This window comes from Alnus glutinosa, chromosome 1 (genome assembly GCF_958979055.1).
Source record: "Alnus glutinosa chromosome 1, dhAlnGlut1.1, whole genome shotgun sequence".
Lineage (NCBI taxonomy): Eukaryota > Viridiplantae > Streptophyta > Magnoliopsida > Fagales > Betulaceae > Alnus > Alnus glutinosa.
In genome coordinates, this window is record NC_084886.1 from 13,894,035 (window position 1) to 13,966,123 (window position 72,089).

Here is a 72,089-nt window from a genome sequence, read left to right on the forward strand (position 1 = left end):
ATTTAATTAAATCGGCCAGGCTTCTTAACTATAATTTGATAATTTTGTGTTAGATTTATATATGATTTGCGGGTCATATGAAAAATTGTCAACCCTAATATCTCATGTCAATATATTGACATAAGATTATATATGTCAATTTTAACTTTACTTATTTAATTAAGCGGGTCAAACTCCTCAACTTTAATTCGCTTGTTTCGTGTTGAGTTCATATCAGTATGACACTTTTGAAAGGAAAAAAATCACAATATGCGTGATATTCCACAAAGAAATTACTCTTATGGTATGACATGCTCACCGTATCATCTATGTGAAAATTAGCAACACAGTTATGTAAATATATTGTCATTTTTAAGCACCAATTTTCAGTATATTTCGTCATTAATTAATTGTTTCGTACTTATCACACTCACTTTACAACAATTCTACTGAAAAAAATAAAATAAAATGAGTATAATTAAATAGCCAGGTCCTCCATGTTGATTCTTGCCCCATTAAGCTAAAGAACAAGATCGTTATGATGTGCAGTTTTACCTACCATAACCTCAAAGGAGACTATATATCCTATATATGGAGACATTGATGAAGTGATTGAACAATTTCAGCAGTCTAGGTAATAACATAATCGTTACCAAATCTGGTATCAAACAGCTCTAAAAGAAGAATTGATGCGTGACTATACTAAGTAATGACATGAAAGTGTTTTATGGTGTGATAGCCAGTTGTTGTCGGTAAAAACAAAGCTAGACAGTACGTACCATATGTTTACCATCTAGTACGTACGTACTGAAGTTTTCTACTGTTTAAACTGTATTTTACTGTCTAAACTTTTCTTACTTATTGGTACTGAGCAGATAAGTGCTATTATAATCTAAATTAATTACTTTGCTAACTTTGTTTGAGCTGTTTTGCTTTTTTAAAAAGGTTCGGACTGTGGGTAATGGGTATTAATAGATGAAGAAATCAGCTGTGCTGGAAGATACGGCGACGTTCAAGACGTTGACACACAAAATATAAATATATAAATCTCTAATTTCAATCAAACACGTACATGTATGCCTTTGGAATACACATGACATCCCCAGTACCCTGACCCTTTAAATTTGTTAGAAAAATATATTTAATATTTTTTTTCTTCATTAATGATGATCCCTTTAAAAAAAAATAAAAAATTCAACTGGCCCTCTACAGATAAATTCTTAATTAGTTCCATCCTTTTGTATTAATTTATATATATGTATATGTGTGTGTGTTTTTTTTTCTTCTTCTTCTGTAGAGAGTTACCTGACTGGGTAATTACTAATTAATTTTCAAAATCTTCCGCTAGAGTAACGGATAAGCATGGTAAAGTAAAATAATTGAAACACAACTGGTTTTGACTTGGAAAATGCTTCCAGCTAGTATTCCATTTTCTTCCACTTTTTTAGTATATGAAAATTAAAGTTGAGAGCGATTTATGTAACACAATGCGCCATAATAATGAGTTTGTTCGTGAGTATCTCACTAAAAATAAGAAATTGAACAGGAAAAAAAAAGAAAAGGTTTCTTTAATTCCTCCAGCTTTACTAGCACCCATTCAGAAACGTAACTAAGGGCCAATCAGATGTCCATATCACATAGACGATTGTAATGAAGCATCTCTCTATATCTCTCTCTCTCTCTCTTAAATTTTCCATAAAAAAAAGAATCAACACTAACACGCGCGTTTTTTTTTAATAAAAAAGGTTGGCGGAAGAGACTGGCTGTGTCCATTTTAGTTGGATGTGATTATAGTAGCACATGCTTCTTGGGAGTTGCATAAAAGAAGATGCTTAAACGATGGGAACTCAATGCGACTAATACTAATAAAAATGAGAACTTCTATTTCGAGAGTAGAACTCTCACCCTAATACGTGCCCAACGACTTCAATTTTTTTTCCGAGGCTACTGAACTACCACTATTGATGATATAACACCCATGTACGTTCTGCTGGTTTATATATTTGTCTTTTTAATTACCGTCTAATGTTCATTAATATGCTAAAAAAAAAATATGTTATCACACAAAATTAGATGTTAAACAAGAATCATATTTTAGGCATGTACCCACATATGTATAGTGTTCTGCTGCTCTATATATCTGTCTTTTTACCCTCAAATGTTGATTAATATGCTAAAAAAAAAAATGTTATCACACAAAATCAGATGTTAACAAGAATCATATTTTAGGAATGTACACACACACATATATAGATATACACAATCTATATAAGATTGTATCTAAATCAAATGTTCTAATTAATGTATATTATTAATATTCGAAGAGAAGATCACTTCATTCATAAGATTATGATGAAAAATAGGATGCTTCGGTTATAATTCTAGCTATTGACAAAATAAAATAAAATAAAAAATAAAAAAACATAGAATAAACTTTCTACTTGCATTATTTACACAGTAGTTCTTCCGTAATATATGTAGATTCCTTTGACAATTTGGAAGGCAAGACCTAAATCTGTCATTTTCGAGAGAAAGAACTTCCACTCAATATTAATTCTTTTCTTTTCTTTTTCTTGGTGGGTAATATTAATTGTATTCAATCAAAGATGTGTGGATTTTGCAAGAAAAATTTATCAATATGTAAAGACTGTGATGGTAAATTAAATGGTAAAATTATCAGTCGTTATAGTTGGCCATAAAGTAGATAGAACAAGACTTATCCATAATCTCTCATGAGATGCATAGGGATATCTACCTTATATATAAACGCTTGATGAGTTGTTAAAATTTCTAAACAGAGAAAAAAAAAACATTTTATTTTATCACCAATTAAGTTAAGAAAAGTAATTGGTGGTAATTTCATGTGTTTACACAAAATGAGATTTTTTTTGAGAAATTCTTTGGCTTTGTGGATTGCATTAAGGGCGACAGTCCTCTTCTATCTCCTAAACTTCTTAAATCCCTAATAAAAACAGAGTTTCTTATTTTTTTTATTTTTTATTTTTTGAGTCATAATAAAAACAGAGTTATCAAATAAACAAATTAAGAATATAAAAATACTGTTTACATTGAGTGAAATATAAACGAAGAATAAAATGAAAATAAAAAAGACAATACCAGATTCATGGCATGGTGATTAATCTTACCACTTTCTTTTGGTGCTAGATATTAAAACCTAACAAAACTAAATGCCTACGAATTTAATAAGGGCCCAAAATACAGAGTACAACTATTAATTTAATTTAATTAGCGTGTATACTAAAACTATATTAATTTACATGATGCAAGATACCTAAGTGTAGTTGAATATTGTAACAAACTTTAGGTACTTAAAAGTCACATCTGAGAACGGCTTGCAATTAGAGAATGGCCAAAAAATTATATCTATATGGTTAAAATTGTAATTTAACCAATGTGTGACATTAGAGATCGTAATATTTTACCACGCTTCTGAATTCGACGTTCACAATGACCCACTTTATCGATACTGACCCAGAGGTAGCACTTTCTCCTTTCAATGGTTTCACTCATCTATCGGAATTCAATGACTTAATATGACTTGAATTAGGAACCCGTAACGTAGTGTTTGCTCTAGTACTAATTATAACAAACCTTAAGTAGAATTCACCCTTAAAAACTGATTGGCAAAAGGAGGGTAACCAAAAATTTACATACGCACGGTTAAGATTATACTTAACCGATGTTAAATATTTGAGATCATAACAAATATGGTTCATATATTAACAATGGCATCTAGGTCTCAAATCAAGCAAAGTGAAATACCCAATATTATTGACATAGATGCAAGAGCCAAGGATCTAATTGATGTGGATGATGGGTTGTGGAACGTGACTATGGTAAATGAGATTTTTAATGAAGAGGAGGCTGAAAGGATATGCAGTATGGCAATCAGTCCCAATAGACAAATTGATCAATTAATTTGGATTGCTATGTCAACAGAAGAATTTTCAGTGAAAAGTGCATAACATATGGGAAAAAAAGAAAAAAGAAAAACAGATTCATCCAGGCCTCAGGGGAAACTTCAGGTGCCTCCTTGTATACCAATATTGTGTGGAAGAGGGTTTGGAGCCCAAGGTTCCCAGGGGTGGTGAAATTACTTCTATGGATGGCATGTAATAACTTATTGCCAACCCAATAAAATTTGTTCAAAAAAAGGATTACTAAAGATCCTTTGTGCCTAATTTGTGTGGTGAAGGTGTAGAATAAATGTCATATTCTAATGTGATGTCCATCATCAAGTGACGCGTGGGGATTGTATTAGAAAAATTCAAAAATGTTCCAGCCGAGGGGATGATTTTGTACAAATAGCATGTGAGTTTTTAGAAAAGCTTGAAAATGAGGAGTTTGAATTAATGGCCATAGTACCAGAAGAATTTGGCTATGCAAAACTACAGTGGTATTTGGAGGAGAACTCACCCACTCTACCCAACTTGTAAGCAGTGTGAAGTAAGCAACGGAGGAATTTTATGAAGCAGAACAAAAGGCGAAAAATACCGTGGAGTGTACAATAGTCATTCCAATTCCAAAATGGATGTTTTCCCTTTATCGTGTGATCAAAATTAATTGGGATGCGGTGATTGATAAAACAAAAAAGAAGATGGGCATGTGCTTAATTGTTATAGATCATAAGTGAAAGGTATTGGAACCTTGTGCTCATCCAAGCCATATATACTTGACCAAGACTATGGAATTTGGCAAAGATCTGGAAATACAAAATATTATCTTGGAGGGTAATACACTGAAAATGGTATATGCGTTAGGAAAAGAAGGCCAGTCATAAAGTCGGTACGAAAATTTGATTGATGATATAAAGACGATGCTGCATAGTCTCCAATTAATCCTGTATGTGAAGCACATCAAAAGGAAAGTAAATATGACAACCCATCATGATATTGTAAATTTGAATGAATGAATACCCTGTTTTTATTCATGGTATTACAAGTTTAGAGATTATTATAGTTTGATGATTTTAATGAAACCTTAGCTTGAAATTTTGGCTAAAAAAAAAAAAAAAAAAACCCCTGGAATTTCTTTAATTACACGCTAACTAATTGCCTAATCATTCATAATATTCGATTTTGGTACGAAGATGGTCATATTAGTCCTTTAACCAAAGGGTTTAACATCAATTTTACAGCAAGATCATATCAAAAACAAGATCCGGGTAGCGGACAAAGAGGCAAAGTCTACCCGCATATTTGTCTCCCTTTTCTTTTACTCTTTGATTAAGAAAAGCAAAGTAGCATAGAGAGAACATGTCGCATATCTTTTCAAATTTGCAGATAATATGTGCAAAAAAGCTTTGCTCTATATATATATATATATATAACACCAATTATATAAAGACCTTTTTAATTAGTTCTCTCCTAAAATTGTAACCAAGAATTGCTTGTTTTAATTTGGTCGATCGTGGGCATAAATTTAAAGCTAGCTGACGAACTAAAAGTGCCATTAAAGAACTCACAATATATATATATATATATATATATATATATATATATATATATATATGAAGTAAATATATGTACTGTTTGTTTATTTATTTACCACTAAATTAAATGGGAATATTTATATATAATCGATCGATCTCTTGAGAAAAGTCACCAGTTACCAGTTACCATAGACCGTATCCGTACAATAATTTCAAGTCTCGACTTTATGTTGCCCCTCATTTTGAGGACAGCATTTAATGGGAAACCACAACATTCACAAAACTTAGCCTGCACTCAAGTTTAGGTAATGAAACAATTTGCCTCTCGTCCGCATATGTATATATATGCTTTTATTACATTTTGTTCTTTCTGCAATATTTCTTTTACCTTAAAGGTTATATATATCTATATATGCCCATATGTAAAAGATCATATATATATATATATATGACTGGCTTCAGAACCAGATCGACCAGAAGCAATTAATTGAGATAACTACTTAATTATCATGCTAACATGAGGTGAAAATTATTTGTTATAGAGCTTGTTTGAAGAGATAATGAAGAAACCTCAAACAGGAAGCAAAGAGATATTATTAAATTTTATCAAAGTTAATTATGGCAGTAATGAGCAATATGGTGCCACTACAAACAACCGAATTGAAATACCATGGTAAATACATAATTAAAGAATTACTCGATTTATAAAGGATGGTATTCAAGCTCTTATTATGATAATTAGGGAGTAGTGCTGTTTTTGGCTCGGCAGCAAGTATATATAGTACAAAACAAGATCGACAACAAAGTGATCGAAGAGAAAACAAAAAACAAAGCAGGAGACAAAGAATTAACCATTAATTAATGAGCCAGCAAGGAGGTGTAATTGAGGAACGTACCCCTTGTCTCTGATCCCTGCATAACCCAGTACTCTGAAAAAGATCAGATGGAAGGGAAATAAGAGTTATGGTTAAGCTTCTGAGTTAATTAACAGCCTATTTAGAAATTAATTTACCGAAAGCAAAGCTAGACACTGTCACGTAACTGGAAGCATTAATTACTGAACAATTTGAGTAACACATTTTTTTTTTTTTTTTTTTTTTAAATCAACTTTTAATTTAGGAAACTTATTAAATAAATATATAAAATAATGAAATTAGGAAAGAAAGAAAATATTACAAAATGTAATATCTTAAATAAGAAAATTTGCTAAATAACTCCTAAAAATAAAGAACATACATAAGTAGAGAAAATTCAATAATTGTTTATGGACAAGTAAGAATTTATTGAAGACACTTAACAAGAACAAAAAGGATTCGCAAACAATCCCTTAAAAAAAAAAAAGAAGGACGGCTTAAAAGTTAGATGAGGCTAAGCCTACACAAACAAGAGCCTATAATGAGGTAAAAAAGGACGAGTAAAACTAAAAGATTACATCAGTAAAGCCCCAAGACCCATGTAGAAATTAGTGATTCATGAAATAATCATAGACACACTTAAATGAGTTGTCTTTGGATCTAACCTAATACATAATATCTGAAACAATGCACCCAGAGCCCTATTTTTCCATTGGAACAATCTAGCATTTCGCTCGCAGCGCCGGCCATAGAGCATACACTGTAGTAGCTATCTTAATTCTAATCACAATGGAGATAAAATATTTGCCTATGAAGTGAGAGGCCATCTACCGAATAAACTACTCCCATTTCTTATTGCCCTAATGAATATTACATGTATATATATTCCAAAGATTAGACCAAATACTTTCTTAGAATGGACAGCAAATAAAAATATGGTCAATATTCTTTTCACCCAATCCACTGAAAACATATTTCATCTCCTAAAGTAAGCCAATAATTAACAACCAATTTATCTTGGGTTGAATCTTCTTCTAATTGCAAACCATGAAATAAGAGTGGCGGGGAATAATGCATGTTACTATGCTATACTCGCTTGTTCCAGAACATCTTAAGGTCATGGTCCTGAAAACTCTCCCAAACCCGCTTAACCATGAAAATGAAACTTAGGACCATCAACCAAGACACCTTATCCTGAATAACGCCTCTAAGGTCCAAAATCTTCATCTAATTAAGACCGAAAGCAATCCCTAGGAGTCTTGATATCCCAGAAACTTCTACATCTGAGAAGATAGAATTAACTTAATTGGGCAAAATGGAGTTATTATTAGAACATAGTCACATATGTTTTAACATAGCCGTTTTATTCCACAACTCCAAGCTTTTAACACCTAGACCACATTCTTTCTTGGGAAGGAAAACATAATTCCAAGCCACTTTAGCCACTAAATTATTAAGCTAACCTTACTTCCATGAAAAAGACTTGAGAATCTGCTTCACTTGGTTGATGACTCTTTTAGGAAGAATAAAAAGGGAGGACTAATGCACTTGCATACCAAGGAGAATCAAATTAATCAGCTGATCGAAGCCTTTCTACATATGAGAGGGCTTTGTTTGTCTAGCTCTTAGCCTGGGAAGCAATTCTCAAGGTCAGCTCGATAAATTTTAAGGTTGAAGGCAATAAATTTAAGTGAAATATTTTTTTTATTTAAATATTAATTGAATAGTATTTACTTTAATTTTATAATATACATTTTTTATTTATTTAAATTACACTATGAATTGTTGTTTATTTTTCTTTATTTGTATGTCTTGAAAAAGAAAAATAGCAAAAGACATTTAAGTTATATTAATGTTTGACTTTATGAGGTAATTATTATTGATTTTGTCAAGGGGTCTTGTAATATTATCTTTTGGGCCTTAGGCGGCCGCCTTAACTATTTAACCTTTCAGTTGCACTTGCATTAATCTCAACAGACACTGTACAATTAGATTTTTTTTAATTTAGAAGAAATAAAGGGAACTCCCAAGTCCCAAATACCTCACAGGTAGTTTTCCTTCGTTATACCTCAAACTACCCAACATTTAATTCATGACAGTCCTTGCAACTCCACAAGTAAACAAATAGCTCTTATCAAGGTCAGAAGCTGTGACGTCCCACATCGCTTAAAAATGGAAATGAAGATGTGTTTATATGAATATTAGCACCCTTCTTGACACAACGTATTTTAAAGTCGTGATGGCCATGAACCTAGCTATTAGAATTTTGCAGATAAGCGTGTTTCTCCGATAGTAGTACTAGGATGGGTGACCTCTTGGGAAGTCTTGTTCAGGAGAGCCAAAAGTGGACAATATTGTGTCATTAAGAGTGAGTCGTTACAAATAGTATTAGAGCAATTGTTCAGCCTGAGATGGGGGGAGCGTACATATGCCAATGAGGGTCTCTAGCGGGCACTCGTTTGGACGCCAAGAATTAGTGATCCCATGATGGTCGCTAGCGGGGATGTTGGGTCTCAAGAGGGGGTGATTGTGATGTCTCACATTGCCTGGATATGGGCATGAGGATGTGTATGTATATTTGCACACTTTTTGATAAAATGCGTTTTAAAGCCGTGATGGCCATGAACCTATCTGAACTATACAGTTAAGCGTGCTCCTCCGAGTATAGTACCAGGATGGGTGACCTCTTGGAAAGGCTGGTTCAGAAGAACCAAAAGCGAATAATATTGTATTGTTGGGGTGAGTCGTTACAGAAGCCAACCTTGACATGTATATAAACTGATTCAAACACTTTGATTGTAACAACAGAGTTCAACTTGCCTCTATATAAGATAAGAAGGTCATCATTAAAACAAAGATCAGATATTTTCGATCTCCATATGACATCTTCAATGGAATCTAAATCGGGCCTAAATTCTTAGTCATACTATCCATGAACCTTTGAGAAAGCTCCCATTACCAAAACAAATAGATAAGATGAAGGGTCATATTGCCTAAGACATATCTCACTATTAATGCAAATAGAGAATCTAGGCATAGTGATACACTCAACTACCACACCATAACCTCCAACAATCCTTGAAACCGCCAAGACAAAATCTCATATCATAGAATCATAGCTCTTCATTAAATCAACCTTCAAACACTTGGGAATCTTTTATCTTTATGCATGCAGTTTCTCAAAAGCTCTTGGGCTAGAAGAATATTTTCCTTTGTCCATGTTCCACCAAGAAAAGACGCTTGGGGCTTCCCAACAATGTCGCTAAGAAAAATACAATAATAACTCGAGCAAAATCCTAACCATTTTCAAAATTTGTGAGTAGGTTTGAAATGCATTCAAATGGTACTTTGAACATGAAGTTTTGCTTAGCCTGTGTCCAAACATGCTTCAAACACCCTTCCCCAGTAGGGGGTGTATAATCGGCTGCGGTTGCAGTTATTCCCTCATAACCGCAACAGGTTTAAGCAGTTATTCATTTTCATAGCTGCTAGGCCAGTTAGCGGTTAACCGCAACCGACGGTCATGTGGTTATTGAAGTCCGTTATTAACCGATAACCGCTTTTCATAAATTGTTAAAAAGCCCAGTTTCTTTCAAGTTTTATTTTTACGCAATATACCGGTTTGGTTTGGGCCTGCGACCAAGCCCACTAGCGGCTAGCATATATAATTATATACCAACCATTGTGCACTCACTAAACTTCAATGGCCTCTGTTTATTCATGCACTAGCGCAGAATATAATGATCATAGGTTGCAGTGTGCCTTCCATAAAATTTGAAAGCTAGCTTGCTGTTTTTTCCAAAGCATATGAAAGTTAGATTTCCTTCTTCTGAATTGGTGTCTTACCTTTGCTAGATATAGCAAGTTAGCAACACTGCAACCTATTAAAGACCATTCTGTATTTTCCAAAGGCAGAATGTGCTATCTAATCTAATTGTTTCCAGCATTTTGCTAGTACATAAAAATGATCACAATTATAAAAAAACATCTTATAATCATAAACAAACAAACAACAACATTACAACTCCAAATTTAGTCTAAAACCAATTTCCTCTATAAAATAAAAAAAAAAAAAAAAGACAAAAGGAAATGCCATACAACTTTAGGTTTTAAGTATTATTATTTTAATATATATAAAACCAAATCCGAATAATTGGTAACCACAACTGGTCTAGGCTGTTATACGGTTATCTGGTTGTAGTTGTTTGCAATTATGCCATTGTTATCAGTTAATAATTGTCCCACTTCTATACCCCTACTTCCCAAGATACTTTTTGCCCAACTCTCGTTCTAATAGTAGAAATTTGTAATGAAATGGAAAATAAATAAAATATGGAAGAAGGGGAGAAAATGGGACAAGAGATTTTGGGGTGGTTTGGTGTCAGATACCTACGTCCACTAGAAATTGCTTTAAAAGCTATACAATATGCTCTTATTTCTAGCATTGATGATTTTTACAATACAAATGACCTCTATTTATAGGAAAAATGTGGTAAGTAATTAAAGACAATACAAATAAGGTGAGAAAATACAAATAAGATAATCACAATCAATTAAACCTAAATGGTGAAAAGTTAAATAAGAAAAACAAATAAAATAGAATATGGAAAATTCTCATATTCTAGCACTAATAGCATCCAAACGTTGCCTTCTTTTCTTTTTCTTTTTTTTTTTTCCCATCTTGTTTCCTTAAAAAATTATAGTGCAAAGTACTTGAGAAGAACTCGTCATCGAGGTACTCAACCATTTCTACCTTAGCTTGACCACTTCAATTGTGTTGCCCATAACTTCTCCTTACATGATGGTAAATTATATCTAAATTTGTTATTTAAATCATTATTCACCATTTCTGAGTCTTCAATAGATCTCAAAACCTTGAAGTGAGTAATAATACTTTAATCTCTAAATGCTTTAATTGTTATTGACGACTAATCAGCACCTCAAACATTACATTCTCTTTCAAATGATGTTTGAACGCCTATCAAACGCTCCCTTTTTTTCTTATATTGTTTCCTTCGACAAATACCCGTTATGTGGTGCAAAGTTACCCATGTCAAAAATATGATAAAGATAAGAATATGGGTGATGGCAAAAGCTTACAAGTATACTAATTAGGGAATACAAGAACAATGCTAGTCACGCTTTTGCAGCTTGCTAATGAGTAGGAGTGTCAATTTGTGTTCGCGTGTCGAATTCGAATTGTGTTGATGCATGGGTATAAAATTATATAGGTAAACTTTGAACCGACACGTATATTTAATTAAACGGGTCATATCCTTTAATCATAACCCGCTAATTTCACGTTGATTCGCAGGTCTTGTAAAAAATTATCAGCCCTAATTGTCGCATGTCGGGTTCAGGTCGTATTTAGGCATCAGTATAAAACTATATAAATTAACCTTAACCCGATCTATTTAATTAAATCAATCAGACTCTCCAACCATTTATCCACAAATTTTGAATTGAATTCGTATTGAATGAGCATTATTTATATGCTTAATTATGTATTCAGTTCAATGGTTTGAGCAACCCTATCCACTTGTATAGACTCCGAGATAAGTGGGGTATGCAGGGGATTTGGGGGTAGTTTACCTCCTGTTCATGGTTTGGTGGTGAAGTGAAGTCAAGGATTAACTTGACTTCACGCAACCAGACCCCAGTAGAAAGACTCATAATTAGAGTGTTAAAAAGGATTAGACATAAATTATTGTGCATCTTGTAGGTGTGGTCGTAATTTGGATCTCATGGTCTGCGTGCACAACAACAGGCTCTCATTGAAACAAATGGAAGGTAATAAAGTAATAACTAAAATTAATCTAAGAAAGCCATACCTATCAATGCTTTAGTAAAAATTAGTAGTATCGGTTAATAAAAAAGAAATTAAAAAGAAAAGGACATAACACGCTTTGAGCTTCGTTCACACAAGGGGTGACAGTTTTTGACACAATCTGTGAACTTAATATGAAATTAGCAGATTAGAGTTAAGGGGTCTGACCTGTCTAATTAATATATATAGTTTTTATACCCATGTCTCGACACTATCCAAACTCGACAACGAATCATTGTTACTCCTGGTGGAAAGCATCTCTAGGTTTCTATGGTTTAAAATCTCACATCAGTTTGATTTTTAGTCAGCTATAGCATTTGAAATAATGATTAATAACTATCCTCCATTCCTCCTTGCTTTTGTGGTTGACGTTGAAAAAGAGTGCACGTAGTGGCTTCTCTCCTCCCTATGGGGGCTATGGGGCTAATATGTTTCTGTGCGGGAAAAAAGTTTTCGCCAGTATGTGGTGCCTGGGCCCTTGGCCATGGCTGATGGCTAATCCCCTACTACGTTCTTCACATGCTTTAATCATATCAGTGGCCAGTATCTAGTTCATCCTCTTTCGCCATATTTATTTATTATAGTGTAAGTACGTACCTTTTCTTTCGGTAATCAAACAGACTTGTGTTAAGTACCGTAACTATCCACCACAGAGATCTCGCAGATAGTACGAGGATGACATTCAAAGAGAAAGAAACCTCTTTGTTGAAAGATTGCATAGAAAGTGCAAGGTGTAGATATTAGGAAACCCTACAACCCACAGACATGACATTGGATTTTGTTTTCCAATGCTTTTTATAGCAACGGCTGAGGTTTGCTTTTAAGTCAAATCAAAGTCGTTTTCAGTTTTCTTTCTTTGTATACTTCTCTTTTTTTTCTTTTTTCTTTTTTTTAAGAAAAAAAGCACAGGAATGAATCGAAATATCCAATTCCCAGCGGCAAGACGCTTAGGTTTTCGATCCTCCCCATGTTCCCCCCCCCCCAAAATAAAATAGCTCCATGTAAAAGTCTATCATGCATGGTTTTCTTTTCTTGTGGTCCTCATCTACCATCTTGATAAGCTATAAACTAAGGGAATTTTGTACACATTTATGCAGTGTATTCATCGAAATTACCGTTGAAGGCAATAAAGGTCAATCAGGTGTTTGAACAGACCTTTTAGTGTTTTATACCAATCACGCTATATGATGTGAAATAGTTCAGCCTCTGATTAGTCAGTACTTGGGGATCGAGTCCATTTGGCCATTGCACAAATGTATGATAGATGCTTTATCTTGTATGAACATGTCAAAAATAAATAAATAAATAAATAGATACTTTCTTTAAGACTTAAAAGAGTTATAAATTCTGTGAATAATGCTATTTAGTAGACAAATATACGACTTTGACAAAAAAATTCATGTGGTTGGCCGTCCTCAGTTAGAAATTAAGCCTTAATGGATTAGGCTTAACTGGGAACAGGATTTGGTGAAATGCAGAAACAACATTGATAAGCCTTGTTGCACCTATTATGGAGTAATTGCTGATTAAAAAAGATTCTCTGTTACTACTACTGTTGGTTTTATTTTATAGGGTCAGCAAACGTGCTTAAAAATCTGCGCTTAATTAAAAGTGCCACCCGTAAAGTGGGCATGGCCCTGGAGAAAGCGAGTCCGGGACCCCCCTATGTTATAGACCTCGCCATTGTCGTGCTTCTGCTGGTAGCTGTCAATGTCGTTGTTGTTGTTGTTAATGCAGCAACCGGTACTTAAAAAAAAATTGACACTGGACAGTAACAGGTATAATTAATGTAACAGTTTTGAACACAAATCTCAATCTTAATGGTTTCGGATGAGGCCTATACACACAAGAATCTTGTACAGAAACTATTACTTTTACAACTTCACCTGCTTGTGTCCATGTAATTCAATCATGCTCTGAATTGGCCTGCTTCAGTTCCAACCGTAAGACTGTTAAGTAGAGCATTCAAAGACAACCTACTAAAAGTAAAGCAATTCATTAGGAGCCTTGCTGCTGTGCTTCTCCTTCATTAGGATATCTAGTACTGCAGGCTAGACTGTCTCTGACAGCAACCACTTCTGTCATCTGCATAATCGAACACTTGAGACATCATTTTCTTTTATGGAGTTTAGAATCCGACCCCTCAAGGTTTCTCATCATATTACTACCTTGTCCCTGAGGTAATGTGATATCCCTGCCCTCTCCTTAGACCTAGAGGCCATAGGGACCTTTATTACAAACCCTACTACTTTAAATGGTTTAAAACTTCAAAGCTTTGCTCTTCCCAGTTCAGAGATTATAGAAGATTTAGATCAGAGCTCATGTAGCTTACCAAAATGTTTAAAAAGTGGCCCATAGAAGGGAAACAGGTTTTACAGCCTCAAAACTGTCACTTCAGACACCACAGTGCGAGGCAATAATATATACAGAAACCCTCAGGTGAGGGTCCCAAATATTTAGGACTGTCATTTATAGAAACACACACAAACGAAATTCTTTAAGATGTCCAAAACCCACTGACCATTTAGAGATTCTCCACATTCTGCTTTCAATGGTCAAACTGCAAACAGCTTTATAACCTGGTCAATCTTGGCACGACAAACAGGGCAACCCCACTTCTTAGCTTTGATCTCGTTCAAACAAGACATGCATCCAGCCATGTGGCCACAGGGAATGCATGCCCCCTCAACTTCAGCATCCAAACATATCACGCATGATGATGCACCTTCATTCTCTTTCCTTTCACCTGCTCTAGTACGTATATCCTTGATAGTTTGAGATGAGATGTCAACAGGAGTAGAATCAATTGATGGGTAGTGAATAACACCATCTTCTATAATCTCATCACCAATTGGTGGAGCTGATGGGATCAAACTTGGGGTGTGATTTGTTTGGGTTGCAGTAACGCTGTTGTGGTTCCAAGTTTGCTGACTTGAATTGCCTTCAGGGCCAGTTCCATGCACTGCCGACTCAGAAGTAGCTATTTTTGGAGCAGGCGCTATTGGTACATCCAAACCACCATGACTGCTAGTATCCACAGAGTTATTCCAACTAATGGATGAACTTGCTACAGAGCTTGGGTGGGCATCAAGAAGAGGTGGCCTTTCCGGAAGAGCAGAATGAATTGAGGCACTGATAGCCATAGCCATTTCTAAATCTTCAGCAGCAAGTGGTGCAGTGGCTGGAACAACTGGATTCTGATTATTACGCAAAAATGCAGGATGCACTGCCTGAAATGTTCCAATAATTTATTCATTAGAAAGGAAAAACTAATGTCCTAAGCATTCAAGAATGCTTATAAATATCTACCGAGTATCCTAACAATGATCAAGGAAAATACCACATATCTTAGCAGAAATATTCCAAGTGATATTTATCCAAGTCAAAATTATAAAAGTAGTTAACCCTTCATATTAAATCAGAAATTAACAGTCAGTGATTAGAGGGACAAAACATCGTAGTACTTCCAGAGGTTCATTAGTGAACATGGAATTAATATCTCAGCAACCATGACCATATTTATATTCTTAACTCAGGTAGGAAATAATCGAAATATATTCGTTGCACACATGCGCGCGCGCGCACACATGCATATGCAATTATGTGGTAAGAGCATCTCCAGCAGACTTGCTACTTTAACCAAAATAGTCAAATTTGACTATTTTTGCACTTTTTTTTCTCTCCAGCAGAATAGGCTATTTAACTTTTTAGGATAATTACCTTTTCCCCCCATGAACTACCAACTTTTGCCCAAAGCCCCCACAAACTACCAACTCGACCAAAATAGAGCATTCAACTACCAAAGACAACCATTTTCCCTCATTCCGTTAGTCAAAGAGGTTAAAACAAACGGTCAACGGGTCACGTGACCGTCATACGCCGTTTTACCCTCATTTTCTTCATTTTTTCCCCCCATGAACTACCACCATCTTCCAACATGCCCCCATGTAAAATGGCACATGACCCGTTGACTGTTTCTTTTAACCCCTCTAACTGACGGAATAGGGGAAAATAGTTGTCTTTGGTAGTTGAATACTCTATTTTGGTCGAGATGGTAGTTCATGGGGGCATCGCGCATTTTTCGGTAGTTCATGGGGGGAAAAGGTAATTACCCCTAACTTTTTTTTTTCTAACAGTGAACAGTGAACAGGTAATGTTGCCTATTCACTGTTCACACTAGCCAATTTTTTTTATTAATATTTTCTCTCTCCCCCCTTTCCCTCTCTAGCACTCTCTCTCTCTCTCTCTCTCTCTCTCTCTCTCTCTCTCTCTCTCTCTCTCTCCAACCAAACAAAAACAAACTTCCAAAATCAACAACAATGGCAGCAACGAGGGTGTGGATCGGATTTTCAGGAGGACGTAGCTCTGGAGCTCTCGCGGGAGGTAGTTGCGGGTCAGGGACCGGATGAGAACGGTGGTGGCGGCTGCCAAGGCCGCTACAGAGATCACCGTTTGGGTGGAGGGGAATTGGAGTTTTTGGAGGAACATGGATTTTTATTCTTTCTGTTTGGTCGTGATTTTCTTGCAACGATTTTGGAAAATGGGGTGGTGGCCGGTGGGTTTTGTAGTCGATCAATCTGAGCAAGAAGAACTATGGCTTGGTCATTGTGGCTGGTAGCCTGTGCAGTCGTCGTTTTTTGTTCTGTTGTGGGTTGTTCTTCTTTCTTTCATTTGGGGTCTTCTTCATCATGTGGGCTCTGTTGCAATGGGGGTTAGAGATGGAGACGGACGAGAGAATGGAAGAAAATAAAACAATAAAAAAAGATTGAAAAATAATATTTAAAATGAAGAGTAGAATAGAGAGTATTGTTGGAGTGTTTTTAAGAAAGTGAGTAGCTAAAGTAGATATTGGTACTTTTTCAGTAGCTATTTTAACTACAACTGTTGGAGATGTTCTAAGACTTCATAGACGCGAGGAATCATGAAAGGCCAAGAAAATAAGTAAGCTACTTCTGAGCTGAAATTGAATTCAAGCCAGGTGAAAAAGATTTGCTGAGGCAGACGATAGGGCATTAATGTCTTTTTATCAAAGGAGTCACTTTTAAATGAATTTCAGCTTAGTGTCATTTGATATCGCAAGGGAAATTAAATAATAGTGAGGACAAATTTGGTTGTCTTCTCCATGGACTCAATCTGCAACTCCAAACCTCTCTTTCTGTTTGTGTGTGTGTACGTGTGTATCTTATATTTGCAGCAATTTTTTCCCAATTAAAGGCACAATTGCCGCTGCACTTTTAGAGACACGGCCCAGTGTGCAGTTTTCTTTAAGGTGTCACCATCAACTATGCCACTACCACTGTGTGTGATATTTACTGGCCAACAACTGAGTCATTATTTAAGCATAATATGGTCAAACAGTTGTTGAACCCAATAGTGATGCCAACTTATGTACAGTTATGCCAAGTCTTTCATATTGGGTTATTCAGTCCTGTCTTATGTCAGTTGATCCACAATTATTAACTGCATATTATGATTGGATGAAGAAACATCACACACAATAATACATGGAGTCTGATCTCACCCATGGAATATTTCAATCACTTATCATAACCTCGCTGCCATTACACCTCCTTACGGTCATAATGTCTTAAGTTAGATATAAAACAATTATCCAATGTAACTTCTACTGGAGGAAAAGGATCCATCTGAGGGACAATGGCAAAGGTGCTTCCACATTTACACTTAACAAAACAAAATACTTGGAAGAAATTATGATTTGATGATGACAAAGTCATAAATTCATTTCTCAAACAAAATTCTCTGATATGAGGTATAAGTATCATGTTTGAGTTCTGCTTTTACTCTTCACATCAGACGGAAGAATAACATCTATAAGAGAAGTATGCGTGGTACCTGTGTTATTCCCTTGCATGCATCACAAAACCACCGAAGTTGTTGCTTGTCACTTTCACTCGCAGGTGCAAGCTTAATGCGTGTTTCTGAAATGGAATCATGTTAATTCAACATAGGAATTGAAACTGCTAATTCTCAAGCATAACAGCAAAAAACCAAAAAAATAAAATAAAAATAAATAAATAAATAAATTTTTATCCTGGCTATCAGGCAAGACTACTATTGATCAGAGGCTGGAGAACGGCGTGGGAATAATATTAATCCTGACTTCTGCTAAACTTTTTTTACAGGACACATAATCTCTTATGTTTGTGTGCTTCTTAATTCTCATACTTGGTAATATTTTTCCAGTGCAATTATTTCTTTAATTTCATGATTCCAGTATAGGTTCAAACAGTATAATAATCATTATACTTACGCCCATGTGTTCGAGATCTACACCTAGCCTCTCGGGAGGTGTAAACACTTCGCCTCCGCCTCTTGCCTCTTGAGACTATCCATGGACATAGAATTCAATTAAGATATAGATGCTAAGATATGTATGTGACATCAAATGAGATCCCTAAAGGAAATTTTCAGCAATGAGAAATTACTGGTGGAGGTATCATGTATTATCACCGAAGGATCAGACTGGTGTAGCTTTGGTTCTTCCAAATTGGCTTTCCATAATGCAATAACTGTGTGCGGTTGGGCATCCTGCTCATTCATCAATTGCACGATATAAGAAAACTAACAAAACAAGAGATTCATTAATTAGTTAACAACAGACGCAAAACAAAATATTGTGTGAGAGAGAATATTACATCTATCTGTGCAAGCAGGTACTAAACTATATTAGTTTAAATTAGTGAAGGTTAAATTCAAAAAATTTACAGGGCTAATCTATTAGCAACATCTAAAGTTGGTATATTTTCAGATACCGAGATTGTTTCATTGTACATGCAATAAAAAGTGAATAAAAATGAAAAGGGGAATTGGTATTTCCCAAACTTCTGATAACATAAGCCTTCAAGTGGCAATTGATACAAACCCATACTAAAACATAGCTAGATATTGAAGTGGCAAAACCAAGGCGGAAGTGTGGGCCAGATATGGATGCATATGACACCCTGGAGGGGGTAACTACAGCGTGAGGGTGACATAGGTGTGGAGATGCCTTCCATTTAGGAGAAAAATACCCATAAAATGAGGAATATTTGCAATTTAGCAATGTGATTGCCTTGATAGAAGACTATAAATGAATCAAGCTGGCCATGAACAATTCGAGCTCCGCTCATATTAGCTCGATTTCAGCTCAATTCATTTAATAGACGAGTTGAACTTGAACAATGGTTATGGGGCTAGAATATAAACAAGCCAAACATGAATAAACTCGGCTCGTTTCGATTAAAATCGTGGACAATGCTTGTATAAAGTTGACTCAGCTCATTAAGCTTGTTTATATGTGTATACGTGTAACACACACAAACACAAATCCACATATGTATATATATCAATACACACACACACACACACACACACACACACACACATATATAACATGTATATATGTTATACATATTATAATATCCACAAATTTATACATATTATAATATCCACAAATCCATATATTGTATATCTTTATATATAGAGAAATGTTACCGGTACTCCTAGTTTTACTTCCAAATGCTTACTCCCCGACATGGCAAGGAGCCATATCAGGTTTCAACTAGTCCCTTTTTTTAATCCCATCTGCTTACTCTCTTTACTCCTATGTTCGAAGCAAGCTGTTGTCTAATTAGACCTCGAATTACAAATGGCTGGAAAAGTTCTATTGCTATTTCGCGAGGCAATCCACATCGATGTAATGAAAGCGACGTCTTCTAGGAGATGTCTTGTCTGCGTCGAAAAAATAAACGTTGGCTTCTTTCTTTACATGCTTCTTCTTCTTTTCTATGTTGGGAGGGTTTCTGGTATTTCTTCTTCTTTTCTGTGTTGGGGGAGTTTTTGGGATTTGAGTGCTTGGAAGTGCGAAAACAGATACTTCTTTTCTGCGTTGGAAGTGCAAGATTTCTTCGCCGCATCTCTCAACATGGTGAGTTCCTAGCTGCATCTCTTCTCCATTTCGGTCTAGGGTATTTAAGCACTTCCAAGTGACTGTTTCACATCTGTTTCTCCTCTGCATCTCTTTGAAAAATAAAATAAAAATCAAACATTTTCGCTGCATTTCTCAATCTCTGACACGGTGAGTTCCTAGCTGCATCTCTTCTCAATTTCACACTCCAAACCCCCCCTCCCCCCCCCTGCGGGAGAAGACTGTAGCCACTCCAGCAAAACGAGATTAGAGCCGCCGCTGTCGCTCTTGCAGAACAATTGAGCCGTTGTCTTGCAGAACAACCGAGCTGTTGCAGAGGTAACCAGATCTAGCTCTCTGTCTCTCTCGAAAATTTTGAAGATGGATTCATCGATTACAGTATATCTATTGATGATTGTCATTTATAGCCAACCAAGCCATTGTTGTTTGTTCACAATTCATGATTCTATGGTATTGAAAATGATGTTGCGTATTCCTTTCTACAAAATCATATTGTGCCTCCATTGTTTGTTCATACTTCCATACAGAGTCACGTGACTTGATGTTTATTAGCTATTACATTTACTATGTGAATGTGGGCTATGCGATTCGGACTCTTGCAAGAGGAGTTTCCTGAGCTCCTTTTCAAAGAGATGAAGAGGAGAAACAGATGCGAAAAGAGTCACTTGGAAGTGCTTAAATAACCCCTAGACCGAAATGGAGAAGAGATGCAGCTAAGAACTCACCGTGATGAGAGATGCAGTGAAGAAATCTTGTACTTCCAATGCAGAGAAGAAGTGACTGTTTTCACACTTCCAAGCACTCAAATCCCAAAAACTCTCCCATCGAAGAAAAAATAGAATAAGAAGCTTGTAAAGAAAGAAGAAAGAAGCCATCGCTTATTTTTTCAATGCAGAACTGCCAGTAGACGTCACTTCACGAAAGAGAGTAAGCATTTGAGAGTAAAATTAAAACTCTCCCATCGAAGAAAAAATAGAATAAGAAGCTTGTGAAGAAAGAAGAAAGAAGCCATTGCTTATTTTTTCAATGCAGAACTGCCAGTAGACGTCACTTCACGAAAGAGAGTAAGCATTTGAGAGTAAAATTAGGAGTACCCTTAGCATTTCTCTTATATATAGCATATATTTATTGACATAACATGTAACGACTTAGGAAAAAGTGTTAGTCACATCTGCGCTATCACCCAAAAGGACTAGTCAATTTGAAATTTCCATAAAATCACTTATAAAGCCCAGTTTCACCTAGTTACTAGGCAATGTAGGACTTAACACTTATGACTATCTTACCACCCACTCTATGTGAGTTATTTCTCATGTTCCCAATATAGGATAGAGGTGTTACAAACTCTCCCTCTTAAACTCCTGACGTCCTTGTCAGGGCCATGTCATGCAGTACTTCAGTACTGCATGACCTAAAGTTAATAAGTGGTTTTGATACCATTTGTAACGACTCAAAAAAAAACGTTAGCTACATCTGTGCTATCACCCCAAAAGAACTAGTTAATTTGGAGCTTCCATAAAATCACTTATAAAACCCAGTTTCACCTAACTACTAGGCAATGTGGGACTTAGAATTCATGATTATCTTACCACTCACTCTATGTGAGTTACTCATCTTCCCAATATGGGACCGGGATGTTACATACACACAAACACACCCACCCACACATACACACATGAACATATAGAGTAATGTTGTTCTTACTCTACTTTTTTTTTTTTTTTTTTTTTTTTTTTTTTTTTTTTTCTTTTTTTAAATATAAAAGTATTCTATTTTATTCCTAAAGTAATGTCATGTCAGTGAAACTTTTTCTTTTAAGAAAGGCTTATTACAAAGAGAGATTAAAAAAAAAAAAAAAAAGACAAAGGTGAGATACCTATTATGATGTTTTTGTAAGTGTTTCATTAAAAAAATTCTATTGTATTTTTTAAAGCTTTTAAAAAAAATCAATACTTGTTTATTTTCTATCTATTAATTTGAGTACACAATAATCCTCAAGAAGTTCCATGTGAGAGAATAGGGCTTGTTCAAAGAGATGAATAAAATATAAAATCACTAGTTGCTTATTTCGCTAAAAGAAAATATTCACCGTAACTACTGGGATTTGAACTTGGAAATCCACAGCTACATAGTACAATTCTAACCAATAGACTACAACCACTTTATAGTTTATCCTTTTCCAATACCTTATCAAAATCTATGGTCAAACATACTAGAGCTAGTTGTGACCAGCTGGCTCCACTACTCCACACCGTGCATTAATCACCCGTTTATATATATAAAAATAAAGCAATTTATTACAAAGCGCAAGGAGCCCAACCCAAGTACGTATGACGTACACAAGAGAAAACAGCAGCAAGATCAAAAATAAGGAGAGAGAGCACAAAAATCTACAAAGCTAAAGACATCAATAAATGTATTAACACAAATCAACTCACAGAGGAATTTTTTTTTTGATAAGTGTACTCAGAGAGGAATTTAAGAAAACAAAGTTGTAGATTTGAGCTCTTTTCGCAATCATCGAAATTTCGAGCATTCCTTTCTTGCCAAATGCACCACATTAGAAAAGAGGGAATTAAATTCCAAATAACATTCAATTCCTTTCGACTAAACCTTCTTTTCCAACATGCCAGGAGCTCCATCACCCGATTAGGTATAACCCACTCTACAACAAACATCTTAAAAACCAAAATCCACAAGCCTCTAGCAATGTCACAGTGAAGGAGGCAATCAGGAGTTTCCCCACTTATTTTACACTTACAGTACCAATCTATCACTACGATGTGACGCTTGCAAAAATTATCCATAGTAAGAATTTTTCCTAATGAAGTTGTCCATGTGAAGAAGGCCACCCTCAAATGAACCTTAGATCTCCAAATGCTCTTCCAAGGAAAGCATTTGAAAGAAGAGCTTATAAAATGTTTTGACCTTAAAAGACCTACTTCCCGATTCCTCCAAATAGAATATAGAGCATTGAAGAAAGAAGAAACAGACTCCACCTTCCAATCATGAACCAATCCGATAAAATTCACATCCCAAAGCATCTTGTCATTGTGAGCAAACATATGGTCGGCCACCAAAGCATCCCTGTCCCTTGCAATGCAAAATAACTCCGAAAATGAATCATTTAGAGGATGATTCCCACACCAAATGTCATGCCAAAACCTGATCTGAGAGCCATTACTTACCTTAATAGAAATGAAAGTAGAGAAGGCATCCCAACCTCTCCTTAAATATTTCATACTCACCCCATAAGGTCCTGTGACAGCTTTAGAGCACCATCCGTCGGCCAAGCTACCGTATTTTTTATCCACAACTTGCTAATCTTCTCTCCATTTAGCCAATAATTATATCACAAATATGTTTGGCCTTGTAGGGAGCACCCCAAAGATAGGCCCAAACATTCAAAGGAAAAGACGAAAGCCTACAACCCAGAATAAGAGCCAAAGCATTCACAGTCGGCACATCACCCACAAGAACCAATTTAGATTTAGCCAAATTAATCTTCAACCCTGAGGCAACCTCAAAACACAAAACGCATCCCAGATATCGAAGATTATCCGAAGCAATCCCACAAAAGATACGGGTATCATCTGTGAAAAGAAGATGAGAGACAAAAAGTGTATCATCATTCATCTTCTCTCAAAAGCTTAAGGCTTTAAAGAATGATCTCAAAAGATGGAACGAACAGGAGTTTGGTAATGTGGAGTACCGCAAAAAAATGCATATGGAAGAATTGTGTGCTCTTTATAGCTTGGAGGAACAACGTGGGTTAACTCCCGAAGAAAAGGTGAGGAAATGTGGGGTTATCAGAGATCTGGAGAATTCTATTTTACAGGAGAAGATTAGTTGGAGACAGAAGTCTAGGGTTCTTTGGCTTAAAGAGGGTGATAAATACACTAAATTCTTTCATCGGGTAGCCAATTCGAATAGGAGGTCCAATTCCATAGTCACTCTCAGTCAATGGCTCTACTTCTTCAGATCAGCAGGTTATTAGGGATCATGTTACTCAATTTTACAAGTCTCTTTTTGCAGAACCTTTCTCTTGGAGGCCTAGGATGGATAACCTTGCTCTTGACACTTTGGATGCGGGTGAAGCCTCTTCCTTAGAATTTCATTTTGAGGAAAGGGAGGTCTTAGAGGTGGTAAAAGGGTTGAATCGTAATAAGGCTCCAGGCCCTGATGGGTTCACTCTTGCGTTCTTCCAAGATTGTTGGGATGTGATTAAGTCTGATCTAATGGGGGTATTCCAGGACTTCCACACTCATAGAAAGTTTGTCAAAAGCATTAATGCCACTTTTTTAGCCTTAATTCCAAAGAAGTCTGGGGCTGTGGATCTTAAAGATTTTCGGCTTATCAGTCTTGTAAGTCGCGTTTACAAGATCATTACTAAAGTTCTTGCTAATAGACTGAGAAGGGTTGTGGAGAAGATTATCTCGAATCCCCAAAATGCTTTTGTGAAAGGAAGGCAAATTCTTGATTCTGTTCTTATAGCTAATGAGTGTTTGGATAGTCGCATCAAGTCAGGTGATCCAGGGTTACTTTGTAAACTGGACATTGAGAAGGCTTATGATCACGTAAACTGAGATTTCTTATTGTATATGTTGAGAAGATGTGGCTTTGGGGAGAGATGGTGTTCTTGGATAGCGCATTGTGTCTCTTCGGTGCGGTTCTCGGTTTTGGTGAATGGCACCCCTTCTGGTTTCTTCAGCAGCTCTTGTGGTCTTAGACAGGGTGATCCTCTGTCGCCTCTCTTGTTTGTCATTGTGATGGAGGCCCTTAGTAAGTTGTTCTCTATTACTGTTCAAAGGGGCTTCCTCTCCGGCTTCTCTGTGGGCTCTGGCAGCAATGGAGTGATTATCATTTCTCATCTGTTATTCACAGACGATACTTTAGTGTTTTGTAGGGCTAATCCTAATCATATTCTCTATCTTCGTATGTTATTACTGTCCTTTGAAGCTGTTTCAGGTTTGAAGATTAATTTGGATAAGTCAGTATTGGTTCCTGTGGGTCATGTGGACAATGTGGATGATTTGGCTGGCATCTTGGGCTGTGGAGTTTCTTCTCTTCCTTTAAAGTACCTCAGACTTCCGTTGGGGGCCCTTTTTAAGGCTAAGTCCAGCTGGGATGAGGTAGTTGGTAAGATTGAGAGGTGGCTGGCTAGCTGGAAGCGATTGTATCTGTCGAAGGGTGGTAGAGTTACCCTTATAAAAAGCACTCTCTCTAATCTTCCTACGTACTTTCTTTCTCTATTTCCTATTCCCTCTAGTGTATCTAGTCGCATAGAGAAGTTGCAACGAGATTTCTTGTGGGGTGGCATAGGTGAAAAATTTAAATTTCATCTGGTTAATTGGTCAAAGGTTTGTTCTTCTATTTCAAATGGCGGTTTGGGCATCCGGAATCTAAGGATTTTCAACAAGGCTCATTTAGGGAAGTGGCTGTGGCGTTATGCCCATGAGAGAGGAGCTTGGTGGAAATCTGTTGTGGATGCAAAGTACGGTTCTACTTGGGCTGGTTGGTGTTCTTTAAAACCCCCTGGGTCTCATAGAGTGGGGCTTTAGAAGAATATTAGGAAGGTGTGGAGTTTGCTTTGCAGCCATACTAGACTTATTCTGGGAAATGGATCTAGGATTCGCTTTTGGGACGATGTGTGGTGTGGTGAGGTGCCCCTTAAGGAAGCTTTCACAGTTTTGTATGACATAACGCGTGACAAGGATGCACATGTTGCAGACCACTTGGTTGTGGTGAGTGGGTCCTATCAGTGGGATGTTAACTTCTTTCGAGCGGCCCACGACTGGGAGGTGGATGTTTTGGCCTCCTTTTTCTCTTTGTTGTACTCTACCAAAATAGATTGTGATGGGAAAGACCAGCTTTGGTGGTCTCCTTCCCACAAAGGGAAATTCGATGTTAGATCTTTCTATAAGAGCATTTTTAGTAGCCTCATCAAAATAGTTTTTTAGCTATTTTGGTGAGCCAATTTGATGAAAATCTTGAAAAACCACTCCCAGCAGCCTCACCATTTTAACCAAAAAAATTTGATGACTGAAATTACTAACCAAATTAGATGAGGCATTTTCACTCAACAACCCACTCACCAAATTTTGTTTCACATTTCTCTCTCACATGATTAGCACACTTGTTTCCTTTTTTCTCTCATTTTCTTCTCCCATCTCCAATCTCCCACACGATAATGTCCTTATTTTATGGATATGAATGATTTTTTGTAAAAAGATTATATAGAGAAAAAATAAATAAATATGAAAAATTTATTATTTAAATGGAATAGTAAATATTGACTAGTTAAAATGGTGAGGCTGTTGGGGGAATTTTAATAAAGTAGCTCACCAGAATAGAAAAAAGTGATTTTTAATTATTTTGGTGAGTAAAATTTGGTGAGGCTACTAAGAATGCTCTAAGGCTTTTGCTTGCAAAGAGGCTATTCATTTTCCCTGGAAAAGCATTTGGCGGACCAAGGTTCCTTTGAAAGTGGCTTTCTTTGCTTGGACGGCAGCCCAAGGGAAGATCCTCACCTTGGATAATCTCAAAAAGAAGCGTGTCATTGTGATTGATAGATGTTGCATGTGCAAATTGAATAGGGAGTCGGTGGATCACCTTCTTCTCCATTGCGAGGTTGCATGCGCTCTATGGAATGCCATCTTTAGTCACTTCAGTTTGTCTTGGGTTATGCCTCTTCGGATGGTAGATTTATTCGCTTGCTGGTGGACGGGTGGCCGCTCTTGGAGTGCGGTCGTGTGGAAGATGGTCCCTGGTTGCCTTGTGGTGCTTGTGGAGGGAACGCAATGATAGACATTTCGAGGACAAAGAAAGAACTACTGAGGAACTCATTTCCTTTTTCTTTCATTCTTTGTACTCTTGGTCGGCTGCGTTCCTCGCGCCTTTAGTGTTTAGTTTTAATGATTTCCTAGTTTTGTTTTCTTCTTCCTCTTGATGCCTTTCTTGTATACTTCCTATGTACTTTATTGTGCTTTGCGCTCTTTAATGATATTTCTCTTATAAAAAAAAAAAAATACAAAAAGGAGGGGGAAACAGAGGATCGCCCTGTCTCAGACCACGAGAGTTATTGAAGAAACCACTAAGAGTACCATTAAACAGATTAGAGAACTGAACAGTGGATATGCAATGTGCAATCCAACTTTGTCATTTCTCACAAAAGCCACATCTCCTTAACATGTATAACAAGAACTCCCAGCTGACGTGGTCATAAGCCTTTTCTAAGTCCAACTTATATAGCACTCCCGACTCGTCTTATTTGAGGCGACTATCTTAGCATTCATTGGAGATAAGAACAGACTCTAAAATATGAAGACCTTTGATAAACGTGTTTTGAGTCTTCGAAATGATGTTCTCCAAGATAGTTTTCAATCTATTAGCCAAAACCTTCGCAATAACCTTATAAAAACCACTTATCAGGCTGATAGGATAGAAGTCTTTGGCATCAACGACCAGCACTTTCTTAGGAATAAGGGAAATGAAGGTTGCATTCAAATTTTTAACGAACTTGTACACATATGGAACTCAAGAAAGACCTTCATAACATCTTCTTTGATAACTTCCCAACAAGACTGGAAGAAAACCATAAAGACACCATCTAGACCCACAGCCATATCCTTGTTCAACTCTTTCACCACTTCGAAAACCTCCCTTTCCTCTAAAGATTGCTCCACCCAAGCTGCCTCTTCCTCACAAATAGAGTGGAAAGGAAGATCATCCAAGTCTAGTCGCCAATTTTCGTTCTCGATGAATAGATGAGTGAAAAATTGGATTATATGATCCTAGATTCCATCCGGGTTAGAAGAGGTTTCTCCATTGACAACCAAATTCTCTATAGTGTTGCATTTTCTATATGACACCATGCATTAATCATCCTAAAAAAAGGTTATCCTATATATATATATATATATATATATATATATATATATATATATATATATCGAGATTTCCATAGCATATCTGGTTGCCATCGTGTGCCTAGAAGAGAACTGATGTACAAAAAAGAGACTGGTTTATAGAGGACATGCCGATTTGGATGTGCACTCAAAAGATGAATGACATGCCACCAGCGAGGTGTTGTCAAAGGGATGAGGGAGGGTAACATTTTTGTTTCTGTTCTCTTTTTTTTTTCCTTTTTCTTTTTCTTTTTCTTTTTTTCTCTCAAGCTCGACTCGTTTCGACTACTTGATTCGAGCTTGAGCTGAGTTTGAACCTAGGTAATTTTGTTCCAATTGAGTTCGAGCACCCTCCTACAAGCTCAACTCGAGATGAGTTTGAATAGCCAATACTCGGCTCAACTCTGCTTAATTATAGCCCTAGGTAATAGCACCATGAGAGCAAGCTTACACTAAGGGTCATCTTACGAAGTGCATCTTCTCGGTCCAAATTTCTATGTAGGATAGGCTTATATGAACAGAACTCTCATAAGACCCTACACACAAACAAAACTGAAACCAAGAACAAGAACAATTGATTTTTTATTTTATTTTTATAAGAAATAAATTTTATAAAAAAGCGTAAAGGCACCCTTAAGTACATAGGTAATATACAAGGGAGCAATCAAACCAGCCCAAAAAGAAAGAGACCCAACAAACCCGCGAGATCCTAAAAAACCCAAAAGACCCAAGACCCACGCGAGGCTCTCAACACTACATCTTGTGAGCCTTGCTTTTCCGATGCCGGGAGGTTGCATAATCATCGCCATAATTAATGGAGTTTTTCAAATTCAACACCTCCCTCCTACCTTTAGTCTTTTGGCGCGCAACCATAGACTTCCGAAGAAACTCTTCTTCGCTAACACTGGCATCCAAGATATCCAAAAGCAGAACCTCATCCTCTTCACAATCCCCTGCCCAATCCAAATGCATATCGGGTAGATAAACACCCAAAGGGAAAGAAGATACACCATCCTCCCCATCCCAGACTGGATCCCGCACAACAACCTCCCCAGACAGACCAAAACCTACTGGCCACTTCTGAGACTCGATCAGGCCGTTCACCCTTAGGTCCTCACCCTTATCAACTGTTGGAGAGACGCAACATCCCAAATGAGGGGAGTCCTTACCACCTCATCTTCATTAGCAACTAGGGTTGACAGCAATATGACCGACACTTTAAGCAAAACTTGCCCTGCCAAACTTGAGTTGAGAAAACCCCTCCGTAAGAAATCCCTCGCCGAAGGAGTTTGCTTAATAGCAACCTTCACAGAAGCTGCCTCCTCAACAAGGGGTGGCACCCGAGAGCTATGCACTAGCTTAGACTCCACAAGGAGCAAAGGTACCCTCGAAACTAACTCAGGAGTGGCACCCAAGAGAGGAGAAGGTATACCACCAGCAACATCTAACCTCATTGCCTCCACAGAATTGCAAAATAATCTCTCATCCATTTGCACAGCTCGACCTTCCCTAGCCTTCCTATAATAATGCTAGAACGGCTTTGAGATCAACGCCATTGGACGAGAAAGACGAAGTCTCTCTCCCAACTTAGCAGCCCCTGAGGGAGAACCACTAGAGAATAGAAGAACCGGAGTTGGAGAGGACCCCTTAGGCTTGAGAGAAGCTCCAAAGACGCCATAGCTGATTCTTGCGCAACCAGAGATGTCAAAAGAGTAGGACAAGAGCTCACAACCATCTCATACCCAACCTTCGGCAACCCTAGCACCGAGCTTGCCACCGAGACAGATCCAAAACCTTCCTCCGTCAAGGTCTCCGACAAAGAGATCTCATTGGAAGCTACCAAAGCCGAATGTCCACACCCAACGTCTTTGTCCTGAAGAGTAGACATGCAAAGAGCTTAAAACTCTGATCCGCTGACTTGATAACCGGTTTGAGGTGGATTATGGGCTTCTTGTTGACATTCTTAGGCCTGAAACCATTGGGCTTAAAACCCAACCCAACTAACCGACCCATGTAACCTCTTACCCGAACCTTCACTGAGCGAGAAAACCCTAGAAGCTTCTTCAACCAGTAAAAGACGCAGCTGCCGTTCATCTCTTTCATCTTCTTCGCTGCGACGCTGGATAGAACTGCCGACGACCTAGAGACCCTTACGTCACACTCGTAGCAGTTCGCCGCCAAACACGCCTCCTCACTGCCATCCACCAACATCGAAGGAAGCAGATTGAGAGGAGTCACGGACACCGGCTTCAACCCCACAAACTTCTCATCATCTCTGTCCACCGAGCATAGCATTGCCGCGTAGGAGCGACCAGGCAAAATACCCCCCTTCTGTTTCCCCTCCGAGATAAGCTCCTCTGAAACTGGCAGCCACTCCTTTGATTCGAGGAAAGCCAGCATCTGCCACAACTCGCCCACAATCCGAGAGCAACCCCAACCTTCACGGCCTTCAGGGAGCCATATAGCCCCTTTTCGACCACCCTCAGTGTAGGCTACCGCCTCTAGGTAACGGCCGGCCTTGTTACCACCCCCTTGGACCATCAAGGCTTTCACATCCTCCTGGAAATACTTGACGAAGTCCTCCTTCACGGGAGCCTTCAATGCCTCCTCAACAGTGGCCATCAACCACGCTGAGCATTGGAGACCCAAAGAGATGAACCCACAAAACCCCTTCCTCCTCTCCTCCAAGTGAAGTTCAGACGCTTCTGTCTTCGCCGAAAAGGAGAACCGTTTAGCTTCTATAGAGAAGCAACACGCTCCAACCCTTCATTTTCCAAGATTCTAATTCCAGGGAATAGGGGGAAAACTCCAATGCTTTTGAAACCATTATGCTGAGCTTGAAAAATAATTTGTATTCTTGCAACAAAGGCTAAAACCAAAAGTTAATATTAATTACGATGAGGATAGAGGGACTAATGCACTTACATAAGAAAAATATGAATCTGAAAGTGAGTATTATGTGCTAAAAGTTTTGAAGAATTATGTTGACTTGACTCAGAGCGTGAGAAATTATCTACAAGGATCCCCACAAAAGAGCCTATACCAAGCAATGCTCTTGCTTGCAGTGGAAGAGTAGAAAAATACAGAAATTCCAATCATATACGAATCAAAATCTTTGGCAGAATGATTAATAATTTTGTTATACCTGCAAACTAGGGTATATGGCAAGCTCTAACTTGAAAGGCTTCGTAGGATTACGTGAACCACATGGAAGAACAACAACCCAACTGCAAGAAATGCAATAATGACAAGCATAAATACCTAAAAATTTGTGAGAACAAATCCCTACACAAAATACAAAAGGAAGGGGTAAATTGAAAATGGCATCACTGCAAGCCCACCCATTAGACTCTATTACCAAGACAATTTGCCGCAAAATGGGGGGACATAAAGAAAATCTTGTACACCAAAATAAGAACAAGATATCCAATGAAACTCACACTTTTCTCGAGACTAATTGAGGTGCCAATACTTCAAGAAAACCTGGCCCGTAAAACTCCCGCAGCCAACCAGAGAATAAGCAAATGTGATCCTACAAAGCAACATACATGTATACACTCAAAGACTTGATAAAGAAAAGGAAAAATCTTGCAAACACTGGAATTTGTATAACATTAAAATGACATTACAATAGAACTAAAGTGTACCTCAATAGCACGGACAACATTGCGGTGCCCCTTTGCCCTAGCAACCTCTAGAGGAGTTTGACAATCATCATTCATTACCAATGCATTTGCTGAAAGTTTTGGCAGAAATCACTGATTAGTGTGCCAGAAATGGGAGGAAACACAATATTTTTCGTTCTATCATAGGATTTAAATATGATTGCTATGAAATATCTTTGCTGATATCATGACAGTACACCGCACCTCCATGCCTAAATAGTAATTTCACAGTAGTTTCAAGGCCTCTTTTAGCTGCATGATGTAAAGGAGTCCCAGCATGACGACCTAAAGCACATCATAAAAAGATGGATGAAGTCAAGCCCAAGATGAATCAGGTGCATACACAAATACTAATTAGGAAAAGCAAGCACATGCTAGTAAGAACTAAAGATGATTTTTCTACACACAAATTTAGCTTCTTTTTTCAAATTTAGCTTCTTTTTTTTTTTTTTTTTTTTTTTTTTTTTTTTTTTTTTTTTTAAAAAAAAGCAACTTATTCAACCAAATAATCTAGCATGGTAACAGCAATGTTGGGGTGTAACAGTGCTGTTCTGCTCATGTGGATGGCTCTTAAAACATGTTTTTCAGGGTACAATTTCGAATGTCATAAAAAGGTTTTGGCTTCCCTCACTAGACACCAATTGGTTTTCATATGAGATGATCAAAGACTTGATCCAACAAATAGTATCAAAGCAAGGGTCATAGGTTCGAGTCGCAGGAGCATCATGTTGAGGGAGAGATTGTTGGGATGCAACAGTGTCTGCTCATGTGGATGGCGCTTAGAATATGCCTTGCGGGGTGCAATTTCGAATGCCATAAAAGGCTTTGGCTTTCCTCACTAGACACCCATTGGTTTTCAGATGCGATGCTCAAAGGCCATAACCAACAAGCAACAACAACAATATACAATAATAGTGATAATAAAGGAACAGGAGGAAGCATTCAAGGTTCATTATTTCTTAATGCTTGGTTTTCTACACAAACTTGCCATAGTGCTTTCAGACGATCATAACCCAAAATACACTTCAACTTAGCTTTTTTAAGCGTTAGCCTCTCCATTTAATGAAATTCAGTAAGACATAACTAAAACCCAAAAAGAAAAGTGACCAAATTGTATCAATTATATGAAGAAACGTACATACATATCCACAAAGAAAAGGAAAGGAGAAGGAAAAAAAAAAGTACCAGGCCGATACGCATTGACATTTGCTCCGAGTTCTATCAAAGTTTTTGCAACATTATGAAGCTCCGGGTTCATACACGCGACAATCAAAGGGGTCTTTCCCTCTCTGTCAATCCACTGCACAACAAACCACCACAATCCCCACCAATCACTATCACAAATTACGCATTATTTCCCAAAATTACCATCAATAACCACGAAACCAATAATTGAAAACGCTAAAAATCATCGATTTCCTTTATGTTTATGGAATTACCTCGAGGCCTGCACCTTCTCTGCAAAGGGCTTTGATGTTCTCCGGGTTGCCATAACTGACCTGCTGGTAGAGCAGCTCGTCCTTGGATTGTTGTTGCCCCATGTTGAACCCACAAGAGCGTTGATTTCACAGGATTTGAAGGAAAATTAACTATATTTTCGAGGAAAGTTAGGACCTTCTTCCCGGAAAATACACAGATCCAAACGTAAAAGGAAATACTCAAACACCCTTACGTAGATAATAAAAGAGAAAGCTTTAGAATCACAAAATGAAAATCTAAGGCTCGAAAATAGAGAGAGAATAAATAAATAAAAAATAATATTTAATAATTAGAATAATTTGGGTTTGGTTTCTTAGCAAAGGAGAGTTTCACGAAGTCAAAAAAGAAACTTCCAAGTTTTTTCTTTTATTTTATTTTCACTAATTGTGATTATTATTTTTTTGGCATTGAATGATAGTTTTGATTTAGAACAGATACCGTAGGGCGTTGGCCTAAGCGGCGGTGCCACGTCAGAGATCCGGTGGAACAGAGACCATGGTAGTTAACTGTGACCTTCGGCCTCGTGGCGAGAAGAGAAATATTTTTAGTTCTTATTATAGAATTAATTTTTAAAATGATATATGTGGAAATATTCCACCATCCCACATGGATAATTCATGTACGTGACATATTATTATTATTATTATTTTTATTTTTTTTTTTGAGGTTGGTTGAGGGGTCGACGAAATTATTGGCCGGTCAACCATTTCAAGTAATCATCTCTTCATATTTATTTATTAATTTTATTTCACATTAATTGACGTGACTTATTTTAAGTTATTATTATTAATTTTATTTATTTATTTATTTTTATCAAAAATCACTTAAAACATGTTACGCTAGTCAATATAAAATAAGTGTCGTAAATAAGTATGACGAGTAACATTAATCTATAATATTAAGATAGAGCCAATTTCGAATTGCGTTGAAAAATAATTCTATATTTTTTATTTTTGTCGAGGCAATTGTTTCCTCTTTTGCCAATTTTGCTTTCAATGCAAAATCTTGTCATTTATTTATTTTGTTGTATTTTTTTTTTTTTTTTTTTTAAGTGAATTTGGCTTAAGTTAAGCTCATTCTTCTCACCAAGAGATAGGCCCTTTTGGTGAGATGTGTCGGATTAAGTTTGTAAACTCGTTTGAAAACTTCTTGCTCTCTCAATTTGGTTGTGTGGGATTTATCCCCTTTCCCCATTAACCCAAATTCTCAAAAAAGCTAACTTGGTAAACTTCGAGCCATTTTTATGAAGTTTTTACTTTTATACTTCATGAAGAGTGTGCTACACTAAGAGAATTAAAATAGTAAAGATTGATCCTCTCATTTTTAACTGAAATGGAGATGAATTATTTCATACTTTATATTAGATTTTGCAATTGTAATGAAGTATGTATTGTCGCATGATGATTATTTTGTGACGTTATTTAATTTTTTTAAAAATAACGTGAATACCATCGTATACACTATTAGATGAAACAAAATCTAATGTGAACGCATAAAAAGGATCCTCTTTTGTTGTAATGGGTGAGAATTTAGGATTTTAGGATGTATTTGGTACTAATGTTTTGAGCATCTTGGTGAAATTTCTGTGTTTGTCTTGGCTTAGCTTTTGTGCCGAATCATGTAAATATTATATATCTCCTACGTATGATTAATTTATTTCGCTTTCCTTTTTTTTTACTTGTCTATTATCTAAAAAAATCTTAATTCATCGCTTTCCAACACCATGGGAGATTTTTGACGCAAAGAGGCACACACATATATATATATACACTACAGGGGATAGAACATCACAAACAGAAAACCTAGAAAGTTCATATACTGTACAACCACAATGGTCATCACTAGGTGCCAAAAATAGTATAGAGGAAGAGAAATAAAAGAACAAAATGAATGAAAGAAATTACTGGTAAGCTGTTCTGCATCTAATTACACGACCTTCATGGTCTTGTTTCGCCACTGTGGATATGGAGTTTGTTCTTCTGTACCATTCTTCTGAAATAAAGTTCTCCCTAATTTGTTTTGAACAAGGATATGTTTACACCTAATGGAGACTTAATACCGTTAATTTAAGGATTTGTTTGGGTTTGCGATTTTAAAAAGTGCGATTTTGAAATTTGCAATTTGAAAACGTGATTTTTAAAAACGCAGTTAAGCGTTTGGCAAAATTGCAGCTTGGCCTTTAAAATCTCAGTTTAGCCTTTAAAATTGTACGTTTTCAAAAAAGTATCTCTTTACCTGCGATTTGAAAAGGCAATTTTTTTTTTTTTTGCGTTTTCAAATCACAATTCCAAACGATTATTTTTTGCAATTTAATTTAAAATCGCACTTTTTAAGTTCGAAATCGCAATGCCAAACGCACCCTAAAAGCAGTTGGCCTTGGCCACATACATGGACTTTCTACAAAGTATTGGCAGGAGACTAAGTTAGAAACTAAGTTTGGGAAGATGCTGATGCCTCATTATTTTCCTCAGGAGGTGGTGGAGTGCTAGATGATCCTTCATCTGTTGGTGCTGAAGTGCTAGATGATCCTTCATCTGTTGGTGCCGAAGTGCTAGATGATCTCATTGGAGCATGAATGGGAGGATGACTGGCTGTTGGTGGACTGTATCTCCTAACCACTCTATCTTTGTTTTTACTCCACCATTCTTCTGCCTGGTGCTCATCAAACCTTCTTTTACTGCACAAAAAAATTGGGACGCATACAAATGAAGTGAGACAAGAAAAAAAGAAAAAAAAAAAGCATGAAAACGATTGAATCCATTGAGTATTACATTATTATCAATAATCTATTGATTTGTTTGAAAATGATGGAGAAACATAGGCAAAGACAAATGCAAGATAGATGTACAGATACACAAACACAGCTGTGGAGATATATATGTTGGTCACATGTCAAATGCCAGTATTTTTATGCTTAAACAAGAGCCTAATACATGCCAACCATGTCTGCATGATAGGAAAAAAAAGTACTGAATATAATTATAGTTTTGGATAGTCAACTTGCACGCGGTAGAGACACACACATACTACAAAGGTTGCCATGAAAATACTGGAAGATTTGAGAACGATACATGCATAGATATATAAATACACAAACATAAGGCATGCAAACACACTCACACAGACATTGTATGTAAAAGTGAAGTAATGAATTTTTATATTAGATCAACTATTTACTCAGTTACCTGAATCTCACTCGCTTGAAAATTTTTGTACCACTTCGAAGTAGAAGAACAGTAACATAAACACCAGGTTCAAATTGTTCAATAACTTCTTTTTCTCCATTCCTCATCGTTGAAGAGTCAGGCAATCTTGAGGCATTTTCTGAGCTTTGTTGAGATACAGCAACTCTTGGATTAGAACCTGGTGATATAATACTCTCCTGAAGAATACTTCCCCCATCCTGAGACAAGTTGGCAACTCTTGCAACATCTATGCGGGCTATCCTTTTGTCTTGCATTTTGGAAGACTCATTGATTGAGGGAATTTTATGAAGTGAATATTGTTGGTCAGACTCTAAGCTTGTTGGCAAGGAAGAAGAAATATTAGATGTAGCAGCTGTGTTTAGAAAATCTTCAACTTGAGAATGGATGGCTTTAAAGGTTTCACTGTCAGAAACCTCTGGGGGCAGCTTCTCTATCATGTCCTTTAACTGAAATCAAGAAATGCAGCACAAACAGTATGATTAGCATGATTACCTAATAACTGATCTAGAGCTTGTATGGTAAAGTTTTTGAAAAGTGTTTCAGGTTTTGGACCTTTTGATAAAGTAAAATTAAGAAGTATTTTTTGGGTGAAACCATATTAAAAGCTGTGGAATGTGGAGTCCATAGAAGAAAATTTGTTTGGTAAACTGAAAACTGTTTCTCAAAAGTAAAAAGCTGAGAAGTATTTTCAAAACATAAAAGAAACAAAAGAAAAAAGAAAAAAAGAAAAATGAAAAAGAAAAAGAAAAAAGAAAGAAAGAAATATTGGTTCTTGAGCCGTCACACTTTCACCAGAGGAGGGAGGTGAGTCTTCCCCTCCCCTCCTCTACAAGTGGCTCGTAAGGGGTGGAGACGCACCCCATGCTTGCATGAGAGGTGCAGAGGGTGGGTCTCCACTCCCTGCCCCTTTATGGGGTGGAAGACCCATCCTTATGCCTCCGCAAGAAGCACGAAGGGGGGTGAGTCCACCCCCCTTTGTGGGGGTGGACACCAAAGATGGAAGACACACCTCTGGTGAAAGGGTGGCTTCCACCCGTGGTCAGTCTTTTATTTGTTTATAAGTAATGAGGCCATAATTTACATCTAAAAGAGCTTGTACTTTCAGAACGTTTCTATATGAAAGTGTGAGACGTTTTTTGAAAAGCATTTTGTGGTTTGTTTTGAAAAATGTGTCAGTGGTGGGAGCCAATGAAAACCTTTTTGAATAAGTGTTTTTCATTGTATGAAAATTGAGAAGTGTTTTTCAAAACTTTGGCAAACACCCCCTAAATTACTGTTGGGGAAGAAAACACAATGCTTAGTTCATGTCATAGTTGTCCTGTTACAGACAATGATTCAGTCCACTCAGGTTTTGCAATATAAAAGAGTTTATCTAAACTTACTGTTTACAAGGAAAATCAACTAAATATTTTAGCCAAAACTAGCAATTTAAACTCTATCAAATACTTTGGCCAACAAAAAAAGAAAAAAAAAAAAAAAAAAAACTCTATCAACTACTGTATTCAATACATATAAGCAAATAACAGAGGAGCTTGTGCCTGGTTTATTTGCAGGATCAGCCTGTTTCTTAGAGTTTCTTGTTGTTTAGGTTATAAGAAGTGATCTGAACTTTTCCGTGCTTTCCTTTTGTTTCTCTTTCTCCCTATATTTTTTGTTTTTCTTTCTCAGGGTAGCCTTTTATATATATACCCTGTCTAGTTGTGTTGCACCCCCGTCTAGTGCCCTTAATAAATCATTACTTATCGAAAAGAAAGAAAAAGATAGAACTCATTTGATTTAAATATTTAATGGTTTTTCTTTTTCAGCTTATTTTTTCCTGCCAACAAGTAATCAAGTTTAATTAGACGATTACTTCTAGGCCTTTAACCTAGCATAATAAATATCTTTAAACCACTCTGAAAAATACTGAATTGATGAAAAAATAACTTCAACAAAATTAGTTTAATTGTTAATTTTCAAATTATTAGTTAGGTTTTGATGAGCAATTGAACTTTTTAATTATTTAGTTTTCCTACTTGAAATACATTTTTTTTATCAACAATTTCATTGGTTATAGTATTTTATTTCTGCCCTTTGTTATAGGATTAATATTACTTATACAGTAACTTGTAGGCATTAATTGTACATATTTGGTGCATTTTAAATTAGTTTGAATATCCTAAACTGGTTAAAAAACTGAGTAAAAATGGTTTTAATGCTCATTGGTATTAGAGCACATTTAACATTTTTAGTGTTTCTTTTAATACTCCATGGTGGAACACTAAATCATGTTTTTTGGGTGCTGAGATTATTTGGTTTTCAGTTGAGAGTTACAGAAGTCATTGCAGCCTGCATCAACCAGCTATATTAACTATGAATATAAACAATTAAAAAAAAAAAAAAAAAGAATTCTTGGATGAATCCCAAAACCATGGGTATATGTTTCACAAATTTTACAAAATAATTTGCATTTTCCAATCATATTCCTAATAATTTTTGTTACAATTACAGCTGTGCTACCACCTGGACGCCTGGAACATCCTTAATGTATGAAAGACCCCTCAATTTCAACGAGAAAGTTGGATATTCAGTAAATTAAAATACCTGTTTTGCGACGGATTTGACAAGTTCTCTTGTTACTCTACACTTGGAAGATTCCTCTTCAGCAAATGAAACAGCTTGTCGAGCATTTTCATATGACTTCTTAAGCTCCACGTCTTGAGCATCGCATTTCTGCTTCAAACTTCTAACCTGAAGGAGAGGAGAAAAAGAATGGAATAGTTATTTTTTAGGGACAGCTTTGTGGGTTACAATCCTATACTACTAAGAAATAGAAGAATGTGGTGTTTAGAAATGGAATATAATTAGTACTTGGTTTTGCAACTTTGAAACTTCATTACTCAGGACTTCATTTGTCTTCCTGAGACTTTCAATAAGACTCCTAGAAAATGCCGGACTGACAGAGCGTGGAGGGCTTGGTTTCCTTGAGTATGGTGAAGCAGGTCTTGAGTTAGAAGGCTGAGGCGATAATGGCATAACTGGTTTCAAAGCATTTTGAAGAGCACTTAACGAACTTGGAAATGCAATATCTTTCAGTTGTAAAAGTGACGGTACTTGGGAAGCCCTGACTATAGAAGGAGAATCCGAACTCGTCCCTGGCTTGCCTGACTTGATCTCAAGGTATCTGACTGGTTCTGTAGTGGGAGATAGTAAAATTCTTGAAGACCTTACCTCTGCCCTATCTAATCTTTCCCTGCTATCTATTGAACGACGAGGGGCTGTAACTTTTCTATTTACATTGGGAGCATTACCGGCCTCAGCAGCTCTAAGTTTTGCATAGCAAGCATCACATACACGATGGGGTTTGCCAGGAGTTGGAGCCAATGCTGCTTTCAATGCTTTTCTGGAACTACAAGCATGGCAATGCACCAGTCCACAATTATAACAGTTATGCCTCTTTCTAGTAAAACCAAATGCTTGCCGACAACCAGAGCAAACTGATTGGTCTGCTCCAGAGACCCATTTATGGATGCATATACTTGAAGTAAAATTTGAGCCACAATATATATTTTTTACATGCCTATCTTTTAAGGCATCAACTAGTGTTGGAAACTTACGGTCTTCTGTGTCTCCATGTCCCAATCTTCCATTCGCACCTCTTCCCCAAGTGTATACTTCACTTCTAGATGTTAGGACAGCAACATGATATGCCCCACAAGATATTTCTTCCACAAATTCACCTACTAGTTTATCTTGTACCAAGCAAGGTACCCTTCCATCAGAACTTGGATTGCCTAGCTGACCATATGCAGTGCCACCCATGGTAAATACATGACCTGATGTAGTGAGGGCAACAGTCAGCGTGTGTCCACAAGCAAGCTGGTGGAAGTTATAGTCAATAAGTGAAGAGACACAGGTCGGAACAAGATAAGTTTCCTTGCTTCCATGGCCCAAACGATGTTTGTCACCATCTCCCCAGGTGAACAACTTCCTAGATGAAACGTTTGCACCAGATTGGCCCATAACCTCTACAATGGCTGCAGTATGCCATACTCCGCATGCAACTTTAATAGTCTTCAGTCCACTCAACGATTGTACCTCCTTGGGATATGGGAAACTCTCGCGATCTCCATGTCCCAAAACACCATATGTCCCATCACCAAATGTAAATAATTTCCCATTGGAAGTTGCCAACGCTGAATGCCATGTGCCACATGCAACAGATAAAACCTGGAGTCCTTCTAAAGGACCAGTAACCCTTTTAGGTATCCAATGGCTAACATCAGTGCCATGACCAAGAAGTCCAGTATTATGGGTACCATCACCCCAAGTAAATAAATCACCAGATGTAGATACAGCACATGTATGATACTCTCCACATGCAACAAAATCTATATTAGTAACTGCTAGGAACTCAACAAGACGGGGGCGACTGAAGTCTCTATCAATCCCATGACCAAGTCTTCCTCCAGATTCCTCTCCCCAGGTAAAAACCTCACCTTGCCTTGTTACAAGAGCAATATGTCGCACACCACAAGCAATCTGGTGAACATCAAGAACAACATTTGACTCCAAGGGCTTGGGAGTCAGCACATCGGTGTTTGTAGGAATTGGGCTCACAGAGCCATCAGGTGAAATCCCATCATACCAAACCTCTCCCCATACATAAACATCACCCAGCGATTCTATGTCATCCGGTCCAGATCCTCCACTAGAACAGCTAGGAGTGCTCGAAACACTAATACGGACAGCATCACCAGTACTTGTTCTTAGTTGCATTTTTGCATGTTCTGACCCCACATCTGAGCTTGCTGAATTCAATGGAGATTCACGAGAATTTGAATCAAGAGACACCCTGCCTCGAGCAATACTTGAAGTGAACTCTAGTGTTGCACCTGAAGGGCGGCCATTCTGAAGAAAGTCGCTGCTATTATGTAGCTAATAGAAACAGATAACAATATTAGATGATCTGAAAAGATATCACCATAAACAGATGTTCAAAATAGCTGAGCCAATAACGTGTTGTACACACTCCCATTCATATCAAGATGGTCGCTTAAAATGCATGCATTGTACGAAAGACATCATTGAACAAAATTTAATGGAACAATTTTAAATTAAGTTTCACTTTTATTTCATAGGGAAAATTACATATTTTAATCAATTTATAAGTAATATTTTTATTTTAGCAAAGAGGGAGGTCAACGTAATTATCCGTCTTCCTTAGGGAATCCCAGATCTTTGTAATCTAGGAGATGGTGAATCATTGAAATGCCTCACAAAATGCAGTTTCTTGTCTTCCACAAAATTGAACTTGAACAACAAAACACAGTAATACTTGAAGATTACCAACCAGATTGCTTATTAACAGTTTATCCTGATGATAAATATGTCAAATTTTTAAGAATAGTAAAAGAGTAGGAACACAACTTTCAAGTGGATTTTAGCAATACTCTTTAATGATTTCAAATATTTTTCAGAAACTTTTTAAAAGTAAGGCTATTTTCAAAGCCTAAAATGTGGGCGATTTTGCTCTTCTTGGTAGACTAGTATCAAGATAGACACCAATATTAAGTGCAAGCCCAGCATATTTCCTTATTATATTAGACTTTGAAAGTAGAAACATGATGTCCATGACATAGGTATAGAAGAAGACCACCACCTCCTTCCCCCCCTCTCCCCCCAAACAAAGAAAAATCCTATAAAGTATATCAAAGAAAAAAAGGAAGTACTTATCCATAAATGGATTTGTGTTGAATGACAACTCACATCAAAAATATCACTTCTAGTACGTCTACTATGCTGTTGTCCAGTAGATATTAATGCCTTAAGGCCTGCAAACCATACCTCTGCCTCAGCTTTGTCCTTGCAGATCTATAAATATGAGAAGTCAAGGGCATCACTAGAATTAAACTTCTCATCAAGCTGGCATGCAATGAGTCAAAATGAACAAGTGATCTTTACTAACCAGATCAAGTGATCGTTCACCGTTATTATATAGAAGTGAAAAAGACAAGTATTCCTTTTCGGGACGTAAATATCGTCTAAAAACAGCCTGTAAAAGAATTGCAAATACAAGTTAGTTCTTGCCGACTTTGTGAAACAAAATTCTTCATGACCAGTTTTTGAGGAGATGGTTTAATGAAATTATGATAAACTATTATCAATTAAATTTCAAAAAGAAGTCTTTAACTCACAGTTCTCTGTCCAGGGATAATCCGTGTGACGGAAGATAATGTCAGATTCCTTTCTTCTCCATGTGAGTACCAGATCAATGTTGTTTCATCCTGTTAGTACAACTAAATTTGACATCATTCATTCACTTGAGATATGCCATGACTATCGGTAGTGGAGAAGATGAAGCCGATGCACATAGAACATACTAGCTGAAAGTAGCCTATACTTGCATGGGACATCATGTCCAGAATGAATATTTTTTAAAACATGAAAATAATATCCAAACTCAGAGAAAATAATTGACCTTAGAAATTCTGAATGGGCAAAACTTAGGTTTCCCTTTCCGGCTATACTTGATTAGTTGCGTGCCTTTTTTCAAAGCAATGAGTGCCTTCAAAAGAGGTAAAAAAAAAATATTAAAATATTAAAATTGCTAAAAGGAATCAGTCATCCCAAGCTTTATCAAAATGTAACTACAAGAAATAACTAATGGTCAGAGTTCTAGATTAGTGAAATAGAATGCAGGAATAGCATTGTAGCATCAAATACACTCAGAGTAAGAGTTCCAAAGGGATACTTTTGCAGTCACCACATAACTATGTAATCCATCAAGAATTTTATCGATTAATTAATAGCTTTCTATTATTGACTTCGCTGATCAACACAGAAGTAACTAATGTTGTTCATTTTCGCATGGAAGTTCTCCCACTTTCTTTTTCGCCCTTTTTTTAGTGTCGGTTTTTTATTTGTGCTTTGAATCTCTGGTTCCATAGTCACAGCTAAATCATTTTATCTCCACTATATCAATTGTAATTATGGGCTTTATATATCATGGTCAATGTTGTATTAATATTAGAAGTATTAATTCCTATATACATTTTTTTTGGACTATATATGCAACCCTTACATCCAGGTTTCTATGCTTTCTTCAACCAACACGATTCACTTTAGACAGTAATGACTTTAGAGAAATGCTATACTATGCATATTAATGAATTATGCAAACATCCATGCATAATGATGTGGCGGCACACTCTGCATCCCAAATGCACAGACTAAGGTGTGCGTTAATAAAAGAGTCTACACTCTTCAAGTATGAAAATTTTGTGAGAGTTATTTGTAAGAAAAGCATTTCCCATAACCTTATATTTTAAATACCACTTATCCCAAAGCTTAAGGTGATAGGAAGAGATGAATTTAATCATTTAATCAATACTTTAACAATCTCCCTCATGTGTGGGGTCAAACTCCCTTTTAATCGGTGATGCCAAATATATAGAATATTTAATTGAAATTAGAGGTAAATGAAAGAGACAGGTTCAAACTCAAGACATTTGCTCTGATATCATGTTAAATCACCACTTATTCTAAAAGCTTAAATTGATAGGAATAAATGAATTTAATCAATACTTTATCATTATCATTGCTCATAGAATTTACTTAACAGCCAGGATTTCAATCAACCAACATTTCTTTTGATTGCCCAATGGAAGAATATTTCCAATAATTTCCATATAATGGTTGGCACACTACTATCACCATGTAGCCATCCAATTTTTAGAACTTACCTATTGCATTGTCTTTTCGTTTTTTTAGGCATGTGCGAACTAGAGAAGCATACATCAAGAAATTTGATCCGGGGTATGTCTTGGTATTCATTTAAAACATGTTTGACTGCATACTTCTACAAGCTTACCACAAACTGTCAAAATTTTCACATATGTGCATCGTTTAAATGCCAATAAAACCTAGTACTCAAAAAGACATTTAAAACCAGAATCCTAGAAACAAAAACGCCTCCTAATAAACTATAGTGCTAAGTAGTGGTCAACTCACAAGTATTTCACAAAACCCCCAGGTAGATGATACACTAGATTGTGGAAAAAAGAGACAGTCCTCAATTTTCTCGAACCAAACAGAATATCTAAGGGAAAGAGAAAAACTTAAGGGTGGCAGAGAAAAGTGAGGGAAACTGACTTGCTCAACGTCGCGCTCATGTTTCCCATAGCTAGCAGGATCTGCCATTCCATCTGAAAAAACCGTAAGAGCTCAACCGACAACTGCATCAGGCGGTAATGCGGCCGCGATTTCCGTGCCCCAGTCTTCATAGATGCATATGCTTTCTTCTTCTACCTCGGCCTCTCATCAAAATACCCACGGCCCTCAAGCCAAGATCGCCAAACAAAGAAGAAAAGGAATGACCCAACGCAAATTCAAGTCTAAAAGATCACCGACTGCTCCAAACTGGGTATCGTTTTGATCCACAAAAAAAGGACGATCCGGATGACAGATTTCACAGAGCATGAGCCATGTATCATTTGTCGGGGACTTGGTGCACGGTTTCTGAGTGCTTGAGCGAATTGGGTCGTGCAAAACGAACAAGAACTCAATGCAGATCAATCACAGAGAGAGAGAGAGAGAGAGAGAGAGAGAGAGAGGAGGCGTAATGGGCGGGAAGTAAGCGGTCACATTGACGAGGAAGTTGTCGAGATATTGGCGCGCTTCGTTACCTGCTTCTAGTCAAAGATAAATAGATTTTGCCACGTCCTTTGGTGATAGAATTAAGGAAAAGAAACATAGACCAACCATTTTATCATCAAAATTTAATATTATTGTATCCTAATCACACATAATGTCATATTTTTGACGTGGTGAATCTATTATGGCATGTGATTGACGTGAAAAAGTTGATTGTGCAATCTATACACATGTTACAATACTATTAAGCATGACATATTTGATCAATTTTTGAACCTCAATGAGTAGTTTGATAAAAGCTAAAACACTTCTAATAGTATTTTTCCCTAATTAACTTCGATCAAACTCACATGGTAATGCTGTATCTTCTCCGTCGAGATGTATTGGATTGAACTCATGGTCTCTAGACTCTCTACAAACATGCATGATCATATTTGAACGAATGTATTCTTTCTTTTCTTCTTTTTTTTTTTTTTTTTATCGAATCCATTAACATATGTGGTGAGAAGAGACATTAAGTTGTGTAGGATATTAATGGAGCCTTTGAAGAAATATTTGTACACACTTTGTCGATCATAAACCGATTCTAATTCAAATTAGTTGTATCAGAAAAATAGATTTAAGGGGTTTGGTTTCAAACTCTGTTAATCTATTTTCGTTTCGGTTGAACAACGCATTAGAGTTGGTAAGTGATATTATGGCCAATTACATCTTCCAATGGGTTTTGATTCATTATCTTTCTAAGACTAATTAAAAAATTTCTAAATATTTATCTTTACTTAGCAAATAAAAACTAAATTATCAACATATTGGAAAAATGAAAATACAATCTCCCAAAATGATTGGGAATAAATCCTTTTTTAGGTAATGTAAGATGCTTTTTTGCAAAATCCCCATAAAAGATGGGATATTCTTTCGTGACATTCTTCTAGGAATAAGATGCAGCAGGTACATGTTTTACCCCCAAAAAAAAAAAAAAAAAAGACAAAAAAATGATACAATACACTTTTATCCTGTGGCTCTCAAAGGATGGCAGGATCTTTGTATCTCTTGAAAATATTTTCAATATCTGCCATTACTTCTGGTGGCAAAGGCCGCTCAGTTGTAAGAAATGCGTCAATGTCTTCCTTTAGTTGTTTGACAGAGGTTGCACCGATGATTGAACTCGCCATAAACGGGCGGTCTCGTGCAAAACCAAGTGCCAGTTGAACTGGAGTTAGGCCATGCTTCTTGGCCAACTCAAGATATTCTATTGTTGCTTCCTGAAATTCAGTTGTAACATCAAGAGCAGCATTCAGTTGGCTGTGACATTGAGTTTCCTGATGGGTCTAGAGTTGAAAGTTAAATAACAAGCAAAGCAAAAGCAACAACTTCCGAAAACTCCAAGTCCTGATTGAGCCATTTGCTTTTAATCCTTTTTCAATTGAAAAAAGAAAAAAAATTATATACTTAACTGAAAGGTTGTGTGACATATTAAAGAGATATCATCGCATACATTTAGTTCACACTTTCTGACAACATTATGGAGTACTTCCACAATAACAAATACAACATTTCATTTTCCTGTGCACACTACTTGGTGTGAATTTGAATATCAGTGTTATTACCATGCTCTACATGATATCTATCTGTAACATATGTAACAAAAGAATGATTAACGTACCTTGGCAATTGATTTGTTATATCTTTCCATGTAGCCAGGGAAGAGGTTCATTCTTCCTTTTCTTGCAGCCTCGGAATTGATATCTATATATTTTCCTGTAAGTGATCCGCCGCCCAGTGGAGAATAAGCCAGTAAACCAATATTGCAATTCTTTGGGTGACAAACTTCAACAAGATCAACTGCAGAGAATCAAGTGGACAGAAGAACTCCTCAGTTAAGAGGCTGACAAAACCAAATCTGGAGTGAAATGATTTATATTGCATGATTGAACATATGATGCTAAAATTTCCACAATACAAGATATTGTTTCCTTCCTGACCTTAGCTGTTAAGATGACCAACCTGTTATCTTCTTAGAGTTTTGTTAAGGATTTAACCCTTTCAATCAATAGTTTGAGCTCATGTTTAGTCCCTTGATTATTGTCACCGCAGATATTAATGCAAGACTATTGGAGAGTACCCTAGGTAATATAGATAATGCAAATTGGATTAAAATATGATACATAAATAATATCAATTAGTAATAAAAGACTACTTAACAAAGTCGGCTGATGGCGCATAACTATCAATCCTTACCGGTATATCTCAGCTTTAAAGTCCAATTAGTTGAGTGGAAATGGGTATAACTTGGATCAAAATCCATTCAGTAGCCAGGCCAGCTTACCACCTTGGATTGTCATCCAAACAGATATAAAGCTCTGGTTGGCAAATTAAACTTCACTAGCACAATAAATTCCGCCCTCCCTCTACCCACAAAAAACAAAAAAAAAACAAAAAAAAAAAAAAAGAAAAGAAAGAAGAAGAAGAAAAGAAACCCCAAAATAAACTTTTTTCTTATAAGGTGAAGCTGGCTAGTTGAAGATAGATATTGAAGAGTATGCAGATTTAGACATTCTCTAATGTGGTAAAGGGTTGAAGACAACTTATGTCCGTAGTAAAATCAGCATGAGATATCAATCACTACAGCATTAGTTGCAGTAAAAAATAGCCAAATTGTCAGCATCTCTCTAAATATACTCCAGTGAGAGTGAACTACTAAAACATAACATCAAACTGTAACTAAACGATGCTGACAGGCGTATCCATGTTTCATCTCTAATGTCACATATCAGGAAGCCTCAATCGTAGGAAATATTACAATGTAACTGGCTAAATCAAGCAAGCAATCTCCTAGCTCTTTCATAAGAATACAAGGATAGCCTCCAGTGATTCAGCCAACATCAGCTACCATGTTGAATAAATCCTTGGCAATAGCAACCATTTTGACAGAATCGTTTGTTCCGATACATATGGGAGCCAACATGGTAAGATAAGCTATCTTTTATTCACGATTAACATACATCAACCAAAAAATTTGGATTTCCTCTAATAACTATATGAAGATAGTGCAAGAAAAGAACTAACCTTCAAAACGACATCTAACTAGGAGACTGTAGCTGTTTTGGATACTGACAATCTTCGGTAGTGCTTCAACTTTTGCTGCATGCACAAACTCCATCACTCCATATGAAGTCTCATTGGAAACACCAATGTAGCGTACCTAAATAGGTTCAAAAGAACCAGCAGCTTTTAAATTTCATTACTTTCTTTCAGTTACAAGTGCATATACAAATACCCAAACAGCTATTATGTTGTCTTTGTGTGCATCGTCATAAGAAGCAAACTCCAGAACACTATAATAACAACATGCTATTTATCAAATACCACTACACAATAGATATGGAGTTTTAATCTATAGCCACCTAACTTGTTTAGAAGGGATACTACATAAACAGGTATGAAAAGCCTGAACATAGAGTTAACTTCAATTTGTTACCTTTCCTTCATCAATAAGTTCTTTACAAGCCTTCAGTTGCTCCACAAATGGCACGCTTGGCCTCCATTTTGAAGGATCATATGAAAACTCACCAAACAATGCCACATAACGATCAGGCCTGGATTGTAACAGAATGGCGTGACCTCAGAAACCACAATTTAAACAATTTTTATTCAAATTTTCCTTCTGAAAATCAAAGAACAGGTATAATATGACTGATCCCTCATTTAATGGGATGATGAAGCGTGCACTAATATAAACAAAGAGCACCCAGTGGAGAGATGATCAGGAATCTAAGCACAGAGAAACTTTTCTAGTTATATACCATAATATAAGCAAAGAGCATCCAGCTGATAGATGATTGCAAAAATTGATATGAATAGATGGTGTTTGATACACCAAACTGCTGAAACTAACAAACAAAAAAGCACAGCAATTGCAAAGATCTTTATACAGCCTGCAGTCATATATTAAAGCATGTAGAGATCACATACATCAGCTGAAAATGACAAATCACAACAAGAATATAGTGTGCACACTTCTATGTTCCAAGGAAAACTAAACATACCAATGAATTTGCAACAAATCAATGTAATCAGTGCCGAGGCGCTTGAGGCTTTTCTCCACACTTTCTCTAATATTTTCAGCATCGACCCGCAAAACCTTCGCATTGTCTCGTAGATAACTTGACCGTTCAGAATAACCGCATACTTTTGTGGCCAAAATAATCTATCCATTACAGGTAATACCCAACAATTAAAAATTGCTACAGATTCTTAATTATTGCTTTCATGATTAACATTGCAATATCAACTCCACAAGAATTTTTAAGCATAATATAACACGAATCCCAGCTTTCGTCGTCAAGATAAGAATTCGACAATAAAGTTTAATTTCAAAGAAAATTAGATATGGTGGAATAAAAAAAGAATTATATAGAACCCAAAAAAGAATATGGGGCAGTCATGCATGAAAAACAAATACCTTGTCACGAGGTTGTGACTTGAGCCAGCTACCAATGTAGAGATCAGTTTTTCCTTGTGTCTCCTTCCTCATTGGAATTGGGTACTGCAAAACAACAATTTGGAATGCCAGCCAACAAAAAGCGTATGATTGTGTTTGTGTTAGTGATTGAGTTATGAGAAAGAACTTACAGCCTCGGAAGTGTCGAGAGCATTAATGCCACGCTCAAATGCATAACTTAGCATTTCATGAGCTTCTTTCTCTGTGTTTTGCTCCCCGAATGTCATCTGAAACATTACATACAATTGTAATATGAAAAATAGCCCACAAATCTTGGTTTTAAGAAAAACAATATCAGTAATTAGACCAGCACTGATTGAAATAAAATTTACAAAGGTAGCAGTTACATTTCTAAAAACCAATTGTGAATTGAGAATAATCAAGTACAAAGTATTACCCATAACATAAAACAAAAAATGAAGGATTCTTACAGTTCCAAAAGTGATTTCGCTAATAGCGAGGTCAGAGTCTCCGAGCTTCTTGTACTGCAACGCGCTCTTCTCGCCGAGTTTGGCGCAAGTGCGGGTCTTCCTGGCAAGCGTTCTGGTTCCAACATGGCTGCGTGTTAGGGAGAGAGTGCGAATGGAGTAGAGGAAAGCAGGGACGGCAGAGAAGGAGGTGGAGGTGGGGGTTGTGGTGGAGGAGGACCACGAGGCCATTGGGTAAAAATAATGGCCTTATCGCAACGGAGCCGTTTGAATTCAGTCTCTGCGAGGGGAGTAATTCTACACGGCAGCTTAAAATTCCATGAATCGTCCATCACGGCTGACGTGGCATCACGCCACGCCAACACTCTTTTTATTAAAAAAATAAATAAAATTAAAAAAAAAAAAACCAGTGTTGAGTCAGTGTGCCAACTGCCAACCCATTTTCTTCCCCAAACGGCCCAGACCATTTTCCCCCCAAATCGTTTCCCTCCCTCTATCCATCTCCTCCCTCAGCCCCACCGACCGCCACCGTCGACCACCCACAATCCCGCCACCGGTACGTCCAGCTCCATCTCCGGATTTCCGGCCAAAAGTCACCGTGCGTTCTCCATCGAATCCGCCGACCCAACCAAAAGTCTCCACCGTGCGTTCTCCATCTCCGGCCAAAGGTCTGTGTGCTTGTGTCTGAGATTGATTTTTACAACCACCGTTCTCCATCTTTTCTGTTTTGATTCTTTTTTCTTTGAGGGTTTTCTGTTTTGATTCTTTTTCTTTGAGGGTTTTCTGAGATTGAAGTTCAGGAAAAGAGAAAAAATTCATTCTTTTCTTTTTTTCTGAGATTGTGTGTGTGCTGTGTCCAAATAATTGTAGTTCTCATGAATAAACCTGTGTCTTGCTCATTAATTGATCTATTGAGATGTGGGTGCAAAGATTTTCTTTTTAACTTTCTGGAAAAGTGTATAAGCATCAGTTGTCCAGAGTGAACATATGCAACATAGAAAATCTTTACCCTTTATGTCCGTTTGGATTTACGATTTCAAAAAGTGCGATTTTGGATTTATGATTTCAAAAAGTGCGATTTAAAATTACAATTTTGAAATGTGCAATTTGAAAAAAGTAATTTTAAAAAACGCAGTTAAGCGGTTGGTAAAATCGCAGTTTAGCATTTAAAATCGTAAATTAGCCTTTAAAATTTTGTATTTTCAAATAAACACCATCTTCCCAGCAATTTAAAAAAATAGATTTTTTGCGTATTCAAATCGCAATTTTTAAAAACGCAGTTCCCAAACGATTTATGTTCTGCGATTTGGTTTAAAATCGCACTTATTGTTTACGAAATTGCAATCCCAAACGCACCCTTAATTCTCCTGTCAAGCATAACCCGGAGCCATTAGTTGACAATTCCAACATAATTGTTTAGTGCCTGCGCCATCTGTTGGCTTGTCCTTTGGTACTGAATAACACCCCTGTGTATAAGTATTTGTTGTCCTGAGTGAACATATGCAAAATAATCATGCACTAATTCTCTCTGTCACAAAAAAAAAAAAAAAAAAAAAAAAAAAAAAAAAAAAGAAAGATTAGAAGAAAAGTTTGAAAGCTTTATTTTGATGCAGGAGTTTCTTGTTGAATTGTTCACCCTTACGGAACAAACTGTTTTTTGGCCACTAACTTGTCATAAAGTTTGTATATTTATTTATTATTATTTTTTATATTAACTAATTATATGTTTACGTGCAATAACTCGTAGATGGACTTGTCACCATCGGTATTAGGGAATGAAGGCGAAGATGATCATTCATTGACACAACTTTCAATTGATGATGTTTTGCCCCTTGAAATTGACTCTCAAAATGTATGTTAGGTATTTCATTCTTTCTTTAATCTTGCTTCAAATATTAGTGAATGTTATTATTCATAGTTGTTTCTTCTTAACTTTGTTTTATTTGTTTTGATATAGCTGGAAATGAAACTGTATATGATGTAGTGTTAGAAGATAATGATGTCAATTGCAAGAATGATATGAAGCTCATAGATGGAGTTGAAAATGTGGAGGAACCTAAGCAAGGAATGATATTTAACTCTTTAGATGAACTTGCTTCTCATTATAGGACATATGCAAAGCAACAAAGTTTTGAGGTGGTACAAAAGAATAAAAGAAAGCATGCAAGTGGGTATACGTGTTACATCACCCTATCATGTGCACGTCAAGGCAGCAGAAAAGCCAGCTCAAGTAAGCATGTTCAAACAACTAGAATGGAGTATGTGACTAGTGTATCTACTAAGCATAATCATGATTTAAGCCCAGACAAAGCTAGATACTTTAGATGCAATAAGAATTTGGACTTTACTGGGAAGAGAAAGCTTTTAATAAATGATAGAGCTGGAATATGTATGAGCAAGAGTTATAACTCACTAGCAGTTGAAGCAGGGGGTTATGAGCACCTTGCATTTGGAGAAAAAAGATTGTCGTAATTTTATTGCCAAGTCAAGGCATCTTCGGCTTGGCACAAGAGGCGCTGGAGTTCTTTGTGACTATTTCAAAAGGTTGCAAGCAATTAATAATGATTTCTACTTTGCCATAGATTGTGATGATGACTACAGGTTGAGAAATGTGTTTTGAGCTGATGCACGAAGTAGGGCATCGTATGAGGATTTTGGGGATGTGGTTACATTTGATACAACCTACTTGACTAATAGATATGAGATTCTATTTGCTCATTTTGTGGGAGTTAATCATCACGGTCAGTCAATACTTTTTGGGGCGGCATTAATATCAAGTGAGGATACAAAGACATTTGTATGGTTGTTTGAGGCATGGTTGAACTACATGAATGGACGATCGCTAAGTGCAATTATAACAGATCAAGATAGGGCTATGAAGAATGCAATTAATGAAGTTTTTTCAAATAACCGACATAGATGGTGTTTATGGCACATATTGAAAAAACTTCCAGAAAAATTCGGATCACATTCACAGTACCATGCCATTAAGAGTGCCTTCCGAAGTTGTGTGTATGAATCTGGAAGAAAATCAGCTTGATGCGGTCCCCTCGTCATAACACATCCTTTGAAATTCCAAATCAAGTAGGAAAAAGACTCCAAATCCGCACAGATTAGCGTTCTGTTATTGCGAGGCAATTTGGGCATAGTAAAAGTCCGAAATAGGAAAAACCTATTTCAGACTTATTTGTTGAATTTTTCATTAGCTTTCCAACGCCACCAAAATCAACACAATCAGATTTTTGAGCCGAAAGTTATGATGAAAATAAGATGACGAGCTCAATTTGGATTCTTTCCCTAAATAAAGGATTTGCCACTTTGTTGAAATCTTGGAATTTGGACGATTTTCTTCCACAACCTTTTTGCCAATAACGTGTAGAGCAGCTGCCTCAATCTTATTTCCCAGCTTGTTTGTCAATTCCACCAAGTGGTCCAGTCGCTTGAAAGCAACAACAATTCCTACAAAAAGAAATACAATTCATTGCATTTATATCAATTTAAGCTCAAATTTAATAATTAAACATTATTCCACAATTAAGTATTAAATGCAATAATTATGACAAAACATAGTATGATAATGCTTATTTTAATAGAGAAAATATGCATTTTTGAGCACTTATCACACCCCCCAACCCGCTTATTGCTAGTCCCTTAGCAATGAAAAACAAAATAAAATAAAAACTAACAAGATAAATCCTTCTTTCGTGGGATGTACGATTGCATTTAGCGTATGCAACAAGCCTTTTAAACCACTAAGACTCCCTAGTGGACGAGTGAAGTCTCGTGAGAGTTTGTCAGGGATAATACCCACAAACATTTTAAAGCACTATGTTGTTGACAAGCAAAAACTACCAAACAAACACATGGTTTAGACATCATGAGTAAGTTTAACAAGGTGAACAACATAAACACATCATTACGCCATCAAAAAAAATCATTCAACTCATAGTTGGAAAATCGAGACAACACATGCTCAAATAAGTGTAAAGTGAAATTAACATAGATTCATGAGGCTTCAATTTTCCTCAAAGTTTGTGTATCCCAAAATCTGTAGGAATTCTATCCAATAAAAACAACCAAGGCTTAAATCATTTTTTTTTTTTTTGTAGGCTGTGCAATGTCTGACTCCCTTAAGCTTTCTAGTTGACCCATGTAACGAGTGTTGGGCCAGTGACACCCAAACCAGATGGTTTTAGGGCACTAGATGTAGAAACATCCCTAAGGGCTTACTTACTCAAGTCAAAAAGGCTACGAAGTCAAACTAGCCATATAATCAAACAACTTGAAAATCTCACCTTTTGACGCGAACACTCCAAGCTTAGTGAGGCAAGAGGTCCGGTTACTCAATGAGACTCAAACTGATGATATTCTTATTCTTTTCTTTTCTTTGTCTCTCTCTTTTTTTTTTTTTTTTTTTTTTTTTTAATTTTCAGGTTTCATCAACAATTCATCCAACAAATCTTAAGATACACATTCCTCAATTCATCCAATGATTGTCAGTGCCATATCATTGAAGTGAGATAAAAGTGTGGTTTTTAACATCACATTTTATGTGTGTGTGTGTGTGTGTGTGAAAAACATGTACTACGAAGACAAATGTCAATTTAATAGACTGAATCTTCTGGAAAAGATTCACAGCAAAGTTAGAAAAAAAAAAAAAATTAGATTTTATATATACAATTGCCAATGGACTTTTCATTTAGAAAAATAGAGATGTAGATAGACACAAAGCTAAAGTTCAATTTAATCATTGACAAAATTAGAAAGCAACAATTCATCACTTTTCTAAATGATTCAATAATGTATATAAGCGACGTACAAAAAGAAGGTTAGGATGCCAAAACTCTTAAGAATCTCGTAATAACATGAATTGCATTATCATATAGTACACTACACAATCATCATGAAAAACTACCCCATCCTTCTTTTCTAGGGTTGTATCAAGCTCCCAATCACAATCATTCACAAAGACCATATCAAGGATATATATATATATATATATATATAGTTTCGTTTGCAATCCTAACTAAATTCGTAAACCACTCAAAATTCACAAATATTCCACACAAACCCACAAAAATTCTTACAGATCCAACACAAGAAAAGTTAAATAGAGATAATAAATACTTATCTTCAGAAAATTTCAGCCTAAAAAATTAAACCATGTTTTACCTTGTGATGAGTTTCAAAAAATTTAATCACTTATTCCAAGTATCTGGATGATGTTACCAGCAACCCTGAAAAAAGAAAACAAAGAGATCGAATTTAATGAAAACTTTAATATAACAAATATTTCTTACAAGCATTAATATACTTACCATTACCAAAGAGCAAATTTCTCCAATAAGATTTGCATTAATATTTGCAAATCTGTTGTAAAACTTTGTGAAATCTTTTTCTATGGATTTAATTGGCTTAGTTACACGAAATGGTCAGACATGATAGCATGCAGAACTTTACTGTTAATCAAAATGGAGGCTACCGGGCGGGGGTGTTAGAATTTAAAGGATTCACATCACCGGCCTCAAAGATTCTTGTCCCGAGAAAAGCTTTGCAATGCTTTCTATATCTTTGATTTCATGCTATTACCATATACTAACACGAGAATTTTATACTGTTGATAGGCATGGATCAACCACAAAAGAAAAAAACTTAAAGAAAAGAAAATAAAAAGGAAGCATGACATAATTGTTTTCTATGAACCAGGAATAACTTAAAAGATCATATGGTCATCAAAGATTTAAATATGTTGAGATTACAACTTTATTATTTTTCTAAAACAAATAAAAAAAAAAAATGAATTCAAAGACATGAAGTTCATAATGGAATTTCGAAAAATTCACAATAAACACGAGAAGAACATTTAATCCAATAATTCGTTTAGCAAAACTACATTGAAAATTATTAAGTGGTGTAATATTTAAGAAGTGAGACAATTGTAGAAAGCAAAAAGCAAATCCAATCAAGCTATCACTGAATAACATATACAATCAGCCAAAAGCAAATCCAAACTAGAAATTGGTCTAGGGGAAAGACTAAACTAGATGGTAGTAGTCTAGATTATACACAAACATATCAAAAAATTGTTATTCAAGACATATTTAAAGGTGGTTTTTCAAGCACGTTTGTTGAAAAGAAGGTTTAAGAAGATTTTCAATCAAACAATCCATGTGTATGGTACTGCACAATGCTTATTTTCATTAGATTATTTTTGCCACTTTGACTAATCATCCACCATATTTTCACAACACTTGATTAGTTTGCACCTTATTTATTGCAATATTTTCTCTACACTAGGATTATAAAATTTGACAAACTTCCAAAACTTTCAAAAGCCATTTTGACATTCAATCACTAACAACACAGTCCATCATTTTGATGTTTCACTTTCAAACCTTTACGCCGATGTAAACAATCTAAAGTTTCTATAGAAACCTTAAAAGTATGAGATGCAGACCCAACTAGATTGTTCTAGATCAAAAAACAACTCAAAAAACCAAATCCAAAAATAAGAAGTGAATCTCAGCTATGATGCTCCCATATCTACTGGATAACCAAATCTCACCCAAAAACAACTAAAAAAACCGGATTTGGAGAGAAAATCAAAAGGAAAGATAAAAAAAAAACTAAGGCTTCGTTTGATTCGTGGAATAGACCCCTGGAATGGAATGACTTTTCATAGGAATAGTTATTCATTTATTTGGTAAGAGTCTATTCCATGGAATAGTTATTCTCATTAGAATAACAATTCTCTTACGAAGAGAAATGCCTATTCTTCTAAAAAACGAGAGGAATAGTTATTCTTACAGGAATAGACTATATTTTCTACAAAAAATCACTCATTATTTTATATTTTCTCTCATTTTTTTTAAAAGAAAAAAGAAAAAAAACAAACCCTTACAGTGGCTGGCTGATCACCCATTACGGTGGTCAGCCAGCCACATAAGGAGCCGGGGGTGGTAGCACCACCCCCAGAATGCCTCGTGGCGAACTCCCATGGCATTCAGCCACCCCTGGCTCTTGCCACCCACTGTTTTTTTTTTTTTTTTTTTTTTTTTTAAAAAATAATGTGGGGGTTTTTTTTTTTAGTAATTTTGATTGGATTCCAATTAAAGTATATGAGTTGTTACCAAACTAAAAAGTAGGAATAGCCATTCCATTTCACTATCTTATATTCTTGGTAATAACTATTCAATTTTCCAATAGAATACTCATTTCGCAAACCAAACGAGGCTTAAGAAAACCTTGCGGTGGATGGGCTCCTCGGCAGAGGTGGTGATGGTTCGGTTAGGGCTCATCGTGGTTGTATGGTAGTTAATTGGGTCGTTGGAGCCAAACCAGAGATGGAGAATGCACGAGACCTTTTGGCTGGGATTCAGAGATGGAGAACACACGCTACCTTTTGGTCGGAGATCCGGAGATGGAGTTGGACGTATTAGTGGGTGGCGATGGTAGCTGGTGATCGATAGTGGCGAGCTTGTGGGTGGCAGTCGGTGGGGTGGAGGGAGGAGATGGAGAGAGGAAGGAGGGAAAGATTTAGGGAAGAAAAAGGTTGAACTGTTTGTTCTAAACGCTGGATTTCAATTTTTTTATTTATTTTTTTTAAATGAGGGTTGACTTGGCGTGGTGCCTCGTCAGTTGGCGATAGACCTTAGATGGACGATTGTTTGCTCGATAGAATTACTCCTTTTTTGGTCATAATCATCATGCTATGGGCTTTATACAATAGGGTAAAACTGGGCTTGTTCACGTCCTATTGGGCTTCAGTTTCAACTCAATTCCTCTTCAATTTCTTTCATTCACTTTTTCTTTCAATTTCACGTCTTATTGTTGCTTATATAAAAGGTTTAAATACATTTTTGCCCCTTAAATTTTAAAGACTTTATTTTTTTGCCTCTTGTGGTTCCTTTTGTATCGTAGATGATACTTCGTTTAAGGTTAAAGACGAAAATGATATCTCAGTCCAAACTTTCATCTTAAAATTGACGAAAGTCCACATCAACACCTTTAAGAAGCTGACACGTGTCCTATGCCTAATTAAACATTAATAATAATAATAATAATAATAATAATAATAATAATAATAATAATAATAATAAGGGATAATTGCACCGTTGGTCCCTGTGGTATACCATAATTATTTTTTACTCCCTATGGTTTAAAAAGTTCACTGGAGGTCCTCGTGATATGCAATAATTACAAATCGATCCCTGGCGTCAAATTCTGTTAAAATTTTTAACAGATTCCGTCAAATGCCACGTCAGCGCGACGTGTCACCAATAAGATGACGACACGTGGCGCTGACATGTCTAATTTTAATAAAATAATATAAATTTATTAAAAAATAAATAAAAAATACTTATTTTTTTTAAAAAAAAAGAAAAAAAGAAAAAAAGAAAAATGGGAAAGGGGGTGGCCGCGCGCCACCCCCAGAGGCCGCCGGGGGTGGCGCGCGGCCACCCCCAGGCCATTGGGGGTGGCCTTCGGGCCACCCCTAGATCTTCTAAGGGTGGCCCGATGGCCACCCCCGGCCACTGGGGGTGGCCGCGCGCCACCCCCAGAGGCCACCTGGGATGGCGCGCGGCCACCCCCAGTGGCCGGGGGTGGCCATCGGGCCACCCTTAGTAGATCTAGGGGTGGCCCGAAGGCCACCCCCTGGGCCTTGGGGGTGGCCGCGCGCCACCCCCTGCAGCCACTGGGGGTGGCGCGCGGCCACCCCCAGTGGCTGGGGGCGGCCAGGCCACCCCCAAAGGGGTGGCTGGGCCACCCCTTCAGCTTTTTTTTTTTTTTGAATTTTTTTTGAATTTTTTTTATAAAAAAATAAGTATTTTTATTTATTTTTTAATAAATTTATATTTTTTATTACGATAGACACGTGTCGCCATCTTATTGGCGACACGTGGCGCTGACGTGGCATTTGACGGAATCTGTTAAAAATTTTAACAGAATTTGACGCCAGGGATCGATTTGTAATTATTGCATATCACGAGGACCTCCAGTGAACTTTTTAAACCATAGGGAGTGAAAAATAATTATGGTATACCACAGGGACCAACGGTGCAATTATCCCAAAAAGAAATATAAAAGAATTAGATAAAATAGTTACAAAAGAAACGAAATAGAGATATAAAATAAAGTAAAAAAAAAAAAAAAATGAAAAGAAGGATTAGATAGAAGAAACATGTAGGCGTGTTTGAGTTTTAGTTAGTGTATAGGACTTATGGATAGACGTTTGGACCCTTAAAAATATTATGGGTTTTTCAATGGTTTAGCCTTGAGTGATTCAAGTGCTAATTATGGTGTTAATTATTTAAATTGCTAAATAGTACGATGTGTTATTCCACAGTAATACATTGCAAGGTGGTGTTTAGGAGACCTAGTGCTTAAATTCGCGCAGCCAAGGTGAGTATTCTACTCACTGAGAAGTATTATTTTCATATATAATGAATTGCAAAATATATATTGTTTTACAAACCTGAACTAGCTGTATGTTGATTATGATCTGTTTTGGATGATTTGAGTACTTTTAAGAATATTGAAATTATGATGATGTTTTGAAATATGAATATGATATGTGATTTTAGAGTGAGTATAAGTTGAAGATTTAAGTTATGCAAATTGTCTAAGAAATGACATGTTGGACTGTTTATGATTTATAAAGAAAACATGTGTTAAAGGCATAATTATGAAATTAAATGTATAGTATTTAAGCATGAGCATGGGGCATGAAACATGAATGCATAAACGAACTATTGGGGGACCTACTGATGTGAATTTTAAATGTACTCGCAAGTGCACGAATCGTTTGCAATAAAAAGTTTTGCAAGTGCGAGGTCGATCCCACAGGGAATTGTGTTCTTGAAAACAAATTTATGACTAAATTAATTAAATCTTAACCTAGTTCCAAAAAAACGTTTGATTTTTTATAAAAAGAAAAACAACATAAAGTAAATAAAGTAAAATAAAACAAAAGAAAATGTACTAAGGTTTTGGAATCCACACCCACCAAATCATAGTAACATATTCTCATGTTCATCAATACACATCCGAAGTTCTCACCATACAAATCTTATGTATGTTCTACTATGCTTCAAAAAATCATTAAATCATTCAATGAATCCGTTCTTTGCACAAATCACAAAAGATATCCGGTTTAAACCAAATCATCAAATGTATCCGTAGAACGAAACACAATGAATATCCAACGTTTTGATAAATAAAAACCGAAGCAATCAATTATGTGAAATTATCTCAAATCATCAAATGTATCCTTGAATCACAAAAGATATCCAAGAATCATTCCACAAATTGAAAAGAAGTAAAACATTGGAAAAATTAAACTAAATAAAATCGGATAGTATAAACTTACATGAAAATATTGTTGCTCTTCAATGGTGAGGCTTCATCCTCAACCTTAGTTGAAAAACTAGCTACACATGGCTATGAAAAATAAATCCTAAACTAAAGAAAAAGTAAACTAAATAGAAAAGAATAGATTTGGTCTCTAGCTTCTTCCTCTCTTTCTCTCGAGGCTTAGAGGTCTATTTATAGGGAGAAAACAAATCCTAGAAGCCCTAGAATTCCTAGAAAAATCGGAGGTTAGTCTTCTAGTTTGAGTAGGAGACTCAAAACACAATCCAAGAAGGAAAAAGACTCCAAATTCGTCCAGATTTGTGGCCTTTTATTGCGGGGCACTTTTGGCAAAGTAGACGTCCGAATTAGGAAAATCCTATTTCATAAGGATTTGTAGAAAATTGAGTTAGCTTTCCAACGCCGCTTGATTCACCTTAATCGGATATTTGAGCTGAAAGTTATGATCAAAATACTATAACCTGTGCAGAATCTAAATTCTAATCCGATTTTGACTCCAATTAGAGAAATTCCGATTTAGTCCTCTCCTTGATTTGGTTGAACATAACCACATTATCTAGGTCTTCTCAAAGTGTGCTTTCTTTCACCATAAAACTATTGTTTTCTCTCAATGACCTGCAAAATACTAAAATACCAAAACTAACAAAAAACATTAGAAAATAACAAAACTAAAGGTTTAGTAAATGCAAATTAAGGGGTCTACATATGCAATATTTGGCACTCATCAAATACCCCCAAGCTTACATTTTGCTAGTCCTTTAGCAAAACAAAACAAAACAAAACATAAAATTAAAGCTTGAAACATAAATCCTCTTTCGTTGGAGAAACGATTGCATTTAGCATATGCAACAAGCCTTTTAAACCCCTAGGACTCCCTAGTGGACAAGTGAAGTCTCGTGAGGGTTTGCCAGGAATGATACCCACAAACATCTTAAAGCACTATGTTGTTGAAAAACAAAAATTCCACACAAACACATAGTTTATAAATCATGACTAAGTTTAACAAACTGAACATCACACTCATATCATTAGAACATAAAAAATCATTCAACTCATAGTTGGAAAATTACAACTCAGGTTCAAATGAGTGCAAAGTGAGATTAACAAAGACTCATGAGGTTTCAATTTTTCTCAAAGTTTGTATACCCCAAAATTCATAGGAATCTTATCAGATGAAACAACCAAGGCTTAAATCAATTTTATTTTTTGGTAGTAGGCTGTGCAATGTCTGACTCCCTTAAGCTTTCTAGTTGACCCATGTAACGAGTGTTGGGCCAGTGACTCCTAAACCAGATGGTTTTAGGGCACTAGATGTAGAAACATCCCTAAGGGCTTAATTACTCAAGTCAAAAAGGCTACGAAGTCAAACTAGCCATATGATCAACCAAATTGAATTTCTCATCTTTTGACGCGAACACTCAATGCTTAATGAGGCAAGAGGCCCAGTTACTCAATGAGAACCCAAACTGATGATATTATTGTTTTTTTTTCTTTTTTCTTTTTTCTTTTTTTCTTTTTTTTTTGTTTTTAATTTAAGCCAAGGTTTCATCAACAAATCATCCTACAAATCTCAAGACACACATTCCTCAATTCAAATCTCATACCTCACAGAACCAATACTAATGTGCTTGTGAGAAATAATTCAAACAAGTGAAGTCTCTCTAATCCAACATGTGAGTTAAAAGATTCAGATTTTTAATGATATGCAGTGTTCAACATGTTAAACAAACCAATGATATGGAACCACAGTTGCGATGTAATCATGCTCAAACAACAACCTAGCACAATTTTTTTTTTTTTTTTTTTGAATTTTTTTTTTTTTTTTTTTTTAAAACGAAAAAGACAAATAAACAATCAATTTTTATTTTTTATTTTTTAAACAAAAACACAAATAAACAAACAAACAAACAAATAGACAAAGTGTTTTTCCATACTCCCAAACTTGAATTACACATTGTCCTCAATGTGTAGTATAGAAATACATTACCAGAAGTAAGGAAACAGCAAGGTGTGAAAAAGGTCAGGGTCTCCCCCAAACTTAAACACCAAAACCTGTCAACAAAACTACCAGCAATATTTTCTCATAGAAACAAACATCAAAAGGTTAATTGCTGTCAGAAACAAAAATAAACTAACAAGAAATTAAATGAAAAAGGAAAAAGAACTCAGAAATTAAATGCAAAAAATAAAATAAAAAAACTACCATACCTGCCCCGATCATGTGGGTGTCCAACCAATCCTTTCCACCATTTCTTCTTTAAAATTTGATAGCACTCTAGGAGGATATTTCGCCATCGTAGGTAGCCAACTTGCTTGCTTGAAAATATTTTCTTGGGACGATGATTCCTAGATTTATGCCATTGTCTGCATAAATCCTTGAGAATCTTGGCATATGATGGCTCTTTGAGACATTGAAGAATTAAAACTTTGGATTCATGATGTGTCTCAAGAAGGACAATGATGAAGGAATGAGCTTCAGTACTCATTTCCTTGTCATTGTATGGACTTGTATCTGCTGGGGGCTCAATTTTTTCTTTATGTTCAACTTGCTCCATTTGTTCAATTTGGTCTATGTGTTCAATTTGCTCCTCTTTCTCTTCTTGCTCCTCTATGTCATCCACTATTTCCTTACTCTCGAGTATGGTAGTGTCAGGGACATGCTCATGACAAGAATGACTAGCATCATCCTCATCAATCATGTAATGCCCTTCAGCCATCAACTGACTTTGAAGCTCTTCTTCCTCCATTCTGTTGAATTCAGCAACCAGATAATCAATATGTTCTTCTATCTTGGCAAGATTCTGTATATTCTCGTTATCGCTTATAGAGGCGGTCTTAAGCTCTTGCATAGCCTGGTTATTGCTCATGGTGACCTTCTTAAGCTCTTGTATATTTCGGTTGCTTGTCTGAATGAATGCTTGGAGTGTTTCTTCCAATGATAATCTTTGAGGAAGGCGATCATATGATGAAGGATGGAGGACTTGGTTTTTGAACTGCGAATATTCAAGATGATGCAGTTCATTGTGTGGGGAAGCATAATTTCCTGTGGCTTGATCTTGCCATGAGAAATGAGAATGATTGCTCCAGTCCGGATTGCAAAAATTAGAATTTGAATCGAACCCTGAGTTGGAGAAATTGGCTTGGACACTTCTAAGCTCTTGTATATTCTGTTTCATCTTTTGTGTATATGCTTTGATTGTGTCTTCCAATGATGATTTTTGTGCTGGAGAATTGTAGGATGACGGAGAAGAATGGTTGCTCCAGTCCGGGTTGTAAAAATTAGAATTTGAATCGAATCTCGGACTGGAGAAATTTGTGTTCATCTGCTCATAAAAAGGATTGCAAAATTGTCCCCATGATGGACAATTACTAGAACTATGATAATGATTGGAGCAATATGAACATGGTTTATGTGGGTAAAAATTGTGAGTGTAGTTGATAGGAGCAGGTGTCCTACCACTAGGTGAAGCATGTTGTGCAGAAAAATTATTATAATTATCATAAGAAAAATCCATGCTTCACTCTCACTTTTTAACATGCAAATATCCCACATAAAACATCAATCAATTTTTTATTTATTTATTTATTTTTTAAAATAACAATAAAAGAAAATAAAAACAAGCAAAACAAAGAAAAGATAAAAATCTTTTTTTTTTTTTTTTAAGATATAGGAATAACAAAAACAAATTGCAAATAAAATAAAATCCTAATTATAACTAGTAGAAAGATAAAATCAATTTAGAAATAAACAGTTTTAAAAAATTCAAACAATTCCCCGGCAACGGCGCCAAAAACTTGATGTGAATTTTAAATGTACTCGCAAGTGCACGAATTGTTTGCAATAAAGGGTTTTGCAAGTGCGATGTCGATCCCACAGGGAATTGTGTTCTTGAAAACAAATTTATGACTAAATTAATTAAATCTTAACCTAGTTCCAAAAAAACGTTTGATTTTTTATAAAAAGAAAAACAACATAAAGTAAATAAAGTAAAATAAAACAAAAGAAAAGGTACTAAGATTTTGGAATCCACACCCACCAAATCATAGTAACATATTCTCATGTTCATCAATACACATCCGAAGTTCTCACCATACAAATCTTATGTATGTTCTACTATGCTTCAAAAAATCATTAAATCATTCAATGAATCCGTTCTTTGCACAAATCACAAAAGATATCCGGTTTAAACCAAATCATCAAATGTATCCGTAGAACGAAACACAATGAATATCCAACGTTTTGATAAATAAAAACCGAAGCAATCAATTATGTGAAATTATCTCAAATCATCAAATGTATCCTTGAATCACAAAAGATATCCAAGAATCATTCCACAAATTGAAAAGAAGTAAAACATTGGAAAAATTAAACTAAATAAAATCGGATAGTATAAACTTACATGAAAATATTGTTGCTCTTCAATGGTGAGGCTTCATCCTCAACCTTAGTTAAAAAACTAGCTCACATGGCTATGAAAAATAAATCCTAAACTAAAGAAAAAGTAAACTAAATAGAAAAGAATAGATTTGGTCTCTAGCTTCTTCCTCTCTTTCTCTTGAGGCTTAGAGGTCTATTTATAGGGAGAAAACAAATCCTAGGAGCCCTAGAATTCCTAGAAAAATCAGAGGTTAGTCTTCTAGTTTGAGTAGGAGACTCAAAACACAATCCAAGAAGGAAAAAGACTCCAAATTCTTCCAGATTTGCGGCCTTTTATTGCGGGGCACTTTTGGCAAAGCAGACGTCCGAATTAGGAATATCCTATTTCATAAGGATTTGTAGAAAATTGAGTTAGCTTTCCAACGCCACTTGATCCACCTTAATCGGATATTTGAGCTGAAAGTTATGATCAAAATACTATAACCTGTGCAAAATCTAAATTCTAATCCGATTTTGACTCTAATTAGAGAAATTTTAAGTATAACAAAAGAGCCATAGGAAATCTTAAAAGCTTCAACAAAGATAGGAAATTAAAATGTAATACTCCATATGCATTACATGAATTTTGTGATGCATATCTTTTGATTTACGTATAGTTAGCTTACTGTTGACTTTCACATTGTAGGTTAACTTCAATGTGATTGTGTAGAGTATATCGTTTAAATGGGGAACAGTTTAGAATAAGCTTCTTAGGTACATTGCATGGGTATTGTAATGCATGCAATCTTCTTTACGCAGTATTGTCTATGTGGCATTTCATTGTACAAACAAGTCATGCCACCTAGACAAGCAATGTCGATATGCAATGAGGAAGAGGATTCCTCAGTGGGAAGCCACACTTTGGTGTACGTGTCGTATAGAATCATGAGTATGCTTTCGATGTGGTAGACTTGGCCACCTCGTAAAGCTATGTCCCTCGTTAGCCGCTTTGACTCAAAGTAGCTCTAGTGTTGCCCAGTATAGAGTGTGGGAGCTACACTCGGATGTATGTCTAGGAAGATCTATGGCACACTGTAAATATGGTCGATGAGGTCATTTCGCGTGAGGTTGCCAACTTGTTGCTGCCAAAGTCAAGTGCCTTTAGCGGGCAACTATCACCCGAGATAGTTTGCTCAAGTATGGTGTGCCCACTCACATCGAGCAATGCTGAAATCCGTCCAACCACCGTAAATGATGCCACAAGTATTATATCTTTATGTTGTAGCATTGTGTACATTTGGCTTATTTGAGTTTTATCCATTCATATGTCTCACTATGCATGGTTTCATGCATAATGAGCATCAAACCTTTAAAATCAACGTGCGTGACCATTTCTATTGGTGATGCATTTGTCCACAGTAAATATGAAAGTCATTACCTTAGCACTATATGGGTAGTGACATTGTTAGCTCTAGTGTTTGACATGATGAGCTACAGTGTCTAACTCATTTAGTTTGATATGTTAAGTTGTCTACCCTTGTCTCATTTGCATTTTTAAGTTATGCAAATTGAGCATCAAACCTTTAGATTAGAACTCATGCATGGTCACTCATGTTGGTGACGCCTTCGCTTGTAAGGAGTGTGTGGACAATTGCTCCATTTGTATTAGAGAAAAGACTTTGTCAGTGAAGCTAGTAGTGTTATGCGTGTAGAGTTCCAATGTTGGCATATTTAGCTTCAACATGTAATGTGTTGAGTGCATATAGGATTTCGGTGTTCAACATGCTAAACAATAAAGCTTACCATGTTGAACTACGATATTAACTCATTAGGGCTTTGGTGTCAATTTGGAATGGATTGACTATCAAAGAGTAGAAGTGAACGTAAATAATCACGAGTGGATAGTTGTATTCTTACCCTATAATATAGAGAGTCCGAACTTTGCGGGTCTCGTTTGCGAGTTACTCCAAAATTCCTCTCCTATGTTCAACAATGATGAATGTCCGAGAGTGTATCCTTGTGTTTGACTTATGCCTAAGCCAAGCTCATATCGAATCCGAGTTGGGAATATCCGGATAGTGCAGATGTTTCTACTTTAGTCGTGAGTCTATGTGAGGATGCATAGGTTCTCGTGTGCTAAACCTAGTGGCGATATAGGATGAGTGTTCCATAAAGAGAATTGACAACTTGTCCAGTCAACTCTAAGGAGCCTCGGTATTCTTGGGAATTGACTTTCTTCTGAGATGCCATTGACTTTTGGTGCGAAAGGTAATGTGCCAAAGTCAGCGATCCATATATGGTATGACCATTATGAATTTTTAGTGATGCCATTTGGATTGACAAATACACCGTTGGCATTTGTGGACTTGATGAATCAAGCGTTCCATGGGTACCTTGACATCTGAGTAGCTGAGTGTAACGTTGACAAGTTAGTCTACGCGACTAATTGTGTCGTGCATGGAAGACACTTGGTATCGGTGTCGGAAGTGCTTAATAAAATATTTCTTCGCCAAGCTCATGAGATGCGAGTTTTGGTTTAAAAAAGTGTCATTCTTGGTTTATTTAATGAACAAGAATGGACACGTAGTCAACACAATAGAACGTGAACACACAATTGCACTTGTGCTTAAACTACCCGTTGAGATTATTTGGTATGTGGCTTGCACATATACATCACAATATACGAGGATGCACCCTTGTGTAATAACAAGGATATAGCCTATGCTACTTATCAATTGTGTATCAGCAATAGCGTTGTTCTCCTCATGGTTTGCAAATAGTAGCTATTATCTATGCTCTACCATTTTGTGGACAATGCCTCTATGTTGAAGTGTGTGGAATTCACACTTAACACCCAAGTCTTGATGCACTTTGTGATTGAGAGACTAACGTATGAAGCAACTATGATGGCTTGAAGTGCTAGGAGATCTTGATGTTAAGATGTTCTGTCATGCATCTGAAGCCACTGTCACGGCTAAAACGCTAAGTAGAAATCTCGTGATGGCGAGATTGACTCAAAGTGTGCTTGGAATGTTAGCTCCACGTACCCTTGCAAGTGTACGACAAATCCGAGAGATCTATTTAGACACTTGAGGATACGCCTAAGTTGTGCGTGTAGGATTCCATAGAGTTGGTCATGATATTCGTCAGTAGTTGTAAACGTTGTATCGCATGTAACATCGTATAAACGCGAAGATGAATGCCACTTCATTCGGTATGAAGTTGGAGTGAAATGATCAGCAGGCTTTGAGTGGTGCATGATTCTAGGGAAGATTGCACTCATTCAAGTGGTTTCACTAAATAGTGATGGTAAGCTATGTGGATAAACATTGACGCAAATTTGTGTTTCAAATTGGTGATCTTGGGAAATGCAAGGTGTCGCCAATGCAAAACACGTAATGCTTTGGGCAATATGGATGTGCTCAATTATGGATATATTGAGTTGTTCCTAGTGCTAAACAAGCGAACCTACTGCGTGCTCAGTCGTGATGTCTCATAGTTTGGCAAACATTCATGATATTTTCCCATGTTTTTGGTTGCGAGAGTGTTTACAACCCTCCATTTGTGATAAACTTCTTTATATTCAATAGAAATTGACCTATGAAGAGGTGCAAAGCAAGTGATGGTTTGTAAGAAAACACTAAACTCATCCTGTTAGTGAGAACTCCATAGTGAAATCACGATGTTGAGGAAGCCACACGAGTGCTCAATCGTTAAATGTGGGAGCGATTGCCCATTTTAGCGAATAAGGTTCGGGTGTAATTGTTATGTCATTCCACTTCCGCGAAAGTATCCCATGTAAAACGCATACTAGCATGAGTGTTTCTAATATAGAATGTATGCTCGTATGTGTGTAAAGCGATTTAATATACAAATTTCGAGGATGAAATTTTTATAAGGAGGGAGGGATGTAATGTCTAAGACATTTTATAGTAATTAAAACATGAAATTTGAGTAAATAATTAATTAAAATTAATTCAGTGTCTTTAAAATGCAAGAAAATATTTTTAGATTCAAAGAAAAGAAATTACAAAAGAAATTACAAAAGAATTAAAGAATTAAATAAGAAAAGGATAGAAAATAGAAGGAAAAGAGAATGGAAAATATAAATAAAAGAAAAAGAAATATAAAAGAATTAGATAAAATAGTTAGAAAAGAAACGAAATAGAGATATAAAATAAAGTAAAAGAAAAAAATGAAAAGAAGGATCAGATTGAAGAAACATGTAGGCGTGAAATTGAAATGAAAAGAGAAGAAAAGATTAAATGAAAAATAAAAATAAAAATAAAGGTGTAAAAGAAAAGTCAAGAAAAGAGTAAGAAAAGAAAAAAAAAAAGAAAAAAAAAAAGAAAAGGGAAACATGAGATGTAATAGAAAATAAAAGAGGAAAATTGAATAAAATAAACCTAAGGTAAATGATAGCCATCGGCATCTAAAAGAAAAAGGAGGGAGAATCAAATAAAAAGGAAAAAGTTAAAACTAAAAGACAAAAAAAGTCAAAAGAAAAGTAAAAAGTAAGGAAAAACAGAAGAATTAAAAAACAATAAATAAATAAATAAAATGAAGGCACATGCTTGAAAAAAAAAAAGGAAAAAAAAAAAGAAAAGAAAAGAAAAAAAAGAGTGAAGGGCCAAGTGGCCCTTCACTAAATACGCCTTGTTGAGAGAAAAGGCCGAATGACTTTTTCTTTTCTTTCCTCAAGAAGCAGTTGCCTCTTGTGTCCATTTTTATCTTAAGGTTTTTATAGAAAAATTGTAATTTACGAAAATCCAACGGTTCAATTTTCGATCCGTCTTCGAAAACGTGATTTACGCATAAGAATTTACGTTTTTACCGGTTAGTTTGAGGTAAAATGTTAAACTCTTGTCATTTGGGATTTTGAGTAAAATCTTGAAATGTGGAGTTTAATCTTGTTAATTCTTTAGGATTCGCACGGTTTGGAGCTTCCTAAACACTTCCCAGTGTTGGATTTTGTTTGGGCAAGTTTTTGTAAGTTTCCTAAAACCCTAACTTTTATGTATTTAATTTTAATTGAGTTTTTACATGATTAACCCTTAGTAAATACTATTGGGTTAGTAATATTGTGTTTGAGTAGTGTTTTATAAATTATAATTTAAAGTTTAGAAACCTTAATTTGATGGGTTAAATTAATTTAGGGTTTTTAAGTGTTTAAAACTTAGATTGTTAATTTGTGGATTAATTGTGGTTATAGTGATGATTAATCCCAAATTAGCTATGAATTTTGTAAAAATAAGTATTTATGGGTTATGTTTTAATGTTAGTAAAAATAAATAATTATGGGTATTTAATTTAAATAGTATTTGTGAGGTTAACCCTAAGATTTTTTTTATAGGTTGATGTTATTTTAAATACGGTAGTGTTTTATGTAAAAGCTTAATGAATATAATTTGAGGTTTAATATTATGGAGAAAATGTTAGTGAGAAATAATTTAGAGATTAGTGAATACAATTTTAGGGCTAATATTATTATGAGTGTTAATGAAAATAATTTATGGGTTAGTGAAATTAATTGCGGGTTAGTAATTTATATTATGAGTAAATAGTTAAATAGTGATTTTAATATCTAATCTTTAATAAATATTTTGGGATAGTACTGTTTGAGTTTTAGTTAATGTATAGGACTTATGGGTAGAGGTTTAGACCCTTAAAAATACTATGGGTTTTTCAATGGTTTAGCCTTGAGCGATTCAACTGTTAATTAGAGTGTTAATTATTTAAAGTGCTAAATAGTGCAATGTGTTATCCCACAGTGATATATTGCAAGGTGATGTCTAGGAAACCTAGTGCTTAAATCTGCGCAGCCAAGATGAGTATTTTACTCACTGTGAAATATTATTTTTCATATATGATGAATTGCAAAATATATATTGTTTTACAAACCTGAACCAACTGTATGTTGATTATGATATGTTTTGAGTACTTTTGAGTATATTGTCATCAGAGAATCCCCCAACCAAACGTGACGATGAGTCTGCCCTCAGCCACACCCCATATGGCTTCTTGTTCGCTACTTCCATGGCCCAACCGAACATCCATTCAACCCATGTTTGAGACGCCACATATGAAGCAAAATTTGGGTAGGGGCTTGGTCAAGTCAATTGGAGGTAACAATTTTCTGATCATCTCTCCATTGGGTGCTCTTTGTTTATATTATATGGAGGTAACAATTTTCTCTTGTTTAGAAGATCCCCTCCTGGCCGCCCTATCGTCACCCAAAAAAATAAAAAAAAAGATTGAAAAGATATTGGGCCGAAACTAAAGCACAGTAGAATAGGAAGAAGGCCTAGTTTTACCCAATTCCCGAAGCCCATATTATGTTGATTATCCAAAAGCGGCTTATATTTTACGAATAACCCCAAAACAGCAAACTAGAAATTATTAGCATTCCAAATTCGAAGCTCTCACACGAACACACAGCAGATATGGAATTCAAATGCTTTAGTTTTAGATGAGGCCGTTATTATACCCAAAGGCCTTGTCAAAACAAGCTTGGATGAGTGACAAGAGCTCGTTCTAGTATAAGAAACTCAGGGAAATTATCCTCGTTATTGTCAATATTAGTTTTAAATTGTAAGAATTCTCTTTTTTTTTTTTTTTTTCTTAATTATTGCTAATTGGTTTTGAGAAATAAAAAATAGCACTTTTTGGCCTTTAATATCTTTATGGCTTTATGCCAGACATTATCTTAGACCAGAACAAGAAGAGAAAAAAGGTACTACATAAACTTATTGTATTCATATTTGTGGAGGCAACCAATTCCTTCCGGCCAGTACAATCATGCTACCCATTACCCCTCTAAACCCCTAAAGGAGAAAAGGAAAGTCAATTTATTGCAGCTAAATGGCTAGGAAACATGTACCTTAGCTGATTATATTTAATTTCTGTATCTTCTTCGATTCACCCTTCTTCGTGTTGGCTGCCCGATTGCAAAAGTCTTCATAATCAAATCATGCTTCTTTGTGAATACAATTTGTCCAACAACAAGTCCAAATATGATTCCACAACCATATCCCATAACAACTACTTTCCAATCGAATTCAAACAAAAATGATGAGTTTTGATTCTTTTCAGAGGTTGAAGGTGGAGGCTGTGAGTCTTCTAAATTTTCACATTTCTTTGACAAAGGGCTTCCGCATAATTTAGAATTACCACTAAACGAGCTGTTTGGGAATGTGTCGAACTGCTTTCCATGTGGTATAGGTCCCATGAGATGATTATGGGAGACATTAAAGAATGAGAGAAACGTGAGTTGCACAAGTTGCACAGGGATCACACCAGACAACTTGTTTTGAGCAAAGTCCAACACTTCTAGATTTGTTAAGTTCACCAAGGAAGAAGGGATAGGACCTGTAAGAAAGTTATTGGAAAGGTTGAGCACCTGAAGTCCTTTTAGATACCCCACAACTTCTGGAATTTCTCCTTCAAAACTATTGTTAGAGAGATCAATAGCTATGAAGACATCTAAGATTTTTTCGTATTCC

The 72,089-nt window shown here is 36.1% G+C and overlaps 5 protein-coding genes across 6 annotated transcripts in view; 1 reads left to right on the forward strand and 4 right to left on the reverse strand.

Annotated features, from left to right (window-relative positions):
• Positions 1-14,436: 14,436 nt before the first annotated feature.
• Positions 14,437-33,470, reverse strand: LOC133873804 (putative E3 ubiquitin-protein ligase XBAT35). 2 transcript variants are annotated; one of them, XM_062311577.1, is made up of 10 exons: positions 33,051-33,470; positions 32,797-32,911; positions 31,816-31,896; positions 31,594-31,682; positions 31,387-31,478; positions 31,092-31,173; positions 18,559-18,661; positions 18,384-18,458; positions 17,966-18,051; positions 14,437-15,342 (listed from the first exon to the last, which is right to left on the reverse strand). In XM_062311577.1, the coding sequence occupies exons 1-10, from the start codon at positions 33,150-33,152 to the stop codon at positions 14,668-14,670; spliced, it is 1,500 nt and encodes a 499-aa protein (XP_062167561.1). In that variant the 5' UTR covers positions 33,153-33,470; the 3' UTR covers positions 14,437-14,667. The 2 variants fall into 2 exon arrangements, with proteins under 2 accessions (XP_062167561.1, XP_062167568.1); XM_062311584.1 differs by lacking the exon at positions 18,384-18,458 and having other exon boundaries at positions 33,051-33,400.
• A 1,444-nt stretch (positions 33,471-34,914) lies between these two features.
• On the reverse strand, positions 34,915-44,877 carry LOC133873788 (PH, RCC1 and FYVE domains-containing protein 1-like). Its single transcript, XM_062311557.1, has 9 exons — positions 44,430-44,877; positions 42,757-42,843; positions 42,473-42,562; positions 42,244-42,330; positions 42,045-42,149; positions 39,147-41,213; positions 38,880-39,026; positions 36,276-36,742; positions 34,915-35,767 (listed from the first exon to the last, which is right to left on the reverse strand). The coding sequence occupies exons 1-9, from the start codon at positions 44,475-44,477 to the stop codon at positions 35,521-35,523; spliced, it is 3,345 nt and encodes a 1,114-aa protein (XP_062167541.1). The 5' UTR covers positions 44,478-44,877; the 3' UTR covers positions 34,915-35,520.
• Positions 44,878-45,739: 862 nt separating this feature from the next.
• Positions 45,740-50,152, reverse strand: LOC133858560 (uncharacterized). Its single transcript, XM_062294040.1, has 8 exons — positions 49,863-50,152; positions 49,563-49,658; positions 49,393-49,476; positions 48,977-49,137; positions 48,409-48,526; positions 47,997-48,132; positions 46,594-46,772; positions 45,740-46,192 (listed from the first exon to the last, which is right to left on the reverse strand). Exons 1-8 carry the CDS (start codon positions 50,088-50,090, stop codon positions 45,953-45,955), a joined length of 1,242 nt encoding a protein of 413 aa, XP_062150024.1. The 5' UTR covers positions 50,091-50,152; the 3' UTR covers positions 45,740-45,952.
• LOC133873717 (uncharacterized) lies at positions 50,103-52,748 on the forward strand. The gene is made up of 3 exons (XM_062311500.1): positions 50,103-50,163; positions 50,281-50,527; positions 51,968-52,748. Exons 1-3 carry the CDS (start codon positions 50,103-50,105, stop codon positions 52,329-52,331), a joined length of 672 nt encoding a protein of 223 aa, XP_062167484.1. The 3' UTR covers positions 52,332-52,748.
• Positions 52,749-71,482: 18,734 nt separating this feature from the next.
• LOC133873803 (receptor-like protein 6) overlaps positions 71,483-72,089 on the reverse strand; it is a 2,889-nt gene continuing 2,282 nt past the window's right edge. Inside the window, exon 1 of the mRNA XM_062311609.1 lies at positions 71,483-72,089. This exon is cut by the window's right edge and continues 2,282 nt beyond it. Within this exon, the coding sequence (XP_062167593.1) occupies positions 71,483-72,089 (607 nt within the window).

Bases quoted from the DNA above. Each gene is read 5' to 3' on its own strand.
- LOC133873804 (XM_062311577.1), bottom strand. From the start codon at position 33,152: ATGGGGCAACAACAATCCAAGGACGAGCTGCTCTACCAGCAGGTCAGT. The intron at 31,683-31,815 runs GTGCGGTGTACT...CAAAACTTTCAG, and splicing joins ATTACTATTTAGGCATGGAG to CAAATGCATTGGTAATGAAT. The intron at 18,459-18,558 runs GTAATTTCTCAT...GTCCATGGATAG, and splicing joins AATACATGATACCTCCACCA to TCTCAAGAGGCAAGAGGCGG.
- LOC133873788 (XM_062311557.1), bottom strand. From the start codon at position 44,477: ATGGCAGATCCTGCTAGCTATGGGAAACATGAGCGCGACGTTGAGCAA. The intron at 42,563-42,756 runs GTCAATTATTTT...TTGTACTAACAG, and splicing joins GCCCATTCAGAATTTCTAAG to GATGAAACAACATTGATCTG. The intron at 42,150-42,243 runs GTTAGTAAAGAT...TCATATTTATAG, and splicing joins GTGAACGATCACTTGATCTG to ATCTGCAAGGACAAAGCTGA.
- LOC133858560 (XM_062294040.1), bottom strand. From the start codon at position 50,090: ATGGCCTCGTGGTCCTCCTCCACCACAACCCCCACCTCCACCTCCTTC. The intron at 49,659-49,862 runs GTAAGAATCCTT...GTAATGTTTCAG, and splicing joins GCGAAATCACTTTTGGAACT to ATGACATTCGGGGAGCAAAA. The intron at 48,527-48,976 runs GTATGTTTAGTT...GTTACAATCCAG, and splicing joins GATTTGTTGCAAATTCATTG to GCCTGATCGTTATGTGGCAT.
- LOC133873717 (XM_062311500.1), top strand. From the start codon at position 50,103: ATGGCCTTATCGCAACGGAGCCGTTTGAATTCAGTCTCTGCGAGGGGA. The intron at 50,164-50,280 runs GCAGCTTAAAAT...GTGTTGAGTCAG, and splicing joins GAGGGGAGTAATTCTACACG to TGTGCCAACTGCCAACCCAT. The intron at 50,528-51,967 runs GTCTGTGTGCTT...TTCTCATTATAG, and splicing joins TTCTCCATCTCCGGCCAAAG to GACATATGCAAAGCAACAAA.